Source organism: Bubalus kerabau, chromosome 20 (genome assembly GCF_029407905.1).
Source record: "Bubalus kerabau isolate K-KA32 ecotype Philippines breed swamp buffalo chromosome 20, PCC_UOA_SB_1v2, whole genome shotgun sequence".
Taxonomy (NCBI): domain Eukaryota; kingdom Metazoa; phylum Chordata; class Mammalia; order Artiodactyla; family Bovidae; genus Bubalus; species Bubalus kerabau.
Window position 1 is genome coordinate 31,527,423 of NC_073643.1, and position 71,714 is coordinate 31,599,136.

At 42.9% G+C, this 71,714-nt stretch overlaps 3 protein-coding genes across 4 annotated transcripts in view; 2 read left to right on the forward strand and 1 right to left on the reverse strand.

Annotated features, from left to right (window-relative positions):
• Positions 1–328: 328 nt before the first annotated feature.
• PROK2 (prokineticin 2) lies at positions 329–14,198 on the forward strand. 2 transcript variants are annotated; one of them, XM_055557592.1, is made up of 4 exons: positions 329–508; positions 3,866–3,991; positions 11,201–11,260; positions 13,263–14,198. In XM_055557592.1, the coding sequence occupies exons 1-4, from the start codon at positions 413–415 to the stop codon at positions 13,365–13,367; spliced, it is 387 nt and encodes a 128-aa protein (XP_055413567.1). In that variant the 5' UTR covers positions 329–412; the 3' UTR covers positions 13,368–14,198. The 2 variants fall into 2 exon arrangements, with proteins under 2 accessions (XP_055413567.1, XP_055413569.1); XM_055557594.1 differs by lacking the exon at positions 11,201–11,260.
• A 13,255-nt stretch (positions 14,199–27,453) lies between these two features.
• GPR27 (G protein-coupled receptor 27) lies at positions 27,454–30,303 on the reverse strand. The gene has a single exon (XM_055557313.1). It carries the CDS (start codon positions 29,913–29,915, stop codon positions 28,773–28,775), a length of 1,143 nt encoding a protein of 380 aa, XP_055413288.1. The 5' UTR covers positions 29,916–30,303; the 3' UTR covers positions 27,454–28,772.
• Positions 30,304–62,920: 32,617 nt separating this feature from the next.
• EIF4E3 (eukaryotic translation initiation factor 4E family member 3) overlaps positions 62,921–71,714 on the forward strand; it is a 51,965-nt gene continuing 43,171 nt past the window's right edge. The window contains exon 1 of the mRNA XM_055557314.1: positions 62,921–63,158. Coding sequence (XP_055413289.1) covers positions 62,989–63,158 — 170 coding nt within the window. The 5' untranslated portion in view covers positions 62,921–62,988. The remainder of the gene's footprint in view (positions 63,159–71,714) is intronic.

Here is a 71,714-nt window from a genome sequence, read left to right on the forward strand (position 1 = left end):
AAACCAGGACAGCAGAGGGGGTGTCTCCGACCACAAAAGACGTGCGGGCGCGTGCGGTAGGCAGCAGCGGCGCGAGGCAAGGGCCTGGCCGCGAGCCGGGCGCCGCGCGGGGGACCCTGCCTGCGTAGCGCCCCGAGTGGGGGCGCCCGGGACCACGGCGACACGTGCGCGGCAGGGACGCGAGCAGTCCCTGACGCGAGCGGAGCCGGGGCAGGCGGGTGGGCGCGGGGGTGTGCCCGCGCCATGCCCCCCGCGCGTGCGGCCGGCCGGGCGGCTGCGTGAGTCACGGCGGGGCTCGCCTTTATAACCGCCGGCAGGATCGCGTGAGTGGCCCGCCCGGCGCTCTGCGTTCCGCGCTCCAGCCCGTGCGTCCCCAACGGCCCCCCAACAGCCGCCCAGGCCCGAGGGCGCCATGAGAAGCCCGCGCTGCGCCCGCCTGCTGCTCCTACTGCTGCTGCCGCCGCTGCTGCTCACACCTCCCGCCGGCGACGCCGCGGTCATCACCGGGGTAAGCGGCCGGGCGCACCTGTCCACCCGGGATGCGCGCCCTCTTCGTGCCGCGGGGTCGTGGGGACGGGAACCGAGGGGGAGACGGCGTGGGGACCGCGACCCGGGAGGTGGGGGCACGGGAGGGTTATTCCGGACCGGGACACCTGCCCCACTCGCCCCTTGGAGCACCTGGAAGATGCCCTGATCCCTAAGCAGCGGGCGGCCAGGACATCGGGCGCTCCCTGGAAGAAGTGCCCACGGTCGCTCCCTAGCACCTTCTCACGCTCGCCTGCCACTCTGTCCTCGCGTTTGGTCTTTTTTCCTCTTAAGTTGAAAGAAGTTTCCTTTGGCAGTTTTCTCGAGCACTTTGCCCCGGCTTTTCCAGACTCTGTCCTTAAAATTTAAGTGCTTTAAAATCTAAAGGGGCAAGACCAGTGCCCGCAGATCCTGGGAGACTTAATTCTGCGGTTGAGGAGTTTGCTCCCCAAAGCATCCTCTGCAAAATCCCTTTGAAATAACTTGGTTCAAGGTCATGAGTGCACTTTCGAAAAGCAACGTGGGTCTTTTCTTCTGAGTTCCAGCGGTTTTCATCCCCCCCCTCCCCCCACCCCAGCGTCCTGAGCTTCTTTTTGTAAAAGTTTTCCATTTCCTGTTCCTGATAAAGCACCTACAGTGCTTTGGCTTACTTATGGAGTAGGTGATCCTGTAGATGTTTCAGTTTAGAGAGATGTCATCATTTGTGGAAGTAGGAACTAGTTCAGTTCTCTCCTAGGTCCACCAACAATTTTCTTTGTGTGGATCCGAAGGATAACTTTACAGCACAAAATGAAAATGTCTACTTTATGCCAACAATGTAGAATTGCTACCATTTCCTGATTGTTCAACTCTAATAAGTCTGAAAGTATTTTACACCCCCATTAAATTATTTCAAATATCTAAGTTCACATAATAGGGTTTAAAGAGAAAAGTTTTATGTTTGAAATGATAGTACACAGATAATGAAATACCATTTAAATTTAAGGGAAGTGTCATTGTCTTGACAAAATTAAGCACTATTGTCTCCATGTGCTTATAGCACATTGAAAGTCCTTGTATTATAACAGTATTTGGTTACAACCAATAGGTATTTGGGTTATGGCCAAGAGATACTAAATAAGTATTGTGATATTTATTAGTATAGTTTGTAGAGATTTTTACAGATATAGATGTATTTGAATGGCTTTGTCAGTCCATGTGGTTGAAAAAAAGTTTTTACACGTCTTTCTAATACATGAGAATTGAAATCTGATTGGTTTTCCCTCATCTTCCCCTGCTGGCTCTTTAAATTTCTGCTAATCCTCTGAGCCCCAAATTCCTTTGTAATATAAGTATCTTTTTGTTCCATTCACAAGACAACACCAGTTGAATAGATTTGCAGTGGGTTAAAGATGAAGGGCGTTAAGAAACAGCTGTCTAATTAAAAATATATAAACCTATGCAAGTCTTTGTAAGTATTTCCAAAAACTGAACCTTTTTTGTTACAAAGTGAAATTTTATCACATTGAATGTTTATCTGTTAAAGTTTAAACTGGCCTTATAGGATTATATGTGTTGTTTTTCTTGTTGCAAAACAGTGCTAGAAAATAAAAGGATCTTTAAAAATTTCTCTAAAACAGCATGGCAGTAAAGAGATATAGTTATGTTTCCATGACAGGAACCATCTGGAGTCAAATGAAAAACCTACTAACTTATCTAGATATGTCATCTCTAGGATGTTTAAAATCCAAGTGATTGATTGAAATTTAAGAGATTTTGCCTGGATTTTGATTGTCTTATTAAAAGAGCTAGTGGGGCTTCAGAATTCCTGGTCTTGAGAATCTGTTGAAATAAAATATTGCCTAAAACCTCCATCTTAAATATTTACTTTTTGGGGAGTAGTAATGTGGTTATTTTTGAATTGATTTATATGTCCACATAGATTTGTTAAAACTGTATTGAAAAAGATCGTATAGTGAACATCTCATTTTTGGAATATAATGGCTACGTATGTGTGATTTCTGATGTTCAGATAAAAACTGGAAAAATGGAACTGTTTGTATATTTTCCTATAAATGTCTAAACACCCCAAGATGAAAATTACAGTTTTTATCCAATACTAAATAGCCCAAGAAAAAATTCTAATGGGGGAAATAAAACAATATAGCTGATCACTTTAATGAAAAAATAATGAATAAGAGTATCCCCATATATTTGTGTTTTGCGAAGTTATAGCTGTCTCCAAAACTAAGAACTCTGGAGAAGTATCTTAGTTATTTGCATTAAATCTGTGCTTAAATTTGTCTAAATTATAGATTTCTTAGCTTCTTACATATATAGTATAGGATGTTCTCACCTTAACACTAACAAAACAGATTACTGAACACCATTCAAACAAAGCATCCTATTTATGGATGGTTCTAGGAAAGAACCATAGTTTTTGGATCTATTTTTATGCAAATAAGTTTACACTTCATTATTTACTTCTGTTTAGTCAAGTGAGGAAATTCCTCCATAGTTGATTCTTTGATTATATGTATTTACAGTTTTTATATTAGGAACAAGTGTCTTGAGTATTCACTGTTGATAATTGCATCTGTCACTTGCATTTCTAAATCTGATGGATCTCAGAATAGTTTCATTAATCTTATATTGTACACATATGTATACCCTAAGCCAATAATTTCCTTCTTTGCAGGTTACTCACCTGAAAAAAAAAGAGTAACATAAGGCAAAAGTCTTGGTCTGGCCATTCTCAGCCTATGAAATCTCTTTCTTTCAAAAGGAAATGGTGAAAATCAAGTCAGAGGTGTGAGAAACATTAAATCTCATGAACCAAAATGCAAATATTTGAAAGAGAAAATGAGTTATACTTTTAAATTTACATCAGTATCTTTACGGATCTGGAGCATTTCATGATAGATTTAGAGACCATTTAAATCTCTTTTTTAAATTGGGCCCACTTTATTCTACAGTTAATAGTTATAAAATCTTGTGATTCAATTTATGTAGTTCCTAATGGCCACGTATGGTAAAAGACCAATATAAACTTCAAGTTCAAAGCTGTTTCATCCATAAAACACTAGAAAAAGAGAGCTGATTTTTTAAAAAAGTGTTGGGGTTTATAATTTTCATACTGTGTGGGCCATTATTTAGGCTTTTTTTTTTCACCAAGTGGGAAAATCTCTGATCAGATTTTATTGTAAATATGTTCAAATAAATGATTACAGTTTTATAAACATGTAAGATTATTAAAATCATAGCTGTGAGATGTTAAAAGAGCTTTTTTTTTTTTTTTACTGCTAATTTTAGCCTGAGTCATTCTGATTATCTTTATTTATGTTTGCTTATTACATTTCAGGCCTGCGACAGGGACCCCCAGTGTGGTGGAGGCATGTGCTGTGCTGTTAGTATCTGGGTTAAGAGCATACGGATTTGCACACCGATGGGCAAAGTGGGAGACAGTTGCCATCCGATGACTCGTAAAGTTAGTATATATGTGTTCTTGTTGGTTCTCTTACATTTCAGTTACTCAACTCCAAGCAAGGCCTCTATGACATGAAATGTGCTAGAAATTGGAAATCAGAGAAGATGAAGTGGAAAACCTCTTCCATTCTCCTCTCCATTTCCATCTGAGAGAACTGTATTCTTACCATCCTTATTTAACTGATCATTTACATATCATCATTCTCATGGCATTAGAAACATTTCATAAAAATAATTTGAAATACCGAATTTTGCTTAACAGTTTTAGGATATAAATACATATTACTTTTGGATATATGAATGTATTTTATATCCTAAAAGACCATTTATGTATATATATTACCATTTATATTATATACATATATGTGTGTGTATATATAAAATACTGTGTATACTTCTTTGCTGAAATCACACCTACTGAAAAGGCAGAAGCACATAAGTTTGTGCTTTGGGTTTTGTAGAAAATGATCCATGGGTTTTGTAGAAAATGATCCATGACGCAATCACTCTTGTATTTTAACTTGAAAGGCCTACATTTTGACTCTCTCCACAGGATGCGATGTTCACAACCCTGGAGATTCATGATGTTTACCTTTCCAATTTATTTTACTCTCTAACAGCTCCATATCACAATGACCTAAACACCTAAATAATTTTTGGAAAGTTATTGACAGGAAGTGGCAGGAGTGACGGCAGGATTGGATGGGGCTGCAGAGGTTGTGTCCTCAGGCGTTGCAGACCCTCCTGTCTGCAGGGGCCAGGGAGCTATGTGGGACTTCCGGAAGTGGGTGGGTGGCAGGTAGGAGGGAGCAGAGAAGTTTGTGGAGCCTGGAGAATCCATGTCCTTCAGATACAAAGCGTGTGAAACCCAGTATGGTTCCAGCGAAATCCCCAGGGGTGCCAGGCTGCAGGTGCCTTGCTCTTCTTGTGCCGTTAGTACATCCTCACTTACCAGCAGCTACATGGGGTCCAGGGTGCAGGGGTGTGTGGGGAGCAGTATGTGTGTGCTTGAGGACGTGTCCCAGGCCTGGGGCTTGTTGGAGGTGAGTTCAGTCCTCTGCAGTGTTCTCTCTCTACCCATCACATCCTCTAAAAACAGGTTAAATGTTCTCAAAGCAAACTGAATTCTGCCTTCTGCCTTCTTCTTTTCCCCACGTGTGGCTTAGGGTTTAAAACTGAAATGGAGCCAAATATCTTTATTCCACAGTCACAGATAACAGCTAAGGTTTTTGACTCTATCTGAATGAAATAAGGAAATAAATTGGGGTTTCGCTCAATGTGCTGTAGTGGGAACCCTGGTTGTTTAGACCCATCTGAAGATGACCTTGGGCTCTCCTGTGGTTTCCTTGAGAAACACTTCCTGTTGCATTGGTACCATTCCTCACCATGGTTTGACCGCTTGAGCGGGTACTGTCGTTTGTAAGCATGATATGCACCTTTTATTCCTGGCCATTTTGAGACAGGAAAGGTTTCAAAACCGTTAGTTGTCTGGCTCTGTGCCAAACCACTAACCCCATTCCCCTTGGTGGGGGTGGGGTTGGGGGTGGAGGGTGAAGCCTGCCCAGCCACCTTTGGCATCGGTCTCAGTTTTTTTCATCAGCCTTATCCAACACGAGTCGTCTTTTGTCCATGGGAGTCGCTGTCGCTTAAAAGTTGACTCTTAATTCACCGTTCTTTCAGAATTAGTTGTCTTTGTACATTGTTAGTATAACCTCCGCTACCCCAGCTGGTTTGCTAAAACAAGTCAAGAATGACACAGTCTGGGTAACTATTTTTGTGCAAATAGCAGTACTAGTTGCTACTTGTTGTATGCCGTGGTATACCAGATCCTCGATATGATACTAAATGTTGTGGATGTGTTTCTCATTTAATACAAGTCTGTGAAGTAAGGTTTGGTTTTCTCCCATCCTCTGTACAACATTCAGCCTCCCAGGGGCTCAGTATGTGGCTGAGGTCCCAAGGCAATAGGTCAGAGAACAGGCTCTGGATTTTGCTCTGTCCATCACTCCATTGGCATCTACTTCAGTGAAAGCTGTGGTCATGTTTAATTTGAACTTTTTTTCAGTGCAATTAACCCAGATGGGTTTGTGTAGGGAAATAGTCCAGAGTTGAAATCTGTCTCATCCTGTAGTTCTGATGAGGTTTCCAAATATTGAGATATTTTGACAAGAGAACCAGATTCTATTTTCCTGGTTCCTATAGTTTCTAGTTCAGGTTTAGCGCAGTCAGTTTTGAAAGAAAACAAAATCATTCTCCTGCCATAAACCCAGGAGCATCTCTGTGCTGTGCTTTTAATCACACTGTTGATAATAAAGTCTATGATAACAGATTATGGTTTTCATAGTAAAATTAAGTGATAAAAGAACGGAAAGTACTGAAAAAGTAAGATGTTAATGTCAGATCTGAACTTACCCCCATTCAGATAACCACTTGAACCATGTTTTTAGACCTCAATATTACAGCTGTTCATATTGGTTATTTTACTTTCTTGAAAATACATTTTCATAGGTCATTTCAATAACCTAGTTCTTGTTCCAGAGTTCTTACTTGTTCTGAGTGAAATTAACTTATCCTGATGAAAACCTAGTTCTTCCAGAGTATCTTTCAGCTATAGTCTATTCAAAACAACTAAAACAAAAAAAAAAAACCATTTTAAAATAAATATGTCCTGGTGAGACTCTACTCTAAAGTTTTGCAGTTCATTAGTAGATGGTAAAAATATAGATGGATGCTGTATAAAAGTTCTTTTAAATGTGATGTGTTCATTACTTTCCCCCCTCCATTTTCTTTTTGCCTTCTAAAAAAAATAGATTAACTCTGATTGTGGTCACAGGGACTGGTGTATTAGAAGCACAAGACTATGAATAGGTGAGGACTATACCTGCTCTAATTTTAAACTTTCTATTCTGGTTTGGTTAGACATTAGCTACCGATATTTATTTTGATAAAGTGAACAGTATTTGATGAATGAAATTAAGACCTATAGGTAGAAACTATTGAATTCATTTTACTATTTTGTTTCTGATGTATCAATTAGACAGTTTAGACACTCCTAGGCTACAATTTTGTAAAGTTTTTAACTTCACATTTGATCATTCAAAAATAGAATAAAATATAAGTCTACTTGAAAGGAATAGGATGCATGCTTTCTAAACACATTTTTAGGCAGATGGTAGTTATAACATGTATTGATTTTTCTTTAACAACTCGTTTTTAATAATTAAGAGTGCATTATTAAATCACATATCTACTGGGAATACTTTGCTGTTTATTGCTTTCTCCGGTTTAAGAAACACTAGTTTCTATTGGTACCCACACTTTTATTAACAGAGCTTACAAAGAGTAGTCATGTCCATCCTATGCTGTTTACTCATGGGCTTTAGAAGTTTAAAATTATGTGATGAGTACTTTTATTGCTTGTTATTTTATTAAAATATTAAATTTAATCTATATTTCCTTCAAAAAATTAATCTTATTTTTAAATTTTGCTCCGTTTTTTATGTTAACACTTTTTTAGCACTTGCTTTGGTTTTTTATTTTTGTTTTTGAGCTGTACTTTAAAACTTGACTAATCTATTCTCCTTTTCTGAAGAACATAATTTCCAGTTGACAAGAGGACTTCTGAGCCTGGCTCTTCTGACAGTTTAGACTGGGTGGCTCTTCGTTGTGGGGGTGGCCCTGGGCATTGTAGGATGTTTCCTAGCAGCCTTCGTCTCTACCCGCTAGGTGCCATAGCACCCCATCCCAGTGGTGACCTCCAAAATGTCCTCCGATGTCCCCCTGGGCATTGCAGGGGGCTGGAATCACGCAGGGTGAGCACCACTGTCTAATGCTTCATTTACTTAGCCTATCAAGGCACAGCACAGGAGATGTAGCATCTTCACCTCCTAGGGAACTCATCAGCTACCTAAGCACACAACTTCTTTTGCCGTCATCCACACAGGTGCTGGTGGCTGCCACACGTGATTGCCAGGATGTGTGTGTGTCAGGGGGCCCTTTGACCTGCAGAAACTACCACTCTTATTTCTTGCATATCTTTTTTTTTTTTTTTTTTTTGTCTTCTCCCAAGTTAGCACTCCTGACCATGACGGGAAACCTCCAACACGTTTGGATACTAATCAGCTAGAAACTGGTGTGTGTTTCCTTTGATGCATGGTTCATGTTCTAATTACATCAGAGTTTAGCATTTTATCCTGATTCTTTTAGGCATGTGCTCTATTCTTCGATTATTGATAGCTAACATCTCTACTGGTTTGAAAGTCGCCAGCCAGCCCCCCGCCCTGAACTGTCAGCTCCACGTGTAGGCCCCATCTTGCATATCTTTTATGCCCCTTTAGTCCCAGAGACTCAAGGTTCCCCAACTCAAGTCCATTTCCCTACAACCAAGGAGGCTGGCCCACTATTCCCTGTTTTTTCTTTATTTTTTCTGGGTACACAGTGTGGTGGGAGGGCCCAGGTCTGTATCGGATCCACTTGCGTCAGCACAGGCCCCAGGTTAACATGATGCTCACAGGAGGGGAACAGATCAATAATTGTATATTTAGGGTTCTGAGAATATATGTACTGTGTCAAGTTGCTTCAGTCATGTCTTACTCTTTGCAACGTTATGACTGTAGCCTGCCAGCTTCCTCATTCATGGGATTCTCTAGGCAAGAACACTGGGGTGGGTTGCCATTTCCTTCTCCAGGGGATCTTCCCCACCCAGGGGTTGAACCCACATCTCTTACATCTCCTGCACTGGCAGGCAGATTCTTTACCAGTAGTGCCACCTGGGAAACCATGAGAATATATGCCTATTCCCAAAAGAAAAAAAAAAATTTAAAGAAACCGTACAGTGGCACTAATCAGAGCTATTAAAACCAGAAACTGTGGGAGTGTGGGACTTGTCATTTTTATTTTATGCACTCATACCATTTGAATTTTTTTGAACTATGTACTTCTATTGATAAAGTGGTAAGAAAACTGGTTTTATTAAGGAAAAAAATTATTGGGCCAGTGCTTTTTATGTCACATGACTCAGCTTTTCTTCAAGTATCCCATTGTGTTCCCTTCTTTAACACAGTTGACTCTGTTTTGAGAGATAGCACAAATAATATTTTGGTTTCATATCAGCACTGTTTTCTGTTTAAAAATGCTGCAGATGTGTTGGGCATCATGCCTTCTCAAGAGTGCTGAAGGTTCTGCCTTGGTAACTCCTAGAATTTGCTGATTGGAAATCTACAGTATTAGAAACATTGGCTTGAGTGCATAGTTGATTCTAAAGTAAACCGCCACGTTGGTACTGAATGATTAGCTCCTTGGCTGTATTTATACATCTAAAGATGCATCTTCTGTGAACACTTTCTTGTGCTTGTGTGACTGTCAGACAGCTACTAGGCTTGCCGTACATGAATGTAGAAAGAGCAGTGAATGGGCCAGTCAAGAAATTGGCAGGTATCTACGGGGTGTTCACCATGTCAGAAATTGTAGTGTGTGTGATTGAGAGCACGTAGATGGAGGAGAAAACTGCTACAGGCTTGTCCAGTGTTGAAAAGCTTGGGTGAGGGAGGGAGAAACACAGGCTGAATCTTGAAAAAGGATAAAAATAAGAAAAGGGCACCCAGGTATAAAGGGACCTGTCAGTCTAATCATTGTGTTAAATTGAGTTGCGGCAAATGTAGGTTGATGTTACACAGTCATGATGCCCTGGGTAAGAAAAAGAAAAATAGACATTTTTGAAGGTTTCACAAAAACACATGAGAACACATTGCCAGGGCCCTTCCTAGACTCTGGGGGGACTCTGCATAAGCAAGAGCCTTTGGTTTCTGAGTTTGGTGGCATTGATCAGTGCCAGGCAGAGGACTTTAGGATAAAGGTGGAGCCGCAGGAGCTGAGAAGGTCACCTTTTTACCCCTCAGGGAGGTCACAGCCTATGGTGGGATTGGGGTAGACGACAAGCATTTGACACATATATTTTTGAGTGTGTCCTTTGTACCAGGCTGAGTGTTAATGCACTCAAAACTAAAAGATTCCCTTTTCTTCTCAGGGCCTGGAGTCTGGGCCTGGTGGTATTTGGAAGAAGATGGAGATGGGTTTGACTGTGACATATTCCTTTTGTGGCTTGATGACCTCGGTCAGGTGTGTTGCTTCATCTCAAGAGGAAGCCACTTAGCTTGTGTCACAGGGAGACAGAAATCTGGCACCCGGCTTTAACATGACACTCAGACATCATGCCTTGCTGTGGCCTGGCCTGCGGCAGGCTGCCGGTGCGAGTTATTTCTCTTTCCTGCTGCTTTTGATGCTGAGAACCCACGTGGCAGGCCCAAGTGTGACCACAGTGTCGAGGTGCACAGAGCATCAGACTGAAGCCTGGAATTCGTAGTAGCTGAAACTGTCTTACTGAGTATCTGTCATTGATATGACCCTCCATGTTGGGCAGAGACCTTTCTTGTTTGACTCATGGCTGTATCCTCAGTACCTGAAACAGGGCCTGATGTGCTGCTGACACGCAGAGTCTGTTGAATGAATGAATAAGAGACCCCTGGTTGGTGTTCTCCATGTGTAACAGTTTGACATGCTTGTTACAGGTAGCACTCACCTTTTCCAGGCTCCTGTTCCTTGCCGCCTGTGTTTGTTCCTCTCAGCCTCGGCACTGTGGACATTTGAGAACAGATAACTCTGACATGGGAAAAGTCCCCTGAGCTGTAGGATGTTTAGCAACATCCTTGGCCTCTATCCACCAGATGCCCCCTCCCTGCACTGTGACACACAAAACTGCCTCTCTGGTCATTGCCACCCATCTCCTGGGGGCAGCATCACCCCAAACTGAGAACCACTGGTTCGTGCAGTAGTTTGGGGCTCAGCGAAAGGAATCTTTCAAAATCTCTAGGCCAAAGTCATGAGTTATTATGTCTCATGCCATCCACTTGTAATTGTCCAAGCCATTCCTGCTGCCCCCACCTCCTCTGATATATTCTCAGTGGCAACAAATGAGCCGGCCTTCCATGGACCCTTTGACACACACAGTGACAGAACCATTCTAGCCCGTGTCTGCATGGGACCGATGGCCATGTGCTCCCATGGAGACACTGCCCTTAGAGCCTCGAAAGTAATGCTCTCACAAAAGGACAGAGGAACTGGGGTGGTCCTGCTTGTTCACCATGTGCCACCCCCACCTGCCTACTCTTCCCTTGGTATTTATTGATCTCAACCATCTCCCTGGCCCTTCCAGAACCATTTTGGGAATGGAAGGCAGGAAAGAAGAAAGACGAAGAGAAGAAGAAAGAAAAAGGTAAGGGGAACATGAGCATGGTAGCATCCAAAGATAATGCCCAGAATAATTAGCCTTGACCATTGCTGAACACCCCTAGAATTGGATCCATCCAATCAGTTCAACCTGAAAATAAGGTTAGAATGGTTCTGCCACTGTCTGCAGCCAGCCTTTTGTTCAGCCTTTTGTTTGATGCAGAAAGAAATGATTTCGAAGGCATCTGGAAGATGCATCTCAAGATTTTCTTGTACGGATAGATCACTCATGTAGGGCAGCCTCTTTTGGTGGAATAGGAAATGAGCTAGAATGATACCAAAGGAAGCATTTGAGCTGGGAGGCAGGAAGGATGCATTTCTGTGCCATGTGTCAACTGTGGAAAGATCCCCTGAAGGCATGAGATTGCAATAGCTGTCCTCTCTCACACTACCCTCAATCGGGTAATTTGCCATCTCATTTCATTATCATCAACCACTTGCAGGCCTACAGTTAAACTTTCTCCCTATCCCTTGCAAAGCAGGCAGATTCTCGAGGGGACACCATTCCTATGGGAAGAAGGGTGGGTTTTGCTGTTTGCCTCTAGAAAGCATACATGTTTTGTGAGTCCTTCACTTGCCCCTGGCACAGAGAACGACCACACCAGTTGCTAGTTGACCCTTCTCAACCTAGCTTCACCCAGGTTCAAGCAGGTTCTTAGAAACAGCAACAAAACTGCTTGGTTCGGTTCGGTTGAACTGTGCTTGGCTCAAGCTTCACCGAACTGTGCTTGGTTCAGTTCGGTTTAGTTCGAGCACCGAACTGTGCTTGGTTCAGTTCGGTTGAACTGTGCTTGGTTCAAGCTTCACCCAAGTTCAGGTGAAGTCACCCAAGCACCGAACTTCACCCAAGTTCAGGTGAAGTCACCCAAGCACTGAACTTCAGGAAGTCACCCAAGCACCGAACTGTGCCTGGTTCAGTTCGGTTGAACTGTGCTTGGCTCAAGCTTCACCGAACTGTGCTTGGTTCAGTTCGGTTTAGTTCGAGCACCGAACTGTGCTTGGTTCAGTTCGGTTGAACTGTGCTTGGTTCAAGCTTCATCCAAGTTCAGGTGAAGTCACCCAAGCACCGAACTTCACCCAAGTTCAGGTGAAGTCACCCAAGCACTGAACTTCAGGAAGTCACCCAAGCACCGAACTGTGCCTGGTTCAGTTCGGTTGAACTGTGCTTGGCTCAAGCTTCACCGAACTGTGCTTGGTTCAGTTCGGTTTAGTTCGAGCACCAAACTGTGCTTGGTTCAGTTCGGTTGAACTGTGCTTGGTTCAAGCTTCACCCAGGTTCAAGCAGGTTCTTAGAAACGGCAACCGGACTGTGCTTGGGGTGAGAGCAGCCTTTTGCTGCTGGCTCTCCTGCCTGGGGTTTGCTCTGTTGCATTTCTGCAAATCGGGCTGCCTCCTTCCGATTTTGTTGGCTTGCAGGATCTCAGTTCCCTGACCAGGGATTGAACCCAGGCCACGGCAGTGAAATCACCAAATCTTAACCACTAGACTGCCAGGGAACTCCCTCACATCTTTGCACAAATGTATGAATTTATACATTTCTCATCATCAGTGAATTTTTATTTGCTTATTGTACGCATGTGGTCGTGCTCATAAAGTTATGTTCTCTTCAAGGAGCTTCAGTAGCAGGACACTCTAAAAAAGAATTAAATGAGAAAAAGTAAAAGACAGTGTAGCTTGCTGATTAAATGCTTGGTCCTTCAGGTCCACTTGTCAGCCAAGCTTCAAGTTCTGGATATGTGACCTCAGGCAAGTTCCTAACCTCTGTGCTTTTGTCTCTCATCTATCAGATGGGTGTGATTAAAGTGTTTGCCATCTTCACAGAGTGGTTGGAAGGCTACGAAAGGATAATACATGAAAATAGATGCTGTTGTTTGAGGAATAGTTAATATTTAATAAACACTAACTTGCTATTCAAAGAAACTCCTTAAGAATAGTTTTTTTTCTTTTTAACATTTCCTGCTCTAACTCGGTTTTCTTTTTTATTTTAGGTTCCATTTTTTGGGCGGAGAATGCATCACACGTGTCCATGCCTGCCCGGCTTAGCCTGTTCACGGACTTCGTTTAACCGATACACTTGTTTAGCCCGGAAGTAATCACTTTAGAGGAGACGCTTTAAATGTGAACAGCCACACAATGTCTGTAAAGCCTGTTCACCTGTGATTGTGTCAAACAGATAATATGCCAGAAAGAAATGCTATTGCTTCCTCAGTTCTCTAAGTCACATTTCCCTCTTTGATTTTTAAATGATGTTGTACTTTTTTTTTTTTTTGATTGAAAGGGGGTTTACATTTTGAATAGAAACATAAAGTGCAGGACATTATGGAACAGTTCTCATTTCCTTGTTTGTTTTCTCATTTGGCTTTTTTTTTTTTTTTTAATGCCAATAACTCATCCATTTTCGCAGAAGTGCAGAGAATACAAATTTGTTATTTTGTTACAGAAAATTTTTTTCCCTAAACATACCCTGCCCCCAGCCCTGTCCCACCACACACACACACACACACACACACACACACACACCACTTGGGTCTCTTTCCTACATTCCCCAATGAGTTTTAAGACTCTCATTTTATTGTTTGGCATTTCCCTCCCTGACCCTCTAGCATTTTAAAGTGAGGATCCATATCCTTGAGCTTGCTGGCAGAATCACTGATGAGAATCAAGCTTTTTTGCCTGATACTTAAACAGTGGAAAGAATGTGTAGTTGAACCAGGTACCCTAAACTTCTCTTATAGGGAGTAGAGATGGGGCTGCTCCTGAACTTTGACTGATCCTGCTTATGTAAGTGGGTGCCAGGTCTGCGGTTGACCAGTGTAAGGACAGAGAGAATGGGAAGTCAAATTAGTCTAGATTTATAGATTTGGGATTTTTTTTTTTTAAAAGACATTTCCAGTACAAATACTACATTTATTTCTTTTTCTTTTTATAAGGATTTTTTTTTTTAACAAAAGTCTCCTAGTTAGAGATGTTCCAGAAAATGTCACTTGAAGAAGATGTATTGATTTTAATCTGGCATAACACTAGTTACCATGTTAGAATCAGTATTAAGTTGTCACTTAAACTTTATCTGTAACCCAAAGATCTGTTGTAATGGATTGCCTGGCACCCTGTCGTTTGTACGTACCACTATTGCTGTGTAAAAATTCTGTATCAGAATGACAGTACTGTATATCATTTGATTTATTTTTAATATTATATCCTTATTTTCGTCACAGTTGTCAGTTTTTATTACAAGCAGATTTCTATATAGCCCATATTAAAACAATGGGTAAAGACTCCAGAGTTGGTAATATAGCCCTAACAGAGTGTACATTTTCCTTTTACATACAGGAACGTTCTGTTTGCATGAGTTTTATGGTAGCACAAAAATAATGTATAAATCGGTGAGGTTTGGGGGAATGAAGGAAAATTATGACATGCATAACTGTAATCAAAATGGACTCATGGCATTTCCCTGTCTTGATTCAGCAAAGTAGTAATGGGTGCTGATCATAAGTGGTTAGGCAGGGCGCTAGGTCCTGGCCTATGGCGATGCCAGTGTAGCCTGGCCTTGAAAAGAACCCAGCAAGTATTGTAAATGGATTCAAATTTGCAAATAAACAACTTCTGAAGTGTGTTTAACTGACTAAAGTGGCCATGCCAACTCACTAACCCACAAAAAGTAATTGTTTATTTTATAGTTATTTATTCAGCCAGAACTTACAGTTGCATATTATATATAACTTTTCCCCTGGGGTAAGTTTTGCTATAAGTGTATTGAATTTTGCTGTACTTAGTACCATACTTGGTCGTAGAAAGATTATTTTGGGTTCAGTTTAGTTTGCGTTCAAGAAACATTCCTTGGTGAGTGTGTCGGTGAAAAGAAAGTCTTCAAGTGGAATTATGGGTAGTTTTGCTCAATATTGCTCAGTGCTGTTTTCACATAATGTTCACCACATCCTTTTAATAAGTGCTGAAAACTTGATTGGGTCAATCATCTGTTTTCCCCCAGGTTAAAAGACATGTAGCTTTTATAAAAGTTTGCTTTTATATATCAACTTAATATTTTAAATCAATACCTAAAAACTTAGACTGCGTATACACAGCCAAGAGAATATTATGTGAATCGGGTGTACAAAACTTAGAACTGTACCTACTGACGCACTACCATTCAAAGAAAAACAGAGCTTTGTCATTTGTTACCTCTCTCGTTGGTTATTATTTTTATTGAGGAGTGTGCTCTTCTATTTGGCTATTACTTTTTAACTTGTTACCAGCACTTATCAAACAGTTGTTGTAAAAAGCTTGTGGTCATGTTTCCTGGACAGTTTTTAAAATAATTGTGTGCAAAGCACTTAAAGCTTTGTGCTGTAAAGACGGTATGGTGGTGCTGTTTCTTCCAGTCCCTAGGACAAGCTCTCATGGAAGCTGGAACTTCATAGGCCAGAATTTCTAAAAGTAAGGCAAAGTGAGAATTTATGCAAGAAAACCTAAGTCAACAATCTTGTCTGATATAAATTTTGTGAGTGGATTCCATTCTTTCTAAGGTAGAAATAGATTTTATGGCAGAAGCTACTGACCAAACTCAAATGGATCTTTGGATTTCTTGGCAAAGAAATCCATTGACTTTCATGGAAACTGTTCAGCCTTTTTCTTAAGAGCAGCACTTTTTAAAAATTTTATTTTAATTGGAGGCTAATTACTTTGCAATATTGTAGTGGGTTTTGCCACACATTGACATGAAACAGCCATGGGTGTACATGTGTTCCCCATCCTGAACCCCCCTCCCACCTCCCTCCCCATCCCATCCCTCAGGGTCATCCCAGTGCACCAGCTCTGAGCACCTTGTCTCATGGATCGAACCTGGATTGGCAATCTGTTTCACATATGATAATGTACATGTTTCAATGCTATTCTCTCAAATCATCCCACCCTCTCCCTCTCCCACAGAGTCCAAAGACTGTTCTATACATCTGTGTCTCTTTTGCTGTCTTGCATATAGGATCATTGTTACCATCTTTCTAAATTCCATATATATGTGTTATTATACTGTATTGGTGTTTTTGTTCTGATTTACTTCACTCTGTATAATAGGCTCCAGTTTCATCCACCTCATTAGAACTGATTCAAATGTATTCTTTTTAATGGCTGAGTAATATTCCATTGTGTATATGTACCACAGCTTTCTTATCCATTCTTCTGCCGATGGACATCTAGGTTGCTTCCATGTCCTGGCTATCGTAAACAGTGCTGCAATGAATATTGGGGTACACATGTTTAACTGTAGAAACATTTGTGCCAGAAGTCTTCCCCTACAAATCCTCTCATCTAACTGAAGATGTCTTCCTTTCCAGCATTCAGTGTAGCCTTTTGTGGGAACTTTAGCAAACCAGACCAGTGATAGATAACACATAAACTTTATTCTTCCTTGGTTCTAACATCAGAAATCTCACCCTGGCTCTCTTCTTACTTCATTTTTTAGAAGATTATAAAGTCGGGGGCCATTTTCAGGTTAAAAGCAGGATGTTTTTGCTATGCAATGAAGGTTACTGTCTAAAAGTGACTAGCAACCTTTTGCGATCTTTCTGTTTCAACCTATTGCATGTATTTCAGGTAATATCCTCAGAATTAATCTTTCTTTCATCCTTTGGTCCCTTCTGATTTGTTAATCCTCAGTACTCCATTCTGCATTAAAAAGAATTGCTTTTGTTCTAGTATTTTTTTAACATGTCTCCAAGATGATAATCCGGAGAAGGCAATGGCACCCTACTCCAGTACTCTTGCCTGGAAAATCCCATGGATGGAGGAGCCTGGTGGGCTGCAGTCCAGGGGGTTGCTGGGAGTCGGACACAACTGAGCGACTTCACTTTCACTTTTCACTTTCCTGCACTGGAGAAGGAAATGGCAACCCACTCCAGTGTTCTTGCCTGGAGAATCCCAGGGACAGGGGAGCCTGGTGGGCTGCCGTCCATGGGGTCACACAGAGTCGGACACGACTAAAGCGACTTAGCAGCAGCAGCAGCAGCGAGATGATAATCTTTAACAGCATAATCCTTAAAGTGTATTCTCCCCTATGTTCCCCCCACCACTTTCAGAGTATACATTTCCCCAGGTTAGAGGTGCTAATTAGTGTGCTGTTCTTAAGGCACCATTCTCATTTTCCATCATCTACCATCCACCATTTGGAGATTCCAATTTGACGTGTCTAAAATTGGAATGAGGTCTGGATGTTAGGATTATGTTTTTAAAGGTACTCATTTCCTTCTAAGGTGCACCCATGGCTGAGGGCCACTGACAAAGCATAAAGGAATATGTTTCTGTAGAAAAGCTGCTGCTTCACTAATGCTGCTTTATGAGATGCCCGTCTAATTAGAAGTCATGCGTGTAGCTTTCGTCTTTGTCTTTTCTTGCAACCCTCAAGAGTAGTTATGATCTCCAGACATAAACGAATGCATTTTCTTTTTCCTGTCCACCCCTCCCATATACTACTTCTAGAGGGAAGTTTGCAGAAGGGTCCCCCTGGAGCACTTTAGTGTCAGTTACATAGATCATTGGAGGAGTCAATTCAAAGTTCCTTAGAATAAGATTAGGGAAGCAGGCCTGGGTCCAGCCTAGCTGGTCCCTTGGCTTTCCTGTGGACACTGTGGTGGGGCGTGGGGCCCCAGCTTCTCTCTCGTACTCTTTAAATCCATCCTCCCAGGTGACTCAGCTTTTGAACCCCCAAGCAGACACTCCCCTCTACCTGTCCCACTTTCCCATACATTCCAGGATTCTATTTTACTGGGCCCCTAAATCATCACGGTGCTTTATAAAGTCCAATATTGCAGCAAACTGTAACTAATCACTCACTCTAGTAAGCATATCAATCAAACATAGGTATATCACAAAAGATTGAAAGCAAGAACGTGAAAAATCATGGTACGAGCATGATTTCTGATGATAGAATGCACTGGTTTACCTGTATTGTATACATAAAGAGCATGCATCTTTGTGTCCACAGGGGATTTTCATCCTTAACGAAGCGTGAATCGTGCCAGCCAGGCAAAACCACGGCCTGATCCTTGGAGCTGCGACTGAGAAGAATAGTTCCAGGCTTTTCTTACTGTAACCCAGAGTTTCTCAACCTTGACGCTTCTGACTTTCTGGGTCAGTTGAGTTTTTGTTGTGGAGCTGTCCAGTGCATTATGGAATGTTTAGAGGCACCCCTGGTTCCTGTCCTACTAGCTGATGGTAGTTCCTCTGAGTTGTGACACCCAAAAGTGTCTCTGGATATCAGCAAATGTCCCCAGGGGTTAGGGGCTGGGGTAGATTGTCTACCTGTGAGAACCATTGGTTTATCCTGAAGATATTTTGTATCTGCTTGTATAAGGTTTTGTTTCAGTATTGTACAAAATTTGAAATGACAGTATTAAAAAAAAAGTTAAGCCTCCCAGTGGGGTTTTACAAAATTGGTATTCTAAAAATTAAAAAGAAAAAGCCTATCATTTTGCATTCAAAGTCATGGAGAGGTAAACATTTCGTACACTTAAACAGTGTGTATACTGTTTAAAGAAATACCAGTTTTAGGTCAGCTCTTCATTTTACTGTGTTTCAAGGAAGACATTTTTATATTAAGTCACTCTTTAAAGCTTGAGGGGAAGGGCTCAGGTAAGATAATTTGAGATGTAACATTTCACATCTTCAGAGTGCACAAACTTCCACATTGTTGGAATCTACTTTTTTCTCATCTTTTTGAGAGAAATAATTTATGAGAAATATTTTTGTAGCAGAAACTCAGTGCTTCCCAGGTAGCACTATTGGTAAAGAACCCACCTGGATCAGGAAGAATCCCTGGGGCGGGGCATGGCAACCCACTCCAGTATTCTTGCTGGAGAATCCCATGGACAGAGGAGCCTGGTGGAGCTCTAGTCCACAGGATCGCAAAGAGTCGGACACAAGTGAAGTGACTTAGCAAGCAGAAACTCTCAAAAACTGCATAGGGAGTATTGGAGAAAATTGTGTTTTATTAAAGGTAGGTCTGAATAGCCTTTGAGAAGTTTCACAAGTGGAGTTTTCTCAGTGCAACTTGGAACAGGTCTGTCATAGGTCTGTCCCTATGGACAAGGCTGAAGTTGACATGAGTGTATGTGGTTCATTCTTCAAAGCAAACAAGCAAAACAATCACTTTTTATTATGGAATTTCTTAAACATCAACAAAATTAAGCAAAATTGTTTAAGGAAGGCCCATAACTCCATCATCTAGTGTGTTATCAACAGCAGCAACTCAACACCAGTATCACCAGAGCTCTACCCACAGCCTACCGCACCCTCAAGCTGTCACCTCTCCTGTCTTGTCTTGAAGCAAATCAGTTTGGCCCCTTCTCCATAGGGCCCATGCTGGGATAAGATGGCCACAGCCTTGTGTGTCAGCAGTAACATCAATGCTTTTTCTTTAAGGTGGCTCTCTGCTTAGTTATTGCCACGGTCCTTTCACTGATCAACCTTTCCTCCTAAACATTTCCACTTAAGACATATTTTTGAAATCCCAAGTTGGAGTTTGAAATGGAAGAATAATACATTTTTAGACCCAGGACATGGATATATGAATAAATATTTATTCTTGTATAAATTTTTAAAAGAAAATATTTGCTGCTCAAAGTAAAAAATTTTCAGAAAAATATTTGCTAACTATGTGTCATCATTGGGTTCTGGGAAGTTAAATGTTGTCTACAATCATTAGTCTTTCAGACAACTGATGTTAATACTCTCATTAATTTTCCTGGATTCAGTTAGAGAGGGGGAAATTCCCTGAATGGAAGTCGTGGCTGGTAGACTTTAATTGTCTCCCACAATTCATTCATTCTCAAATTCTCTTTTTCTTTTCTCTCTTCCCTCTCTCTCCCCACCTCCCTCCTTTTTCTCTCTACCCTTGCCTCTTCCCCAAGAGGTTTTAGCTGGGCCACTCAATATGACATCTAGACACTGCTTTTACCAGCAGCCCTTGCCACATATCACCATATGACTGAGTTCTTAGCAATGGAATGTGGGCAGAAATGATCTGCCTTATGGGCTTAAAAGTAAATTGCACTCCATCAGGGAGATGCAGCATTGAATCTGGCTACTTTGGAACCAGAGAGTGAAGGCAAGGCTAACCCACCAGCAGGTCGCAGAGCAGCCTCCTGAGGAAGTCACCTAGCAGCCCAGAGAAGCGGTTCAGCCATTCTAATTCAGGGACTCTGCTAAAACACTTCCACTGCTACCTTAATCAATACAAATGGAGTCATCCTTATCAAAAGAGCATCATTTGGTTACAGTTAAAACTTCATTCTGTGATCCTAAACACTTGGTTTCTGCGTTCTTGTGCAGTGGTTGCCCTGCCCCGCAAAATTGGTTTGGAGCTTGGAGCTGATGCTGCCACACACTCTGGGAGGACGTGACAAGATTGATGACCCACATCATGGGATTGCCTGGAGAGAACAGAGCAGATGTGAGTCAGGCCAGAGTGGCAACAGCAAGGCAGTTTGGTTGGTTTTAGTTTTTACTGTGACCAAGAGAGGCAGGGCTGGGTGAAAATTCCTCCCCACTGGGGCTGGCTAGCCCAGGGGTGGGGGAAAATAGAACGTAAAGTGTGAGGCTGGAGAGTGGTAAGAGTTCAAACGTCCAAAGTGGAGTTTTCATCTTTATCTCAGTCCTGAAAAAAATATCATAATGAGAATCTGAAAACCAAACGGAACAAGAATCTTCAAATCAGAAATGGATAAACTCACATTCTTTGGTCACAAGAGCATTCACATTCCACACGCTAAGAGAATGTATAATTCTTGCTGCCTCTGTTTCAAACTCAAATATACCATCTACCCATGAATTACGAAATTTGGGAGACAGGGAGAGTCACTGAGGCCCATTACAACAGTACATTCTCTTATAACATTTAAACGAATTTAAATCTCACCAAGAGGTGCTAGAAAAAAAAAAAAAACTTAAAATGACAAACTTTGAGTGAACAAAGCTGTTCCTCCTACTAGTAGAAAGTAAAGTCATACGCCTCTAGCAGAAGACTAATCATGCCTTTGTATAATTGTGTTCCTTTCAATAGAGGCAGGTATTAAATGTATATCTAAAAGTGTTTAATGTCATTATAAAACTTATAAAGTAACTTACAAATTAAAAAAAAATCTTTTGTTAGACCACATGTCACCCTGCTCATAAAGGATTAGAACAATTATGCAAATCAGGTTCTAGAAATAGCTCTGGTATCCCATAATTCCTCAAGCTAGATATGCAAATGAAATGGATTGTGACTGTGGGTTTAAAGCATTACGCACTGTACAGTTAAACTCTTCAGTACGCCACTCTTTGGAATGAATACCCGTGACAAGGGTTCTTTCCTATTTGTTCTTCCTTTTTTCCCTTCTACTAAGAACATTGCAAATTGATCAGGATTCAGGAAGTATAGGGGGAAAATACATGGGGGGATAAAAGGAAAAAATAAACTTGTTAAATGAAAAAGGCAAGGAAAATTTCATCTCCTCATGTATTTTAAATTTTATGATCTCTAGAAAATATTTTAATAAGGCATGTATTAAGTCAGTGTTGCCACTTTAGCAATTTTTCAAAGCCTTTCAAAATTACAGCACATCTGTGTATCTTCAAGAAAATGAAACCATTTATTGCACCCTCCAGGTTCCAACACAGGTTCTAACTGGAAAACAGCGTGTGCTTCTCAGATAGCACATCCTGGCAGAAAGTTAAGATTTCCACCCTAGAGAGCAACACAGACTGGCATAACTCAGCTAATGTATTGGGTGATGTTTTTAAATATATTCTCTCCTCTCAGTTTACATGTTTTCCACCTAGAGTAGGTTAGCCACTTAAAACTTAATTTATGAATGACTAAATTATTCCTCCTAGAAGCCAAGTGGTAATAGCTTTAATTTACCTGTCTCCTTAACGTTACTGAGAAAGAGAATTGCATTTATGCCTTGACATTGCAACTTCAAACATTTGTGTATGTTTTCTCTGTATAATTTGAAGTGACTTGGAGTCTTCAGGCTTTCAGATATAAATTGAAAGCTGTTTATTTATCTTAAATGCCTGCAACCAGTATAACAGGGTGAACTAAGACTTTTCTTCTCCTTTTCCCTTGAGCAAAAGCACAAAAATACCCTTTTGTGTAGTGGGAGCTGCTATGCCCCCTTCCTTTGGGAGGGGAGAGGAGTGGTCTTCTTGAGAGCTACCTGTTTGGTTTCTATTCAGGTCTGATATTTTTAATCTAATCTGCTGACTCTCCCTGCAAAAAAATTTTATGTAACAAACTTGCTCCATTACAACAACCACATCCCTTACTGGCCCTTGAGCATTCACATAGAATTGGAATGGAAAACTATGAAGAGAGAATTCATGTGGTTTTATTTCCCTTAGAGAAATTTATTTTGAAAAGGGACCCCAGAGTGAGGAGAATATGGGATTCAGAAAGTTGGAGAAGATGCAAAATGGACAAATTTTTTTCCATTTTATGATTTTTTTCCCCCCACTTCCCTCATTGAGCAACCAGAGATAGACTGCCTAGGGCCCTTTCTGGGCAATTGGCTATGAGGTCTTGTTATCCCAAGCTTTTTAACTAGATCTCTCTTCTGGTATAAATTATGTTCTGCCTTGATTTATGGTTTGAGGCACATTTGCCAGGTTTCTCCAGTTAGCTTGCTACCTCATCAGCAAGAAAATTGGACCTTTCTTATCTCCATGTTTCCCTGCATTGCCCAAAACAGAAACCAGCTTCTTAGAGGCTTGTAATACCTATGGATTAGATGGATTCATTCAGGTGGTTTTCCAGATTGCTATTACTAAATTTATCATATCAAAAGCTTAAAAATATACTGATCATGGTAACAGTTTTTATAAAATGCAATTAAATAGAACCAGTCTTGTAATAGGTATTTTAAAAAATCTTCCAGATTTATTTCAATCTAAGAGATAGTCTCATCTAGTTTATTATTTTTTCCAGAGCCAGGTTAATCTAACAGCTAACAACAGGCTGAATGATCTGATAATTGGAAATGTGAATAAATGAGTCTAATTTTTTAAAATTTGTGAATACAATTCCAGGATATCAGGCATATCTGTCAAGAGAGTGGAGAGGATAGAGTTGTTTTAAGTATTGTTGAAGTTAATTGTTGCTTCAGATGACAGGCTTTCAGAATATTAGTGCCTGAAGCAATAGCAGCATTTTTTTGAAGACCAAAAATCTAAAATCTAGAGATATGAGGTTGCTTCTTTGCGTAAGTAGCTCAACAATGTTAACTTAGATATCTGCTCTTTTTATCTTTCTGGTCTGCTGTTTTCACCATGTTGACAGTATCTCTTCTCATGGTTGCAAGAATGCTGCTATGGCTCCAAGCATCACATCCCCAGCAAAAATATACCAAAAGGAAGGAAAAGGAAGGGCAAGAGGGCTCTGTTCTTGGGATGAATTAGACCCCAAAAGTCTTGTCCAAGTTGAAGAAAAAGCGTAAAGAACTCCTTGGACTTAGATCAAATTTGCTTTTAATTCTTTTTACTCCAGAAACAGCTATTGAGAATAAACTATGCAAAAAATATTGTTATGGGTCTAGAATATTAATGGGTAGAGACAGTTTCCCATTACCTCCTTTACCCCTCCCAGAGAAAGTCTTGAAGTTCAGTGGTTGTGGAAGGTCACACAGAGGGACACATCTACCAGGGGATTGAAAAATGGTATATTGGGTCTGCCACGTTTTATAATTTCACCCGCCTGAAGTCACAGACAGCTTGAAATGCCAGGAAGCCAGGAAGCCTGCTACTCAGTCCACTGTGGCACTCAGATCTAATGACTGTGTTTGGAGACTTAAAAATCTTTTAGGACCTGCATGGGGACAACATGTCTCTCTCTATAGAGGTTGTTGTTGTTCAGTCATGAAGTCATGTCCAACTCTGTGACCCCATGAACTGCAGCATGCCAGGTTCCCTATCCTTTACTATCTCATGAATCTTGCTCACAGTCATGTCCATCTAGTCGGTGATGCCATCCAACCATCGTTTCCTCTGTCGTCCCTTTCTCTTCCTGCCTTCCACTTTCCCCACTATCAGGGTCTTTTCCAGTGAGTTGGCTCTTTGCATCAGGTGGCCAAAGTATTGGAGTTTCAGTTTCAGCATCAGTCCTTCCAATGAATATTCAGGACTAATTTCCTTTAGGATTGACTGGTTTGATCTCCTTGCAGTCCAAGGGACTCTCAAGAGTCTTCTCCAGCACCACAGTTTGAAGGCATCAATTCTTCATCCCTCAGCCTTTTTTATTGTTCAGCTCTCACATCCGTACATAACTACTGGAATAAACCATAGCTTTGGCTATATGGAGGTTAGTTCACCCTTTATGTCTGAAAGCTCACCCTATATGTTTGAAAACTTAACAGCAGTTGAGTTGGGGAAAGAGGGAGTAAGGACTTTGGACACAAGAAACAATGCACGCAAAACAAGTTGGTGTGACCCAGTATGATCTGTTCAGAGCACTGCCAGTGACTTGGACTGGCCGGATCTCAGGCCTGAGCAGGGAGTGGGAGGAGGTGAGACCAGCAGGGGAGTCGGGAGCCTCGGGACGCACCAGGATGCAGAGAGGTATACACCGTGCACCACGAGAGCCCAGCAGAGTGGTGAATGGGCTAAGAAGGCCTTCCAGAAATCTTGGATCTGAGTCCAGCACAACCCTGACGTTTACCCAAGACCAAGGGTACAGCTGTACAGGTCAGTTCTGCTCGCACCATCCCAGTTATCAAATATTGTGAATATTGCCTCTGCCCTAGAGGAGTTGGTGAGGGATTCCCCACACAGAGAAGGGGGACGGGCTTCCTAGTTAGAATTTATACAAAGGCAACCAGAGAAGGGAGAAATGGAAATACAAGGGGAGGATGAGGCCAGAGTGGTGGAGGGGCCAGACCGCAGTAGGCTCCCTGTGGCACACCAGAAATTTGCACTTGAGCCTATGGGTCATGGAAAGACTGAAGAGTAGAACCAATCCTACCGACCCAATGATCCCTTCCTGAACCGGGGATCTTGAACCTCTTACAGGCAGGGGACTTGAGAATGTAGATGACTAATGATGAAACCAAAGGCTCGGCAGAAGTGCTTGTGTCATTTTTTATTTCTTTCCAAAGGAGGGAGAAAGGAAGGAAAAAAGAGAAAGGGAAGGAAAGGAAGAAAATAAAGAAATGGGAGGAAGAGGAGGAATAAGAGAGGGAGGAGGGAAAGCAAGAAGAGGAAAAAGGGAAGAAAGGAAAGGGAAGGAAAAAAAGGTGGAAACCAGTACAGCAAGACTGACAAGATTTGGCAAAACTTGGCTGAATAGTGGAAATAGAGATTCCTATGTATTATTATGATTATTAATTTGTTCTTTGCTTCTGCATTTTACTTGAGATACTTCATTTTTAAAAAAATGAATGGTCAGGTGGAAATCTAAGTAGATAGAAGTCTTTCTGCAAAGTGATCTGACCATATGGTATCAAAAGACCTAAAAATGCTCACTTTTGACCCAAGAATTCCATGCCAAGATACCCAGAGAAAGATTTATAAACAAGCCATTATATTTTCTTTTGCTTCAAGTATAGACATAACTCATTTGTTTCACTCAGGGAGGAGCAGGAGCGTTTATGCTAAATAAATTTTTCAATTAAAGAAATCAACTATTTTAATGGAAAGTGAAGTGAAATCGCTCAGCTATGTCCAACTCTCTGTGGATCCCATGGACGGAGGAGCCTGCTACGCAAGCTCCTCCAGGCAAGAATACTGGAGTGGATTGCCATTTCTTTCTCCAGGGGATCTTCCCGACACAGGGATCGAACCCAGGTCTCCTGCACTGCAGACAGACTCTTTACCATCTGAGCCACCACGGGCTCCTATGTTAATGGAAGTCTTCCCCAAATACATTGCACCTATCCTGGTACAATGAGTATTCTGAAACACAACTAACCTTTTCCTGATGATTTTTTTTATTAATGTGAATTAATAATCAAAATACAGGCTTAATAAATTCAATGTTGAAAATAGCTCTTGAGGTGCGAGGGGATTTTTGCTCCTGCACAGTATTCCCTTGGACAGCTAATTTCTCTGCCTGTCTTGGTTCTTTCTTCTTCCTTTACGGCTGTCATTTCTCACTACCTGTCACCTGATTCCTCATTAGAAATCTGTCATCCAATCAGAACAAAGCAAAACACAACCAGATCAAGTTTGTACACATGGTAAATCCATGTTCGAGCAGAGGCCTGCAAGTCTGCCTCCAACTTCTGGGAATCTTGTTAAAAATGCTTTTTTCTGGGCCCCATCTCAACTCCTTCTAATAAGCATCTCTGGACCCTGCAAGTACTTAAGGTAGTTATTATTATGAATGTTAACATTTGGGAATCCCTGAGTTATAGATTCTCCTGTGAAAAAATATCCATGCACTCAAGGCCATATAAAGCCCACAGGATGTCTCTGTGCCCTTGAGCTACTTGCCTATGGGGTCGCACAGGAGTTAGCACTGACGAACTGGTTCCTGTGCCATGGCAGGTGCTAAAAGTTCTGAATATCACATGCGCTTAGTGACTTCTAGTTTTTGAGCTTGGATCACTTAGGTGGGTGGAGGGTTGGATGAGGAGATACGTACTTTCTGGACCTGACTTTAGGTAAGCCGAGATATCTGATGAGTAGCCCCTGGGTAATTAATGTCTACCTGGTCTATGATCTGGGGAGAGATAGGCTAATAATTACTCATGTCTTCCAAATATGAGACTCTCTGCATAGACTGATTGATATTTACAGAAAAAAATTTAATAATGCTGACCATTCACCTGAGATAAGCCAGCCACACCCGCTTCTTATAACTTAATCCATCTTGGACTGAATATTTAATAGTTTACATTATGCCCAATTGAAATTTCAATATATTTACTGCACCTATGTTAATTATTTTCTCAAAGTGATTACTTTGCTCATACTCATGTTTTATAGATGCATTAAAAAGTTCTAAAACTATATATATACTGTTTCTTTCCTTTAAGAGAAGATCTTCAGATTTTTATGTTGCATTTTAAGTAAACAAGCCTCTAAATGTCTTTGAAATTACAGTGAACCAAACAGTATGCACTAAAAGGATAATAGAACATGAGTACCTTACTTAGAGGGATATTACCACCTGTCACAGCCTCAAACAACAACAGCAACAAAAACCCACTCCAGAATGAAAATACTGGTATATTTATATAATGCAAAGAGAAATACAGATATAAACCCTCAAAACGGAAGATACATTGATAAAAATGTAGCATTGTAAGCGAAAAAATATTGTACAGTACTTGCAGAATTTATCTTTCAATTTAAGGTTACAATGTGCCTAACAAATAAATAGTACTTCAAATTATAGTTCTCATTATTAATTTAAAATAACCATCAGGAGAACAGCACAGCTTAACCTAGCAAACATTTTAAGGAAATGCTTTGTCTCACAGAAGTAGAGTATCATTACAGTCCATCCATTTATACCATGAACGAAAGAAGAACAATTTTCAAAGTGGAAATCAGTTTCATAAAACGGAATAAAACTGGGCTCCTCAAAGCAAAAACTGTTTCCATAAAGTTTTTTAATTTTTATTGGCCAAAAATACCTGAACAGTTTTGATGTCGTACTCTGCTTGTCTCGGAGAGCCCTCCCAATCCATCAACCACAATCAGTACATACAAAAACATGCAATACTGTTATTTTCTCCACACCATTACTAACCAAAACACTTTTTACTCTTTTGAAAGGTGCAATTTTACAGAAATGTTGCCACTCAAGATTGGTATAATACAGAGAGCAGTTTGTCACTGACGGGCATTTCCTAGTGTATAAAGCAAGGTAGGAAACAAATCTTACTTGTGTTGTTACCTATTAAAAATGACTTCCTTGCTACTCTCTCCCATCTCTGCTCTTTAAATTCACTATCAATACTGAACAAAGTTCTCAACGCCTTCCAATGAACCAGAGCAGTCCAGCTGACCCCAGGCCGGCAATTCAGAGGGAACTCGAGACAACTTTCCCTCTGTCTCCTGCTTCCAACAGAAGACCCTCAAGAAATCGAACTGGTGAAGCCCCTCTGGGTTCCTCTACTTCACTGCAAAATGTAATGCCACTTGAGGTTGTCAAAAATAGCTTCTGTAGAAAACTGGCCATGGTCTTTAGGAAAGGTTGCATGAAGAAAATTAGCCTTTATTTAAAAAAAAAAGAAAAAAGTAACACATGGCATAAAAGACAGTACAAGTACAAAGACTCCAGGACCTACTGTCAGGATGAAAATATATTTAGGAGGACAATCGCAGGAGCTGGGGTGGGGTTGGGACTTCGAAACCCTACCCCTGTACAATTGGAGTCTGTACAATCCAAGTGATGATGCACTTCGAGAGTCGTTTTGAAGGCAGCGTAGAAAATTAAAAAGGGGGCTGAAGGGGCAGAAAAGACGTCACTGTCCAAGCCAAACAGAGAGGCTGGGCTGGGGTGCAGGTGGCGGTAGGGCCACTTATAAACCGATGCCTTTCAAGTCGCAGGGGAGGGTGGCCTGGGTGGCCTGGGGGCTCTGGCAGCAGGGGAACTGGGCGCGGAAGCAGTCCCTGAGCTCCCTGTTGAAGAGGAAGCACACGACGGGGTTGATGCCGGCCTGCGCGAAGGTCAGCCACACGGAGGCCGTCAGGTAGGCCTGGGGGACGGCGCCGGGCCGCACCAGGACCCGCAGGTAACTGGCCACGACGTAGGGCCCCCAGAGGAGCAGGAAGAGCAGCGTGACGGCGTAGAACATCTTGCACAGCCTCTTCTCCGTCTTGAACTCCTCGAGCACGAGGAGGCGGCGAGCGCCACGACCTGGCCCGGCCGGCCGGATGCCCACGAGTGCCGGCGGCGTGGGCCCGCGGCCGAAGCCGGCCGTCCAGTTGGCGGCCGCCTGGCCGGTGGCGCCGGGGCCGTGGAAGGTCCAGTCGTGGCTGACGGCGGGCACGAGGCGCGCGGGCCGCATCTTGCGGCGGTCGTGGATGAAGAAGAGCAGGCGGAGGTAGACGAGGTGCGTGGCGCCCACCACCACGGCCAGCAGGAGCAAGAAGCCCAGCGCGCCCGGGGCGCCGTCGGGCCGCTGCTCCAGGGCGCACGGCGCGTCCTCGTCGTCGCCGCCGCCGCCGCCGTCCAGCACGGGCGGGAAGGCCGCGGCCAGCGCCAGCGCCCAGGCAGCGCACACCAGCATGGCGGCGCACGGCCAGCCGGCCAGGCGTTCGGCGTAGAAGCGGTGGTGCGCGATGGCCAGGTAGCGGGTGACGCCCACGCCGAGCAGCAGGAAGGCGGCGTGGAAGCAGAAGAGCGCGGCCAGGAAGGCGAGCAGCTTGCAGCCCAGCGCGCCCGGCGGCGCCCCCGCGGCGGCCGCGGCCCGCCGCGCGGCCAGCATGACGGCCGGGAGGCAGGCGAGCGCGCGCAGCCCGTCGGCCAGGCACAGGTCGAGCAGCAGGTAGTACGGGGCGCGGTGCAGGCTGCGCTCCCGAACGATGAGCAGCGCGAACAGCACGTTACCCGCCAGGCTTACGCACAGCAGCAGGCTGAGCGTGGCCAGCTTGAGGCCCAGGGCGGCCGCCTCCCCACCGCCGCCGCCTGCGCCGCTGCCCGGTTCGCTTGCGTTCGCCATCGCGGCCTCCCCGGGCCGGGCGCCGCGCTCCGCTCCGGGGCCGCCCCCGGCCTCTCCGCTCTGCAGGCCTGCCTGCCGACCGGGGCTCGGCCACCTGCGAGGGTCCCCGGCGAGCTCCCCGGGCCGGCGGGGCTCAGCCCCCGCCCGGCTGACCCCTCCTCGGCTCCCCGAGCTGCCGCCGCGCCGCCGCCATCTCAGGAATGGTGCGCGCAGGAGGCGACGGCCACTCCCTGCGCCTCGGGCGCCGCGGGCTTCACTGCGGACCGGGCCGCGCCGCCGCCCGCAGCCTCCTGCATCCTTCTCCTCCTCCTCCTCTTCCTCCGCTGCCGCCGCCGCCGCGCCTCTGGGTTCTGCCCCCCGCCGCCGCCGCCGCCGCTGCCGCCGCGGAGCCCCCTCCCCTCCGCCGGAGCGCGCCGCGTGGCCGCCGCCGCCGCCAGCCCCGCCGAGGCATCCCGCGCCGCCCGGGCCGGGCTGGGCTGGGGGCGCCGCCGCCGCAGCTGCGGGGCCGGGAGGCGGCCGGGAGGGAGGCAGGGCCCAGGACGCGAGGTGGCGACAGGTCGCGTTTGGCCCCAGGTAACGGGGTCCTGCGGCGGCGCCCGGCGCCCGCCCTGGGGTCACGGTGGCCGTGCGCGGGGTGGTGGGGGGAGCTTGCCTGGGATGCTAAGGTCGGGAGGCCTCGTGGATTGGGGCGGGGGCGGTGGACAGGAGGATCTAGAATGAACTCTCTACCCGCAAGCTAATAGTGATTAAGAGTCATCACCATCATCTTCACCGCAGCCCTGTAACCTCTAGTATTCAGGTCAGCACTGGTGTGGGTGCTGATGTTCTGGGGAGCTTTACCAGCATTATCTTTCTCCGTGTTCACAGTAACGACAAAGTTGGTTCTATTCTTAAACCCACTTTCTGTCTAAGGAAGCAGGGGCTTGGAGGTCAAGGCAGTTGAGAGCTGGAAAGTGGTAGAGCTGAGATTCAGATTTCACTCAACCTGATGTCCAGGGCTGGACTGAGCGACTCTGGAGGCTACCCTGCTTTCTGCCTCATTCGTGGTACCAGCGAAGACTTTTGCTAGGGATAAGAAATTCAGCATTTTCCCTTAAGTGATTTGGAAGGTTAATCTCACGCTGCCTTCCTCCCAGGATATGAGTTTTCTGGGTTAGCCTGAAAGGCAGCCTGTTCCTGTCCTCAGCTGCTCCAGATTCACTCCCGTCTTTGCAGGGGCTCTTCCCTCTGCCCGGGCCAGCCCCTCAACAGGTTCCCCATCGTCTGGGCCATTCTTCTGCCCAGGCTAGCTTACCCTGTACCACTGCCCATTCATTTCCTTATTAGCACTTAATATTTATCATTAATATTTCAACTAATTTCTAAGCTTCCAGAACACAAGGGACTGTGTCTGATTTTTTCTAACTCTGTATCCCCAATGGTTGGGATGGAGGAGCCAGAATTAAGACATAGGTTCTTTCTTAGGTACACTCATGGGTTGTTTTGTTTTGTTTTTTGCTTTTATGCGGAATATTATTTATTGGCATGGCTGGCACCTTGGCATTTCCAGGATGATACAAGATCATAGAAAGCCTTGTCAGGCTAAAGAGTCTAAACTTTAGTCTGTAGGCAGTTAGGAACCCTTGGAGGTTTTTGAGGAAGGTGGCATGATACGAAAACTACTGATGTGCATCAGGAGGATGATTTTGGCAGTGGTTTTTAAGACGAATGACTGAACAGAGTCAGTCTAGTCCTAGTCTAGGTCTAGTCTAGGTCTAGTCTAGTCTAGGTCTAGTCCAGAGCCTTAGACTCAGTGAGCACAGAAATCACTGGGGATACTGTATGATTCAGGAGATCTGGCTGGGGCGGAAGAGGCTGCCTTTCTAATAATTTCCTAGGCAACACTAATGCTTCTCATCTACAGACCACACTTGGAATAGCAAGCACCTTGAGGGCCTTTGACCTTTTGTAAAAATCTAAGTGATGGCCAATGAGGGCATGACTTAGGGTCTCTAAGTGGCTAGGGATGAGTGGCTGACCAGGCAGGTCTACAAATATTTGATTTGTTTATAGACAATAGGAGTAGATTTTGATGGTATTTTGGTCAGGAATTACATTTTGATAATAGTAGCTAAAAAATGTATAGGAGTTTATTTTCCTCATGAAACAAGAAGTCTGGAGGTCAGTGGCTGCTGACATTGAATTACTGGCTGAAGGACTAAGTCTCTGAAAACCTTTTAGCCCTTTCCTCGTGATCAATAGGCTGTTGACACCCCAGCCATTCCCTCAGCATTCCAGGAGAAGGAAGGAAAAGCAAAGAAGACCAAAAGTGTGCCTGCCATATAAGTGGGTCCCCTCTGAAGAGTTTTCTAGAAGGCTTACATGATGACAGACAAGTCAGTGGTTACCACTATCAGCATAGGATACTGGGGAATGATTTCGCTTTTAAATTTTTTGAGCCAGACATATAGCTGCGGAGAATGAGATCCAGCCTTGATGTGGACATTTGCACTTGGGCTGCATCTGCCCAGAGGAAGGGATGCCTTCTTTTAATGCACACAGAGTCACCAGCTCCAGTTCCTTTATGACAGTGTTACTGGGAGCCTGTATTTACTGAACACATGCTGTGTGCTGTGCAGTATGCTGAATATATGATGTGTGTTATCTCTTATAATTATGATAAGGGCCATTTGTGGTAGATACTACTATGGTTACCATTTTGCAGATGAGACGGAGTGGGTAAATAACCTGTTCAGGCTTTCACCAAAAGTAAGTGTAAGACCTGGGATTGGAAGAGAGAGTGTTTGACTCTAGAGCCCGTGCTCATAACCAGCGTATGTAATGCCCGTTCATCGTAATGGCAAAGAAAGTTATTAACTTTCTAAAAACAAGCAGCCTACTGATATTCATGTCCAGGTGTGCGTGCATGCTTAGTCGCTTTGGTATTGTCTGGCTCTTTGCGGCTCTTTGGACTTTAGCCCGCTAGGCTCTTCTGTCCATGGAATGCTCCAGGCAAGAATACTGGAGTGGGTTGCCATTTCCTTCTCCAGGGGATCTTCCCAACCCCAGGGTTCAAACCTGGGTCTCCTGCATTTCAGGCAGATTCTTTACTGCTGAGCCACCAGGGAAGCCCAATGTTCATAGACACAGAACTAAAGCCCCTTCAAAGAGGGGAGAGATTTCAAAACCGTCTAATGCAGCATTTGGATTGTGTAAACTCATACATGGCTTAGTGGGCAGTACCATCCAGGTATTCTTGCTCCTCGGTTAGTACCCTTCCCACGTCGATGAAATCTTCACATATAATGAACACATGACATTTCACTAAACCTCTTGGAATCTCAAATGTTCACATGTATAAAAAGAGAAATTGGACCAAATGATTTCTGAGGGTCCTCACCTCTGAGGTGTAGTGTGTATATGAGAAAATGAAAATTAAGTGTTTGTATGATCCTGAGTGCTGAGAGATTTGTTTTTCAGAAATGGACCTGAAAAAAAAGACATTAGTTCCCTATAATTTAGATTTCTCTGGTGTTTCATACTTCTTTCTGTGACTTAATGTACTTCTCTTTGGGATTTGGTTTAGTCATCTGCCCAGCTTCAAATAGCCCAAGCAGCTGTAGAAAATATAAAAATCGTGACTCTCAAAGCATTTATATGCCTGCTTCTTTCATTGTCACCATTTGTTCGGAAGATTAATACTTAAGGAAGAACTATTAACATTTCATTGCTGGAATCAACTACTTTCCTCTTATTGTTTCTAGGAAGCTTCACACAAGAATTTAAAATACTTTCTTAGGTACCAAGTTGAATTGAATGCCAGCATCTCAAAGCATAATAGCTATGTGGGATTTTTCACTATAAGAAAAATTTTGCTTATAACATTGTTTTTCCTTTGTCCATAGATAGAAAAGTTGAGATTTCCACCCCAAATTAGCTCTGTTGCTTCTTTGCTGCACAGGTAGATGTTGTGTGCGGTAATGGAAATCTGCTGTTTGGAAGACTAGTTGACAGGCCTTGACAGATTCAGTCAAGGCCACAGTTCCCATAATCATGGGAGATTGTTTTGCTGACATCTTCTGTCCAGCCTCAGGCTTCTGGCTTCTAGTCATCTGCCAGGGCACACTGAACATCAAGTTAGAGAAAGTTGGTTTGACTTAATTGCATCCCAACTCTTAGAAAACATGAACCGAAGTCTGTGCCCAGTTGGTATTGAGTTATCAGAGGATAGCCATCAGTTTGGCCTCTTCATGGGAGTCAGTTCTGACTTCAAGACTGAAAACGAGCTTGGGGTTAAGTATACCTTAGTTCATATCCAAGTCCCACTAATTATTAGCATGTATCCTTAGGAGCTTCCCTGGTGGCTTAGATGGTAAAGAATCTGCCTGCAGTGGCTTCCGTGGTGGTCCAGTGGTCAAGAATTCACTTGCCATGCAGGAGATGCAGGTTCTTTCCCTGGATTGGAAAGATCCCCTGGAGGAGGAAATGGCAATCCACTCCAGTATTCTCACCTGGGAAATCCCATGGACAGAGGAGCTTGGTGGGCTATAAGTCCATGGGGTCACAAAAGAGTTGGACACAACTTACAGAGTAAACAACAACAACAACAACATCCTTAGGCAAGTCCTTTACCTCCTTTGAACCTCAAAGGCTTTTTTCAGGGAAGGCTGCATTACATTCAGTCCATTTACGAAAAGAGTGTAACACAAAGTGTTCACCCAGATGGTGTCTAATAAGTGGTAAATACATTTTTTGCTCTTGTGTGCGTGCGTACTCAGCCGTGTCTGACTCTCTGCAACCCGATGTACTGTAGCCTGCCAGGCTCCTCTGTCCATGGAATTTTCCAGGCAAGAATACTGGAGTGGGTTGCCATTTCCTCCTCTAGAGGATATTCCCGACTAGGAGAGAACCCATGTCTGCTACATCTCCTGAAGGAGCAGGTGGATTCTTTACCACTGCGCCACCTGGGAGACCTTTTTTACTCTTACCAGACTATAAATGCCTTAGCTAACCATGGCTTGACTGACTTTTCTATTCTCCACCTCAACCTAGCTTAGGAGGATGCTGTACATATATCTTGATATTTGTGTGGCAGGTGTGAATGTCAGTCCATAAAATCAAGGGTGCCAGAAATGCATCTGCTTCATAGAAATTTAATTTCTGACTGAGTTACCGTTTTTCCTTGATGTTAGAGAAAAAGAATGGAACCTTGCTGCTTCTGGGGCTTCATCAAAGACCTTTACTTCTTCAGGATGTGCTATAATTCCAGGCTTGCACCCAGATTGCCCAGCACACAGTCGTTCAGGGTAGTGTGTGCTTATGTGTGGGAGGAAGTGATGTTTCATCACTTTGTTTCTGTCCTTATAAGCCATTTTGGTTTGGTGGTTCTTAGCTGCCTCATGTCAGATTTGGGGTATGAGAATCTGGAATAGTATTGTGTTAGTTACCTCTCAGCACTACATGTGGGAAACCTCATACAAATGCGCCCTCTGTCGATGCTCTCTCTCCTCCCTTCTGCCTTCAGCTCTGGGGACTGCCTGTCTACTCCAGCACTGGAGAGTACTGTTCCTTCTTGTTTTTCTGGGCAGTATAATCGATCGGTTCTCCTGGGAATTGGTGGTCCCAGAAAAGTCAGGAAGCTACCTTCTGTAAACCTCTCCTTGGCAAGGAAGCCCTGGACCCTGGTATGTGCTTCAGTGAGGGGAAGGATAGGGAAAAAGAGAGGAAGAAAAATGATCAGATCCTATCTCAAAATACTGTCCTCGCTGTGTATGTTTGTTAAATGAATGACTGAAGATGTCATTTTGGCATTGTCATGGCATATTGTCACACTTCTAATAAGCAAAATATGTTTTAATGAAAGCTCTTTTAACATTTTTCGTCACATGCGAAGAATGATGTTGGACCCTTGTGTGTGTGTGTGTGTGTGTGTGCTAGTTGCTCAGTCATGTCCAACTCTTTGTGACCCCTTGGACTGTAGCCCGCCAGGCCCCTCTGTCCATGGAATTCTCCAGGCAAGGATGCTGGAGTCGGTTGCCATTCCCTTCTCTAGGAGATCTTCCCAACCCAGGGATCAAACCCTGATTTCTGGCATTTTGGGTGGATTCTTTACCATCTGAGCCATCAGGGAAGCCCTCGGATAAGGCTGGACCCTTACCTCTCACCATATACAAAAGTTAATTCAAAAGGGATCATAGACATAAATGTAAGAGCTATAAAACTTAAAAGAAAAGCTAAGAGTAAATTTTCACAACTTTAGGCAATAGGATAAACAAAAAGATAATCTGGATTTTATTACATTTTTAAAGTTCGTATTTCAAGTAACTCCTTCAAGAAAGTGAAAAGACAGAATGGGGGAAGATATTGTCAAGTTATATGTCTGATGAGGGAATTGTGTCTAGAATATGTGAAGAATGCCCATAAATCAACGATAAAAAGGCAAACAGTTCAGTTTAAAATTGGGCAAAGGATTTGAATAGGCATTTCTTTAAAAAGATATGTAAATGACCAATAAATACATTTAAAGGTGCTTACCATCATTATTCATTAGAAAAATGCTAATCAAAACCATAGTAAAATACCACTTCACACCTAGTGGGATGGCTGTTATCAAAAAGACAGGGAATAACAAGTGTTGGTGATGATGTGGAGGAATTGGAACCCTCATGCAGTGCTGGTGCAGAAATATAAAATGATGCAGCTGTTTTGGAAAATAGTTTGGAAATTTCTCACAAGTTAAACATAGAGTTACATATGACTGAGTAATTCCACTCCTGGGTATATACCCAAGAGAAGTAGAAATGTGTCTGCTGAAAAATTGTACACAAATGTTTATAGCAGCCAAGGTGGGGAAGCAATCCAGTTGTCCATCAGTGAATGGATGGATAAACAAAATGTGAATTCTCCATATATTGGAGTGCTCGTCACTCTAAAAAAGGGAGGAAGTACTGACATATACTGCAGCGTGGATGAACCTTGAAAACATTAGGCTACGTGGAAGAAGTCACACAGAAAGATCACATAGTACAATTCCACGTACATAAAGTGACCGGAGTAGGCAAATCTATAGACACAGAAAGCAGATTCGTAGTTGTCATGGACTTGAGGTAGAGGGGTTTCAAGAGTAACTGCTAATGAGTATTGGAGCATTTGTTTTGGGGTTGATGAAATTGTTCTAAACTTAGGTAGTAGTGATGGTTATATAACTGAATATCCTAAGAAAATACATAATTCTGAAAAAGAAACATTTCATTTTAAAGTCAGGTCACTTTTGTATCCTTGTTAAAAGGGTGCTGCAGGTCTAGACTCCGCATTGCTTTCTAAGTGAATGCAAGCCTTTAAAAGGTGTGAATTCTTGGGCCCTTCCCTGGGTTTGGCCTCAGAAATCAGTGTGTCTTGCCATATGGTTATGTGTACAAGGGTTGTGTCTTTGGTTTGCTTCAGTATAACATATTTTGATGCTGAAATGAGAAGAGGGATTAAGAAATTCTTATTTAGTCAGTAGCTTTACAGTGTAGTGTCTTCCCATTGGAAAAGCTGTTGTTTAGATTCAGCAGTGCACCAAAGTGAAAGTGAAAGTCGTTCAGTCGTGTCTGACTGCAACCCCATGGATAGTCCATGGACTTCTGCAGGCTAGAATACTGGAGTGGGTAGAGGTATTTTGCACATACTGTCCCATTTACTTCTATAAAACTCTGTACCCCCATTTTACAGATGAGGAACCTTGAGTCTGATGTTAATTAGTGAAGTTAATTATAAAGTCTATAGTGGTGAAGTATGGTTAAAATCTGATCTGCCTGACCTGAAAGCCTGAATTGTTAGTAATTACCCATACAGGGCTGCATTGACTAACATATGAGGGAAAAACCTATCAGTACCTTGTAAATAAATACTAAACTGAAGGTTGTATTATTTGGTACAGAATTGAGAAACCATTCTGCTATGAATTTGAACAAACTCTGGGAGATAGTGAAGGACAGGGAGGTCTGGCGTGCTGCTGTCCATGGGGTCTCAAAGAGTCAGACATGACTAGAGCCACTGAACAACACCATTACACTATAGGCAATATTTTAATTGCTTGAAAATGAACACTTTTAACATTTAGAAGAAGCAAAAATCTATACTTGTCACCACTTAAAATTTCATTTTTGATATTTCTGTAAATTAGAAAATTTTTTTCAAAGAGTTAAAATAATGACTCCAAGTGAGAGAAAAGCTTTTTTATGGGACTCTTCTCTTTTCCATTATTTAATAGCCACTTCAACTCCCTCTTGTGGTTAAATCGTGTTGTGATCCTCAAGTTTGCTTTTCAGAAGGTGGACTCCATCATCAGGACAAAGATAATAGAATCAATCCCATTCCTTACATGTCCTCTTCCTGTGTATGGAATCATGATATGAATAGTACATATCAGAGTTACTACTTCTGTAATCCTCTGCCCCCTCATTTACTCAAAAATGAAATTGTTGTTCAGTAGCTAAGTCATGTCCCAACTCTTTGTGACCCCACGGACTGCAGCATGTCGGGCTTCCCTGTCCTTCACCATTTCCTGGAGTTTGCTCAAACTCATGTCCATTGAGCCAGTGATGCCATCCAACCATCTTGTTCTCTGTTGCCTGCTTCTCCTCCTGCTCTCCATTTTTCCCAGCATCAGGGTCTTTTTCAATGAGGCAGCTCTTCCATCAGGTGGCCAAAGTATTGGAGTTTCAGCTTCAGCATCAGTCCTTTCAGTGAATATTCAGGACTGACTGATTTGATCTCCTTGCAGTCCAAGGGACTCTCAAGAGTCCTCTTCCCCAGCACCAGAGAGCAAAGGCATCAGTTCTTTGGTACTCAGCCTTCTTTATGGTCCAGCTCTCACATCTGTACACGACTACTGGAAAAACCATAGCTTTGACTATACGGACCCTTGTCGGCAAAGTGGTGTCTCTGGCTTTTAATATGCTGTTTAGGTTTGTCATAGCTTTTCTTCCAAAGAGCAAGCGTCTTTTAAGTTCATGGCTGCAATAACCATCTGCAGTGATTTTGGAGCCCAAAATCTGCTACTGTTTCCATTTTTTCCCCATCTATTTGCTGTGAAGTGATGGGACTGGATACCATGATCTTAGTTTTTTGAATGTTGAATTTTAAGCCAGCTTTTTCAATCTCCTCTTTCATATTCATCAAGAGGCTCTTTAGTTCCTCTTCTGCCATTAGGATGGTGTCATTTGCATATCTGAGGTTGTTGATATTTCTTCCAGCAATCTTGGTTCCATCTTGTGAGTCATCCACCCTGGCATTTCACATGATATACTCTGCATACAAGCTAAATAAGCAGGGTGACAATATACAGCCTTGACGTACTCCTTTCCCAATTTGGAACCAGTCTGTTGTTTCATGTCCAGTTCAAACTGTTGTTCTTGACCTGCATACAGATTTCTAAGGAGGCAGGTGAAGTGATCTAGTATTCCCATCTCTTTAAGAATATTCCAGTTTGTTGTGATCTACACAGTCAGAGACCTTAGCATAGTCAATGAAGCAGAAGTAGATGTTTTTCTGGAATTCCCTTGCTTTCTCTGTGATCCAACAGATGTTGGCAATTTGATCTCTGATTCATCTGCCTTTTCTAAACCCAGCTTGTATACCTGGAAGTTCTTGATTCATGTACTGTTGAAGCCTAGCTTGAAGGATTTTGCACATTACCTTGCTAGCATGTGAAATGAACACAATTGTATGATAGTTTGAACATTCTTTGGCATTGCCCTTCTTTGGGATTATCTTCCCTGGTGGTTCAGATGGTAAAGAATCTGCCTGCCATGCAGGAGACCTGGATTCAGTCCCTGGATCCAGAAGATCCCCTAGAGGAGGAAATGGCAACCCACTCCAGTATTCTTGCCTGGAGAATTCCATATACTGGCTACAGTTCATGGAGTCACAGAGTCAGACATGACGGAGTGACTGACAGTTTCTTTGGGATTGGAATGAAAACTGATAGTGTATTCATTATTGTTATTTTTATTTTAGAGAGTTACAGAGACTATAATTTTTAAGATACAGATTTTTGGAGTACATTCTTATAAAATTCTCTAAGCAGTGGGACACAAGCCCATAGAAACACACCTTTAGGGATGTACCTACTCTTTCTTGATTTTCTGTTTTACTAGTTGTCAATAACTTTCTTATAATGAAAAATGAATGTTTAACTCACAATCTGTACATGCACACATTTACACATGTATAAATTCTTCCTCCCCCAGCCCCAAGCTTTGCACTGTGTTTCGATTTAGATGAAGTGTAGAATCTTTTACTGGCCAGAATTATTACCACTGTTAAGGAGAATATCTACCAAACTAAAAGGTGGGCTTACCTTTGAGACAAGGCAGACAGATTTTGATGGTGAAACAAGCCACATAAAAAGTATTGACTTTGGCACATTTCTCCTTAGACTTCCATATGATTTTAAGATCTGATTTCAGTGTCACAGACATTGTGATTTAACAGCTACATTTCCGACCCCCTTGCTGCCACCTTTCTGCCACTCTCCTAACAGGCATAGAACTCTAATGAATACAAGTTAGTTCGAGTCAGCTTGGCATCAGTGAGGTGTGGAGTTGTTCCACCTCATGTAGTGTATTTCACAGCTGAATCATACATCGTAACTACATTACGTGAATTGTCCAACTTTTCCCCCCCTTTAGAGCTAATGATTGTAGGTTTTCCCCCCCTTAAAGTAACATGTGCATGTAACCCATTTGACCTCCAACTTTTTGACAGAACCATCCAGTTTCATTCACTACAGCCAAACTCATTATCCAACCAGATGGTTGTATTTTTGTCTTTGGAGACCTTCTCTTCCATCTGATCTGAACAGCTGTCTGCACAGCTGTTGCCCTGGCATTTCCCTACAACACCATGTTTGTCTCTTCCCTGCCTTCCCTACTTACCGATGTCAGAGCACCTGTTACCCATAACCCAGATCTTTTTCTTGTTCTTTCTTTCTTTTTTCATTTCTTTTTAAGTGATTTATATATCTCAGTAAGATTTTATGTATCTGAAAATGCACTTCTTTATCCTTCATACTTGATTGATAATTTGGCTGGAAATAGATAGAATCTTCCTCGGTTGAAAATAATGACTCATGATGTTGAGCATCTTCTCATATGCGCATCATTTTGAATTGTTTTATGATTGTGATTTTGATGTCATATCTAAGAAATCCTTGCCTACACCATGATCACAAAGATTTTCTTCTGTATTTTCTCTTTAAATTTTTATGTTTAGTTTTATGTTTCATATTAAGCTAATTCTTACAAATGGTATGAGGTATAGGTGGTATGGATTGAAGTTCTTTTTGTGTGTGTATGTGTGTATGGATAGCCAACTGTTCCATTACTCTTTGTTGAAAACCTACTGTTGTTCACTCAGTTGCCTTTGCATTTTTGTCAAAAATCAATTGTTCATGTATGTATGTGTGTGTGTGTGTGTGTGTCTTTCTAGTCTCGCTATTCTGTTCAGTTTGTCTATACCTTTCTTTACGCCAGTACCTCACTGTATTGATTATTGTGGCTTTTTAATAAACTTTCCAAAGAAGGCAATGGCACCCCACTCCAGTACTCTTGCCTGGAAAATCCCATGGACGGAGGAACCTGGTAGGCTGCAGTCCATGGGGTCGCTAAGAGTCGGACACGACTGAGCGACTTCACTTTGACTTTTCACGTTCATGCATTGGAGAAGGAAATGGCAACCCACTCCAGTGTTCTTGCCTGGAGAATCCCAGGGATGGGGGAGCAAGTCAGGGAGTGTTATTTCTTCAAATTTGTTCTTCTTTTCCAGAATGTTTTGGCTTTTCTCAGTCATTAGCATGTATATGTAGGTCTTAGAATCAGTTTGTCAAATTTTATAAAAAAGGCTGCAGTTGAGATTGTGTAGAGATAAATTTGGGAAGAATTAAAGTCTTAACAATACACCATCTTTTTGACATACATGATCAAGGTATGTTTACCCATTTACTTAGGTCTTAAATTTTTTTCAGCAGTCTTTTGTTGGTATCAGTGTACAGTTCTTGTACATCTTCATCAGATTTATCCATAAGTATTTTATATTTTTGATACTATTATAAATGGTATTTTTTAAAAACTTCTGTTTCTCTTTGTTCAATCCTAGTATGTAAATATATCATTGATATTTGTGTTGATCTTGTATCCTGAAAATTTGCTAAATGCACTTATCAATTCTAGCAGCTTTCTAGGGTAAATTCCTTCAGGTTTTTTTATGTAGGTGATTGTGTTATCTGTGAATAAGGACAGTCTTACTTTTTCTCTTCCAGTCTAGACTCTTTTTATTTTTCTTACCTTATTGTACTGGGAAAATCTCGGTACAATGTTAAAAGAGAAGTGATAAGAATAGACCTCATTAGTCTCTTCCTCTATATTAAAGAAAAAGTTTTGCATTTTTTACTGTTAACTGTGATGTTACCTGTAGGTTTTTGTAGATGCCTGTAAATGAGGAAGTTCCCTTCTAGTCTTACTTGACGGAGAAGTTTAGAAAAAATCAGGAATGAATGTTGGATTAGCAAAATGCTTTTTGCCTCTATTGAGATGGCTTACTATTTTAATTTGTTAAATGATGAATTATATTAATTAACTTGCCAATGTTAAACCAACCTACATTCCTGAAAGAAATACTAGTTGGTCATCATGTATTATCCTTATATTCTGCTCACTAAAATTTTGTTTGAAATTTTTGTATCTATATTCATGATGGTTATTAATCTCTAGTCTTCCTCTAGTACCAGTTTTGTCTGTTTTTAACCTCAGAGTGAGTCTGACCTAATAGAACAAATTGGAAAGTATTCTCACCTTCTCAAGGTTTTTGTGTAGTTTGTGTAGAAAAGGAATTTGTAGTTGGTATTATTTTTTCCTTAAATGGTAGAATTCACCAGCAAAACCATTTGATCCTTGAATTTTCTTTGTGGAAAGGTATTTAACTACATATTCCATTTCTTTTACAGATATATGGCTTTTTAGGTTATTATCTATTTCTTGATTAAGCTTTGGTAGTTTGTGCCTTTCAAGGAATTTTTCCATCTCATCAGTGTTATTAACTCATTTTCAGAGAGTGATAAATCATTCCTTTGTTTTCTTTAGAAATCTATTTCTGTCTATAGAGCCTGTCTTGATATTGTCTATGTCATTCCTGATTTTGATAACTTGTTTCTTCTCAATTTTTTCCTGAATAGTCTGGCTACAGGTTAAGAAGTATATTTTTGTTTCATTAATTTTTTCTGTAGTTTTTCTGTTTTCTACTTCATTGGTTTTTGCTCTGATCTTTATTATTTCCTCTCTTTTACTTACTTTGAGTCCAATTTTCTCTTCCCAGTTTCTTAAAATGAAGCTGAATTCACTGATTTGAGACCACTATTCAAGCATCCTTATTATAAAATTCCCCTCAGTACTACTTCAGCAGCCTCCCACAAATTTGATGTGTGTTTTCATGTTTATTCATTTCAAAATACTTTCTAATTTCCCTTTTGATTGCTCTTTTGAAGCATGGTTTATATAGAAGTGTGTTATTTAGCTTATATGTTTATTTGGAGATTCCCAGGTATATTACTGTTATTAATTTTTAATGTAATTCCATTGTATCAGTGAACACACTCATATGACTTGAGCTCTATTAAATTTATTGCAAATTGTTTTATGACCCAGAATATGGTCTGTCTTGCTTAAATGCTCCATGTGTGCTTGAAAAGAATGTGTATTATGTGGTTGTTAAATAGAATGTTCTATAAATGTCAATCAGGTCAAGTCAGTCGATAATGTTGTTGAAATATTTTATACTCTTACTGATTTTCTGTCTGCTTGTTCTGTCAATTATTGAGAGCAAGGTGTTGAAATCTCAGACTATAATTATGGATTTGTATATTTCTCTTTGCACATCTAACGGATTTTTCTTCATGTAGTTTGGAGTTCTGTTATTATCAGGAGCAACATGTTTGGAATTACCATGTCCTCTTGACACAGTAACTCCTTTATATTATTATTTGACCTTTGTCATCCCTAGTAATACTCTTTGCTTTGAAATTTAGTGTGGTAATGATATAGCCACTACAGTTTTCTTATTATTAGAAGTAGTACAATGTATCTTTTATCTACTCTTATTTTTTAATTTTAAAAATGATTTTTTGATAGGATATGCTCATAAAATCAAGCTAAGGAGCAATGTAATGTCTAATTCTGCTTACAGTTTATGCCTGGAATTTCAAGGTTTCTGCTTGTGCGTGTGTTTGCCTATGTACAGAGGTATGTGGTTTTAAATGAATTCTTAAAATTGTTTTGTTCTCTTAACAGATTTTTAAAATATTCCTGGTTCATAGGAGATGTTCAGTAAATATTTGTTAAACTGAACGATTTTGTGTATCACCTGCAGAAAGAAACATAGAGTCTCCATCCTTTTACTTTTAACCTGCTTCTGTCTCTATATTTAAAGCACATTTCTTTTTGGCAGCATTTTTGTTGGGTCTTTTTTTTCCAATCTGACAGTCCCTACTTTCAATGAGGGTATTTATACAGTCCATATTTAATGTGAATATTAATATAATAAGATTTAAGTCTATCATCTTGCTATTTGTTTTGTTTTTTACTTGTCCTACCTGCTCTTTTTTCTCCTGTCCCTATCTTTATGCTTATTTTGGATTAATTGAATGTTCCTTATGATTTCTTATCTCTTTAGTTACATTATTTGCTATAAATTTTTGCTTTATTTCAGTGGTTTGTTTAAGGGGGTGTGTGTGTGTGCACGAACGCGCACTCATGTGCATCCAACTCTTTGCAACCCCATGGCGTGTAGCCCCGCCAGACTCCTCTGTCCATGAGGTTTCCCAGGCAAGAATACTGGCGTGGGTTGCCATTTCCTTCTCCAGGGGATATTCCCTACCCAGGGATCAAACCCGCGTCTCCTGTGTCTCCTGCATTGGCAGTAGGATTCTTTGCCGCTAGTGCCACTTAGGAAGCCCATTTGAGGAATATAGCAAGCATAATCTCTAACTTACAAGTGATATTACGCCTCTTCATATACAGTATAAAAATTTGAAGTAGTATGCTTTCATTTCTTTCTCTCTGTTGTGCTGTTCTTGTCACATTTTTCTTTTATTTATGTTATTAATCCCACACTGCTGCTGCTGCTGCTAAGTCACTTCAGTCGTGTCCGACTCTGTGCGACCCCATAGACGGCAGCCCACCAGGCTCCACCATCCCTGGGATTCTCCAGGCAAGAACACTGGAGTGGGTTGCCATTTCCTTCTCCAGTGCATGAAAGTGAAAAGTGAAAGTGAAGTCGCTGAGTTGTGTCCGACCCTCAGCAATCCCATGGACTGCAGCCTTCCAGGCTCCTCCATCCATGGGATTCTCCAGGCAAGAGTACTGGAGTGGGGTGCCATTGCCTTCTCCGCACTACATTGTTTTTATTTAAACATGTCATTTAAATATAATATATTTATATATTTATTGATGTGATTGCCATTTCCAGTTCTCTTCACCCCTTTCTGTATATCTAAATTTCCTTCTGATAAAATTTTCCTTCTTCTTGAAGGGCTTCATGTGACATTTCTTGTAGCATGAGTCTGATGGTGATGAATACTTTCAGCTTTTTCATGTGGAAAGTGTCTCTATTTTTTACTTTTATTAATTTTCTTTTTTTTTCTATTTTCAATTTTATTGATTTCTTCTTTTATCTTCTCTTTTTCCACTTCTTACTGCTTTGAGTACTTTACTTTCTAGTTTATTAATGTAGAAGTTTATATTATTTATTTGAGACCTTTCTCCTTTTCTAATGTAAGGATTTAGTACTGTAAATTTCCTTCTCAGCAGTGCATTAGCTGCATCTGATATATTTTAATGAGTTGTGTTTTTTGTTTTAATTCAGTTTTATGTATATTTAAAATTTTCTTTGAGACCCCTGTGTTCAGTTCAGTTCAGTCACTCAGTCATGTCCTATTCTTTGCAACCCCATGGACTGCAGTCACGCCAGGCTTTCCTATCCATCACCAGCTCCCGGAGTTTACTCAAACCCATGTCCATTGAGTCGGTGATGCCATCCAACCATCTCATCCTCTGTCATCCCTTTCTCCTCCCACCTTCAATCTTTGCCAGCATCAGGGTCTTTTCCAATGAGTCAGTTCTTCGCATCTGGTGGCCAAAGTGTTGGAGTTTCAGCTTCAGCATCAGTGTTTCCAATGAATATTCAGGACTGATTTCCTTTAGGATGGACTGGTTGGATCTCCTTGCAGTCCAAGGGACTCTCAAGAGTCTTCTCCAACACTACAGTTCAAAAGCATCAATTCTTGGGCACTCAGCTTTCTTCACAGTCCAACTCTCACATCCATACATGACTACTGGAAAAACCGTATCTTTGACTAGACAGACCTTTGTTGGCAAAGTAATGTCTCTGCTTTTTAATATGCTTTCTAGGTTGGTCATAACTTTTCTTTCAAGGAGTAAGCGTCTTTTAATTTCATGGCTGCAGTCACCATCTGCAGTGATTTTGGAGCCCCAAAAAATGAAGTCTCTCACTGTTTCCATTGTTTCCCCATCTATTTGCCATGAAGTGATGGGACCAAATGCCATGATCTTAATTTTCTGACTGTTGAGTTTTAAGCCAACCTTTTCGCTTTCTTCTTTCACTTTCATCAAGAGCTTCTTTAATTCTTCTTCGCTTTCTGCCATAAATATGGTGTCATCTGCATATCTGAGGTTAGTGATATTTCTCCTGGCAGTCTTGATTCCAGCTTGTGCTTCATCCAGCCCAGCATTTCTCATGATGTACTCTGCATGTAAGTTAAATAAGCAGGGTGACAATATACAGCCTTGACGTACTCCTTTTCCTATTTGGAATCAGTCTGTTGTTCCATGTCCAGTTCTAACTGTTGCTTCTTGACCTGCATACAGATTTCTCAAGAGGCAGGTCAGGTGGTCTGGTATTCCCATCTTTTTCAGAATTTTCCACAGTTTGTTGTGATCCACACAGTCAAAGGGTTTGGCATAGTCAAGAAAGAAGTAGATGTTTTTCTGGAACTCTCTTGCTTTTTTGATGATCCAACGAATGTTGGCAATTTGATCTGTGATTCCTCTGCCTTTTCTAAATCCAGCTTCAACCTCTGGAAATTCATGGTTCATGTACTGTTGAAGCCTGGCTTGGAGAATTTTGAGCATTACTTTACTAGCATGTGAGATGAGTGCAATTGTGCGGTAGTTTGAGCATTCTTTGGCATTGCCTTTCTTTGGGACTGGAATGAATGCTGACCTTTTCCAGTCCTGTGGCCACTGCTGAGTTTTCCAAATTTGCTGGCATATTGAGTGCAGCACTTCACAGCATCATCTTTTAGGATTTGAAATAGCTCAACTGGAATTCCGTCGCCTCCACTAGCTTTGTTTGTAGTGATGCTTCCTAAGGCCCACTTGACTTCACATTCCAGGATGTCTGGCTCTAGGTGAACGATCACACCATTGTGATTATCTGGGTCATGAAGGTCCTTTTTGTGTATTCTTCTGTGTATTCTTGCTACCTCTTCTTAATATCTTCTACTTCTGTTTGATCCATATCATTTCTGTCCTTAATTGTGCCCATCTTTGCATAAAGTGTTCCCTTGGTATGTCTAATTTTCTTGAAGATATCTCTAGTCTTTCCCATTCTGTTGTTTTCCTCTATTTCTTTGCCCTGATCACTGAGGAAGGCTTTCTTATCTCTCCTTGCTATTCTTTGAAACCCTGCATTCAAATGGGTATATCTTTCCTTTTCTTCTTTGCCTTCTGCTTCTCTTCTTTTCACAGCTATTTGTAAGAACTCCTCAGACAACCATTTTGCCTTTTTGTATTTTTTTCTTGGGGATGGTCTTGATTGCTATCCTTACAGTGTCATGAACCTCCGTCCATAGTTCTTCAGGCACTCTGTTTATCAGATCTAATCCCTTGAATCTGTTTGTCACTTCCACTGTATAATCATAAGGGGTTTGATTTAGGCCATACCTGAATGGTCTAGTGGTTTTCCCTATTTTCTTCAATTTAAGTCTGAATTTTGCAATAAGGAGTTCATGATCTGAGCCACAGTCAGCTCACGGTCTTGTTTTTGCTGACTGTATAGAGCTTCTCCGTCTTTTGCTGCCAAGAATATTATCAGTTTGATTTCTGTATTGACCATCTGGTGATGTCCATGTATAGAGTCTTCATGTGTTGTTGGAAGAGGGTGTTGGCTATGAACCAGTGCTTTCTCCTGGCAAAACTCTATTAGCCTTTGCCCTCCTTCATTTTGTACTCCAAGGCCAAAGTTGCCTGTTACTCCAGATATTTCTTGACTTCTATGTTTGCATTCCAGTCCCCTATTTAAAAAAAATGACATCTTTTTTGGATGCTAGTTCTAGAAGGTCTTGTAGGTCTTCAGAGAACCATTCAACTTCAGCTTCTTCAGCATTACTGGTTGGAGCATATACTTGGATTACTGTGATATTGAATGGTTTGCTTTGGAAATGAACAGAGATCACTCTTTCGTTTTTGAGATTGCATCCAAGTGCTGCCTTTCAGACTCTTTTGTTGACTATGATGGCTACTCTATTTCTTTTAAGGGATTCCTGCCCACAGTAGTTGATATTAGTGGTCATCTGAGTTAAATTCACCCATTCCTTTTTAGTTCGCTGATTCCTAAAATGTCGACATTCACTCTTGCCATCTCCCATTTGACCACTTCCAATTTGCTTTGATTCATGAACCTAACATTCCAGGTTCCTATGCAATATTGCCGTTTACAGCATCAGACTTTACTTTCACCACCAGTCACGTCCACAACTAGGTGGTGTTGAGACCCCTCTTGGCCTGTGGATTACTGCATGTGTACTGTTTGCTTTTCAGGTGTTTAGGAATTTTCCTGTTGCTTTTTTTTTAATGTGTTAAGGTTTGTTTTATGTTCAGAATATAATCTGTACTGGTGAACATTTGAAAAATATGTATATTGTGCTAAAGTGCAGTATATTTTAGTTAGATGTTGTTGATTGATTTTGTTGTTCATTTCTTGTTTACCTTTGCTAATTTTCTGTCTCATAGTTTTTTCAGTTGCTGAGAGTGGAGCGTTGATTCACTTCAGGTGGAATTGTGGATCAGCTTTCTCCTTTCTGCTATTTCAGGGTTTGCTTTGTATATTTTGAGACTCTTTGGTTTGGTGCACACATGTTTGGAGTCATTATGTCTTCCTGGGGGGGTTGATCCTTTCTTCATTATGTACTGTCCTTTGTCGCTAGTAAACTTTGCTCTGAAGTCTATTTTTCTGATATTAATAGAGCTGGTCTTATGTTCTTAGGTTAATATTTACATGGCATATCTTTTTCCATCCTTTTCCTTTTAATTTAATCATTGCTGTATTTGAAGTGAGTTTTTTTGTACATAGGCTGTTTTGTAGGATCATGGGTTTTTTTGCTTGTGTCATTGTTTACTTGTTTTCTCTACTCTGCATGGTGAAGGCAGAAGCTTCAGCTCCCCTCTTGGCCTTTCTAGCTTGAGTAGAGGGGGGGGAGGTGACAGTCTTTCCCGTGATTTTTGGCTGGGGTAGAGTGTGTGTGCTCAGTCGTGTCTGACTCTTTGTGACCCCATGGACTGTAGCCCGCCAAGCTCCTCTGTCCATGGGATTATCCCAGCAGGAATACTGGAGTGGGTTGCCATTTCCTCCTCCAGGACATCTTCCCAACCCAGGGATCGAAACTGTGTCTCTTGCATTGGCAGGCGGATTCTTTGCCACTGAGCCACCTGGGAACCAGTGTAGAGTAGTAATTGTATAAAAGTTTTTATCTTGCTATGCTACTCCTTTTCATATCCTTTAGCTAGGGAGAACGGCTTTTGTTGGGGCTTTTCTTTTCTGTACCCATTGTCATTTCCAGGTTGCCAGCTTTTCCAACTCTAAATCTGGGAAATATATATGGCCAAAAAAAAAAAAAAAATCCCAGGGACCTCACCATTGTGTTATTCCTTGGGTCCCTATCTTTGCACCTTCTGTTTATTTCATATATAATGTTTCGGATTTTTCACTGCATTTAAGGAGAAAATTTGAGAAAAGCATTTCTACTCCATCTTTCTAGAAGCACATTTCTTCTCCGTTGTCTCTGAAAAGATGTGTCACTAGATATAGAATTAGAGGTTGACATTTTTTTAAATTTCAGCACTTTATAGAGATTACTTCACTATCTTCTTTCTTGTATTATTTCCCATGAAATGTCTTCTCTAACCCTTACTTTTGTTTCTCTGTTCATAATGTTTCTCTTTTCTTATATCGAGCAATTTGTTTATTCTCTACTTTCGTGTTTTCTTCATGTTTTGGGTGTTTGGAGTTCTCGGATCTATTAGTTTATGTCTCTTAAACAGTCCCTCTCTACAGGGAGGTGGTTTAGCCAGTCTTATGGCAAATGCTAAATGGCTGTTAATTTGTAGTTGAAACTCTGGCTGTTTTACTAGTTCCATGTTGTTTATTTAATAAGTGTATATATTCTTTGTACACTTTTCCCACAGTGTTCTGTTTTTAGCATTTTGGAGCGAAATTCTAATCCTTTCCTAAGTCAAATGCCAAACTCATTTTTCATATGACACAGAGGTGTCTTCAGGGAGGTGAAACATGTCCTTAAGAGGAGAGTTTGCAGATGTTAGCAGCACAGGCTTGGAACCAGGCTGACCTGGGTGTCAACTTTGTACCTCTTGCTGTATAATTGTGGAAATGTTATTTAACCGTTTTGAGTCTCCAGTATATAAAATGGGAATGATAATCATATCGACCTCATAGAGTTGATATGTGGAACAACTGAGATAAGTAAATGTGGATCATAGTTAAGCAGTCATGAAATGGTAGCTATTATTGCTGTTGGTATTTTTTTAACTAGTCTGTTTTTTTGTTTGTTTGTTTGTTTTTTGCAGCTTTTGGTTCCAGTAAAACTGAGCAGGATGCACAGGCTTCCCTTCCTATTACCTCTATGTATGCACTGTCTCCCCCACTATCAAAATCCCCCACAACAGTGGTACATTTGTTACAATCAGTGAACCTACACTGACACATCATGACCATCCAAAGCCCATGGTTTACATGAGGGCTCAGTCTTGTTGTGCATTCTGTGGGCTTTGACAAATACATAATGACATATGCATCATTATAGTATTACACAGAATAGCTTCATTGCCCTAAAAATCCTCATTTCTTTGTCTGTTCATCGGTCACTTCCTGCTAGCTAATGGCAAATACTGATCTTTTTACTGTCTCCATAGTTTTGCCTTTTCCAAATTGTTATATAGTTGGAATTATATGGTACGTTGCCTTTTCAGATTGACATCTTTCACTTAGTCATATACACTTAAGCTTCTTCATATCCTTTCATGGCTTGATATTTCATTTCTTTTTGTCCCTGAATAATATTCCAGTTAATATTATATACTACAGTGTATTTTTGAGCAGGAAATAGCAACTCACTCCAGTATTCTTGCGTGGAGAATCCCTGGACAGAGGAGCCTGTCAGGCTACAGTCCATGAGGTTGCAAAAGTTGGACTCAACTTAGCAACTAAACCAATCAACCATTTATCCATTCACTAGCTGAAGGACATCTTTGATGCTTCCAAGTTTTGGCAGTTGTGAGTAAATTGCTGTTAACATGTATGTTCAGATTTTTGTGTGAACATGTTTTCAACTACTTTGGCTAGATATCAAGTAGTAGATTTGCTGAATCGAATGGTAAGAGTATGTTTAGTTTTGTGAGAAATCGCTGTTGTCTTCCCAAATGGCTGTACCACTTGCATTCCATCAGCAATGAATGCGAGTTCCTGTTGCTCCACATCTTCATCAGCATTTGGTATTGTTAGTGGTTTTGGATTTTGGCTCTTCTAATCAGTGTGCACTTTTATCTTGTTTTAATTTGCAATTCCTTAATGGCATGTGATGTTGAGAATCTTTTCATATGCTTATTTGCCAACTCTATATTTTCCTTGGTGAGATGTCTGTTCAGGTCTTTGTCCACTTTTAAATTGAGTCATCCTTTACTTATTGTTGAGTTTTAAGAGTTCTTTATATATTTTGGAACCATTGGCATTTTAATTTGAATGAACATTATCTTAAGTGCCTGAACAAAGGCTTTATTGAGAACTTATCCTTTAGGCTGCTGCTGTTGCTAAGTCACTTCAGTCATGTCCGACTCTGTGTGACCCCATAGACGGCAGCCCGCCAGGCTCCCCCATCCCTGGGATTCTCCAGGCAAGAACACTGGAGTGGGTTGCCATTTCCTTCTCCAATGCATAAAAGTGAAAAGTGAAAGTGAAGTCGCTCAGTTGTGTCCGACTCCTGGCGACCCCATGGACTGTAGCCTACCAGGCTCCTCCGTCCGTGGGATTTTCCAGGCAAGAATACTGGAGTGGGGTGCCTTCTAGGCTGCAAGACATGAAAAACCTTTTTTCTCACTTCTTGGAAGGAAATACCAGAAAAATATTATATTCACCTGAAAAAAAATTTAAAAGATGTTCTGTAGAATTACCTTGATTCAAAAAGAATTTCTGGCCACCTCTTAGATATACTGTGACTTCAGGGGCCTTCCATGCGGTAAATCTTCCCCTAGAAAATTGGCTTATACCATGTGTTTCTTGATGATTGCCTTATAAGTAGTGGGCAATGCCTGCTCATCACAGCCGTGCATTTCTTCTGTGTCTGTCTTAGATGCCTGTGAATTAACAAGGGCCTGTGCTGTCATCAGCAGTCATGACAGTACACCTGTTAACAGATCACCCCACTTCCAGACCTGGCCTACATCATTTGGTAAAAAATAGTCACTAATGCTATAGGAGAAAAATATATCCCTTGTAAGTGAAGGTGGTTTTGTATTGTCTGATTTCCATTCTTTTTTTTTTTTTTTTTTTTTTCTTTTCAGATCTGATTTCCATTCTTTACCCTTCACTGTGCGTCAATAGATTTATATCATAGGATTCATTTTCATTTTATGCCTTTTATTTACGCACCAGTTGTTTTCCAAGTAATTTTAATCTCCCTTTTATGAGAATGAGGCTCTGTGTCTGTGTACTTCTATATAAAATAAAGGAAATGATTGTTTTTAATGCAGAATTGAAAGAAATATAATGGATTTCAGCTACAACAATTTCTCCCCATTTAGAGGAGATGAACACCTAGTTAGATGAAGGACGTCATTCCTAGTATAATTTGAATACATCCTGTTTCCATGACAACTTGTACTTACCAGCTTGCCTGGCAAAAGAAGTGTTTGGATCCTTTCCTTGATAAAAGATTTGACCAAACACTGGAGTTCCATTTTTTTTTTTAATTCCAATAATTTCATTCCAGTTTGGGGCTGTTTTTCTTTTGAACATGGGCTGCTTTTGAGTGAAAGAAACCTAAAAGGCATTTTGAAGTAACATCACCTTCAAAATAAAAGGAGGGGATTCACAGGCCAAATGCTAATAAGCATGGGAAATGAAGATATTTTTGCAAATCATAATTATTTTCTCCTATCTTTCAGTTAAATTAAATCAACAGAGATGATGTAACAACTTATTAAGATGCTATTTGATTTGATAGAGAATGATTCAGTTATTCATTTCCATCTGGACATTATAATCATTAGGCTTGTTTCCTCACTGCTAATGTATGTCTTGCCTTTATGGGTGATTTGTGCCCTCTTACTACTAAATTTTTATTCTTGCAAGGAGTATGATCTTATTAATGGCTTCCTTCAGAAGAAAGATAGGAAATTATTTGCATCATTAACTCTGCTTTTGCGAAATATGAAAAAAAGTTACTGTATTTTGTTGACAAGATTATGTTTCATGCAGTATAAAAGATGACTCTTGGGCATTTTAGGAATGGTAGAGAATTGCTCAAAGTTAAAATAATCCAGAGTTTAGTTCTGAGGGTTCTGGATGTTTTTGATAGGAGAAAAATTATTCTTAGTTATCTCCAAGATCATTGTCAATGATAGTGAACATTTTTGACACAAGACATACCTGCAAGGTGATCTGTGGGGACCATGTTGATTGTGACTCCACTAAGGGCCAAATTTTGTAACAGACTTGGTGTAAATAATATGTGCATATCCTTCACGTCCCAGGAAAAGACCCCATCTTATCATAAAAACTGAAGAAATTTGTAAAGAAATACCACAATATAAAAATTAGCATTAGGTACATAATATGCACCAAATGAAGATCTATAAGAAAGAAGTAAAAAAAAATTGACAATATGTTTCTGTTTTGGGAGCGTGGAATTCCTGCTCATGGTAAAAGATTCAGTAACTGCAAGATGTCATTAGCCTAAAATGTTGTTCAAAAGCATCTTCATGATTCCTAATGTAGCACTTTGCATGGTAGTTATTGTTCTAAAAAATTGATGCAATTACACATTTTTTTAAAGGAAAACAAATAATGTAGTTTCATTTCAGAAATTGCTTTATTTTCCTTTTCTAATCACCCATTAGTTGATAATAGCTTTTCAAATTTTAGACTGCTCAGCTCTTAAGTAGTAAATTACATAAAATATTTCATGAATGTTTTAATCATACAGGGATTCATCATCCCACTATTTATTAAGGATCTGCTACTTTAGCCACCTGTTTTGTGAAGACCACAGAGGTGGACTTTCCACCCTCAAGGAACTTAGGTTAATGTGGAAAGTGAGGGTATCAGTGATCATTTGTGGGGGGAGGTTGTTTTTAAATATATATATATATATATTTATTTATGTTATGTATTTGGCTGCACCAGGTCTTAGCTGTGCTACACGGGATCTTTTTAGTTCCAGCATGCCAGATCTTTGGTTGTGGCATTCAAACTCTTAGTTGAGGCATGTGGGATCTACTTTCCTGACCAGGGCTTGAACCTGGGCTCTGCAATGAGAGTGTGGAGTCTTAGCCACTGGACTACCAAGGAAGTTGTCAGGTGGTCATTTTATAAAATGGCTCATCATCTTCTAATAGTTTGCTGAGGAATTGATGTTTTCTATATCAGAATTTCTTAAGCCATGAAACAATGCAGGTACTTAAGTTTAAACATAAAGCTTTGGAAAGCACAGCGCCCTTCCTCAGAATACTGGCTTGCGAAATGTTCCACTATGATACCTGAGTCCTAACTGAAAGCTCAAAACCAAATCTTACCCGTAAAGCAGTTAGCTTCTTAGCTGTGAAGAAGTGACCAGCAATAACCTCCCATTCTACCCACAACTGTCAGCTGGCCACGGGGAGTGAAAGCCTCCGTGATGGACATGGAGAGCCATGTGCCACAGTGCATGCTCCGTGGATGTGCTCTTGGCACAACCAACCTCACATATTTGCCCAGGATGAGGAGGGATTTTTCAGGACTTCCAGTGTTACAGTCCTGAGAGTCTCAGGCAGACCAGGACAGTCACTTGCTCTCTACACTCTTCTCTAAATCTCTAAAGTGCAAAGGAGAATATCCATGTTCACACAGCACAGAGGACGGGGGCTGTCCCCGCCAGGAATAAGGAGATAGCATCCAGCTCTCGTGGAGCATGTTATGGCTCATGCACAGCCTCACCTCCAGACAGCACTGTGAAACAGGTCCTGGTGGGGAGTCATTTTTTACACGAACAAAAAGAAGAAGCAAAGAGCTTGCTTTGTCCCAAATCACACAGCAGTAAAGGGTGGGCTCAGACACACACTTCTGTATCTTCCTCAGCTCACATCGTCTCTCTACTGTCCACCTTTTTCTTTCCTTTAAAAACTTCCAAAAATAAGCAGAAACCAACACTGCACTGTAAAGGAATTCTCCTCCAATTAAAAATCAATTAAAAATACTTTTCAAAGACCAAGTGGAGGCCTACTGACTTCCTCTTCAGGTCCAGTTTCTGATCTGAGCCATCCTCACCTCTCTGGTGGATTGATTGGCCTGGCGGAGCATTAATAACTACTCTTTTATAAGGAGCCAGTGATTTGCAGAGTGTATTTATTGTAGGGAGGGGAGGGCACATAAAGAAGACAAACCTTGGTAACAATTTAAATGCCCAAGAGTAGGAGTTGCTTGTTTGAATCATGGTTCTTCCAATCAGTGAACTACTGTGGGGTCCCAACAAAAGTCCTCAAGTCTGAATTCTCAGAGTGGTCCCAGAACCGGTGTTTCTGAAGTGGGTGGGGCTTTCTTCCTAATCAAGGTAAAAAACATGGTTACTTCCCAGTTTCGTTGCTGTCAGGGCAAGAGGGTTCCTGAGGAAAGGAGTTTGGGCACCTGCTCAGATGTGCCCCTGCAACTCTGGATCTACTGCCCCTTTCTGGAGTGTGTGTGGTGGCTGATCCCCTGCAGTGAAACTTGCTCTGGCCCTTGAAAGAGGGTTAGACAGTTTGGAAGGACAGGGAAGAGGAAAGATCTCAGGCAAAAGTGCCGAGATGTGAGTGCACACAGTGTGTTCACTGGGTGGGGAGTAGACAGATCACTGATGTAGCAGCTTGAATCTTCCACGTGCGTACTACGAGGGGTCATAGGCCTGCCCATGGGAGCGCCTGCCATGGCAGAAGGGAGAACACTCCAAGGGGCAGAGCGTGTGTCCAACTATGTATATTTCCAAACACTTCATATATATTCCTCTGTTTCCACATATATGTAAATATAGGCATATATACTACATAACCATATATATTTGGAAATATAGTTGCAGATGCATTTGGAAAGGTGGGTTGGGTGGAAAGGATTTCAAATGCTACACTGAAGATCTCTGACCTCAGCTTGTTAGAGACAGCCATTTAGCCATTTGCTCGGGCTTTTGAGGAAAGAAGTAAAAGGAAAAAGGTGCTATTTTGGAAGACTAACATGCCATCCACACAAAGGATGCACTGACGACAGAGAACGTCTGGAAACTGGGAGATGAATTCATAGACTGTTGTTTTCAGTCAGTAGCTGCTGTGTACCCTGTTCATGTACTTAACAGATGTTGATGACGTATTGTCCACGTGGCCAACACTGGGCTGGGCAGTAGGGCACAGCAGTGAAGAAGAGGGGCCTGGCCGTCTGGGACCGGATATTATGGTGTGGGAAGCAGTAGATCAGTGTGGCTGTGACACGTGCTGGCAGGAAATGATCAGGGAGGAGGACTTGCTCTAGTGTGGGAGGCTGGGGAAGAGTTTTGTCCAGAGACCTGAGAGGGAGAAGGGGCAGCGGGGCTGAAGTGGAGGTGCAGGAGAGAAACCAGCAGGTGCTGATGTCTCCAGGCTGCAGAGAAGCCCTGGGGAGTGGGAGAGCACAAGTGTGGACAGGCAGGAAGGCTCCTGAGGCTGCCGAGCCCTGGTGGCCACCAGACTCTGCGCTTCCCCGTGAGAGCCAGCAGTGGAGCACTTAGGCATGGTCAGATGGGTGTTTCGGGAAGGTTGCTCAGGGTGCTTCCCGCCGCGGGTTGGAGAACCCTGGAAGCAGGGAGGCTAGTGTGCTCGGCTTGCCCAGGGCAGGTGCTGCTGCTGCTGCTGCGTCACTTCAATTGTGTCCGACTCTGTGCGACCCCATAGACGGCAGCCCACCAGGCTCCCCCGTCCCTGGGATTCTCCAGGCAAGAACACTGGAGTGGGTTGCCATTTCCTTCTCCAATGCATGAAAGTGAAAAGTGAAAGTGAAGTCGCTTAGTCGTGTCCGACCCTCAGCGACCCCATGGACTGCGGCCTTCCAGGCTCCTCCATCCATGGGATTTTCCAGGCAAGAGTACTGGAGTGGGGTGCCATTGCCTTCTCCGGGGCAGGTGCTACCCCTGGGAATAAAGAGAGAAGACCGATACAAGGGTGAGAAGAACAAAACAAGGAGTCTGGGGCTGATGAGTGGATAGGGAGGTGGATGGTGAGACAAGCCAAACTCAGTGCCACAATTCCCAGGCTCGGTGACTGGGAGCACCTCTGTCTCCTCGCTGCAGAGGCTTTCATAAGTGCTCTTCCCCTTGGCCCTCTCTCTTCCACTTGCAACCCTGAACCAGACCTTCAGGCATCTTTTTGATTCTAGATGAGTAACAATGCTTTTTCCATGTGCAGCTTGCAAGGTGCCTTAGACGTGTTTTCTCATGTATGCCTCAAAGCAGCAACCAGAGGGAGCGCTGTTGTTACCTCTTTGTGGAATGTGGAGCTCAGCAAGGTGAATAGAACTTCCCTGGGTCACACAGCTTCCAGGGGGCAGGATCCTGATTAACACAGGATTCATTCTCATTAAAGCAGTCTCTCTTAAACCACACGACAGCCTCCCCTGAGAACTCCAGTGTCGCACCCAGAGGCGCTTCTGGTCTCTCCGACCCCTCCAGCCTTGCCCTGGGATGGACCAACTGCAGCCCTTGCCTTCACTGGAAGCATCCTTCTGGGTCTGAGCCTCTATGGGTCATTTATCTGCAGAGATTGAGGTCTGCCATCTAGTGGCCACTGCCCTCCTTTTTTTCTTCCATGCTTCTATAAGAAGGGAAGATGGGAGTTTCCACATACAAGACAGGCCTGCATATTTATAGCATCACACCCTGTAAACAGGAAACTTCTCAGTCTTAAGAGAAGGAGCTTAGTAACATAAACACAGCACATTGCCAATAAGTTTCTGCATCCATTCAGCAAACACTTAAATAGATATATGTATATATATAGATATAATAATATATCCATTCCATAGGAAAGTGTGCTTCCTGAGACAGGGATTTCTTTTGTCTGTATTGCTCACTAACAAATCTCAAGAGCCTAGAACAGTGGTGTTTGTATGGCAGACATGCAACAAATATTCACTGATAAACTGGAATAAATGAATACTTAACATGTGCTGCATCTTTACTCAATACTGGGCACTTGACCTGTACATTTTCTCGTTTAATCCTAATGACAGCTTGAGAGGTAGGGACCATCATTGTGCCCACTCCTCAGATGTAGAGACAGAGGTGGCAAGGAATAAGAAGCTTTCCAGGTTTGGGGGAAGCTGGCGTTTGATTCAGGTGTTCTTGCTTTAGAGGCCCATGCAGAGTGCCCCTTGTGTGCCAGGCCTCGTGTGCAGCATTGCCACCATCCAGATACGTGGTAGAAGTACCATCCAGGGACCACTTGCTGTCCCCCTGCCGTGTTTTGTCTTTATTGAGTGAAGCTCCCCTTTCCATAGTGCTGTGACAAGAATAAATGGCATTCAGGAAAGGCTGGCTGACGAACAGTGAGTCCCTGTCCCTACCTAATTCGGTGGCTGAGTCACCTTGCCCCAAACCTCAGTTCTCATGTTGGTAAAAGGAGGAGACTGAGTTTGGAACCCTGCCTTCCCTTCTAGCTCCAACATTCTACTGTTCCTGTGACTCCCAGGGAGCTGGATTGAGTGGAAGAGAGAGGACCACTTGTTACTAGGCAACCAGTACCCACCTCACCCATGTTGCCATGGTGATGATGAAAGTTGGGCTGATGGGATTACCAGCTCTTGTTAATTGCATATGAGAGCTCAAGGTCTCTGTCTCTTTCCTGCTTGCTCTCTCCATCTTACTTTCTTATTCTTCTGGGAACTGTGGAGAGATCTCCTTTCCTTCATCTGCAGTGTCCCTGAGGCAGCCATAGTACAATGGAAAGCAACTGGAAATGGAGCCTGGCTGTGCCTCTGAGTAGCTGTGTGACCTTGGGCAGGTTCCTCAGCATCTCTGGGCCGCCACTGCCCTATTTGGGAAATGAAGGTGTTGGAATAGTGGTCCCTGTCTAAGGCTCTTCCTGGCTCTCAAATCCTTTGATGCCTAGGGAACATGTCAGGGGAGCAGACCACGCTGTTACTAGGCAACCAGCAGGCACCCTGCCCAAGTTGCCTTGGTGACTGGATGCTGGAAGGGAGGGGAATAACTGCTGCAGCTAATTGCTTAATTATTTATGAGTGCCTCAAGTCTTTTTGTTGTTTTCGTTGCTAGGGGCTGTGGGGTCACCTTCTCTTCCTTCCTCCTGCCACCCCAAGCCATCTGAGTGGCGTGCTACACAGTGGGAGAGCACGTTGGCCTGGACCTCAAGCTACCCACGTTCTAGTCCTGCCTCTGTCATTTCCTAGAGCTGTGGCCTCGGGTAAGTTCCCTCACCTCTCTGGGCCTCAGTTTCCTCATTTGTAAAATGATGGGTGTATGTAGATAGTCTCCAAGTTCCCTTTCTACCCTGAAACTTGGAATCCCTGTGGTCCAGTTGCAAAGTGGGAAGGATCAGGGGAATTTTCCTCACTGATTATCTTCTGAGGATAATTCTGAAGAGAAATGGTTAAGAAATGGTTAACCATTCTCTGAAGAGAAATGGTTAGCAGTGGTTAAGTATCTTACACGTTTCTAACAGGAAGGGAGTGAAAGCAATGCCCATTGTCCTCTCCTTGCTTCTCCCCTTGGTCACATCACCAGACTTCTTTAGTAATCTTAAGGTGATTTAAATTTTATATTTTTTGTAGATTACCTACTTCCAAAATAGATTTGAGGGGTTCACAATATAAGATGCACATGTGCAACTGGATCATTAAAAATAGGAATACATTAATATAAAAATAATGATGCTTTTTCATTGGTTACTATTGAAGTTTTGATTGAACATCAGATGTAATTTTGAGCATCCTGGAAGCCAAAGCAAAAAGAGGAAGGTGCATAATTGATAATAAAGACAAATTGCCAGACTGTTCCTAGTTCTAAATTCTGAAAGTAATTTATCATGTGGTGTATATTCTTTTTTAGAAACTGCAGATGAAACTTTTAAAATATCCCTTTCTTGCTGAGAATATTGTTACAAGACATAAGGAAGAAGCTAAACTTGATAGTTTGACTAGTTCTAATCATCAGTAAGCAAAAACTCTCTTTCAGCCAATACCTTAGAATTTTATATAAAATTTGAAGATGTCACAAAATTTAAAAGTTTGGAATCTGCCAGTATTTACCAATCATTTATATATAAATGTATGTAACCATTTTGCACATTAATTTATGTGCAAATTAATGTGTATCAAAATTTTAGATGCGGGCAAAAATTCTACTTCTCCAAACTTATTCTGAAATAAACTGGTGGAGATAAGGAAAGACATTAAGTAGAAAAATGCTTATGGTAGCATTAAATATCAAAGAAAATGCAAACCAAATAAATCTTGAGTGTTAGTGAATTAAATTATATTACTTCTTTAGAATGGATTACTTTGCAGTGCTTAAAATGAAGTAGATTTATATGTTTCGATATGAAAGTCTTCAAATATGTTAAGTAAGATCAGGAGATGCTGCAGTGGTATAAAATACATCTATTTCTTTATAAAAGACATAGGTAGGTGTACAGTATATATATCTAGATATATGCTTTTATATGCAAACTTGCACTTTTCCGGAAGGAAACTATAAACGGTGGCTTCCTCTGGGTTAACAGTATTGATAGCCTTGGGAGGGAGGGAGGCTTACTATTCACTCTTATTTTTATTATGTGGACCTGTTAGTTTCCTAGTTAGAGAGGCAGTAGATACTGGCAGTCAGGAGCTAGATTCTGGAGTCGGAATACCTATGTTCAAATCCTGGCTCTCTCACTTTTTAGCTGGGTGACCTTGGGGCTAATTTAATTTCTCAATTTCTCATCTGTTGAATGTGCTAATAATAGTGCCTTCCTCATTGGATTTTGTGAGGATTAAATGAGTTAATAACTATAAAGTGCACAGGATAGCTTAAACAATGCCATATGTACATTTTCTTGAAAAAAAAAAAAAAAAAAGAAGGTAAGCAACAGCAACAAAAAAGTGCATCTAACCTAAAAGGCCCTTTTGTATGTTAGAGTTGGAAGGACTTTTAAATATGTGGCTGCTTCTAGCATCATACTTTGTATAAAAATTGTGTTGAAAGTGAGGCTAGCAAAGCATCGTTGTTTCATGGTTGTCATTTTACCTGAACTTAAATTCCTTTTAGGAAAGGCACCTACCCTAGGATTCAACCAGGTGTTTGCAGTGTCTGTGAAGCCCCAGAACTCATCTGGTTTTGCAGCTCCTGTTCTGGTGCATCCAGAGACACTCAAGCTAAGAGCAGGATGTAGGCTAGGCCAGGTAGAGTATCTTTGAGGAGATGGAGCTCTACATCCACAGCTGGTCAAGGCCAGAGAGGGACTGTCCAGAAATTCAGACTCCAGGAGGGCGTCCATGGCCCTGCCAGTTAGGACGTGTGTTCACATGGCCGCATGCCTTTCCTTTTCTTTTGAGAGAGACTGATAGACCCCTGGTAAGCGTCTGTGCTTGCACGACCCCACCCCTCTTTGGGTTCAGGAATCTTCCTCTGTATTCAGCGGTGCAGAAAGCCGAGGGCTATGTTCAAAACGGCCCCGTTTCTTCCTCCATTTCTCGTGGGTGCTTTGGGGCAAGTGTGGAGAACCTGGACTGACTCTGGGCACCCTCGTTTACAGTTGGTCACACTTGGGCACACGGTGACCCCTTCAAATCCACTGGGTTAGGAAATGGGCGACACTGACCTGTGACCACTTTACGGCCGGATTTAGTGGTCCAGCTTCTAACTGTCTTTCTCAGCTCCTGCTCACTCCAGCCTCTGTTCATTTGGCCAGCGGTTCCCCAGGCATCTGTCTGTCACATCCAACTGTGCTTCCATCTGCCCTTCCATCCCTTCACCCCTCCTCCAAGCATCTGCCAGCTTTCCCACCATCCTTCAGACTGCTGGTTTGTCTGCCCTCACCTACTCCCCTCTCGCCATATGGGTCTGACTCCATCCGCTGGACCATCCATCCATCCATTCCTTCGTCTTTCTGTAGCCCACACATTCGTCTCGCCCGTCACCCGTCAGGCTGCAGAATCCACTGACTGACCCTCTGTTCCCCCCGCCCCGTAGCCTGGAATCGGTGCCCGCCGCCGCCGCTCCCGCGCTCCCTCCGCCCCGCGCGTCCGTCGGTCCCCGCACGCGGAGTCGGTGCCTACACGAATCCGCCTCCCCCTCGCGTGGGCCGTGCTTTTGTTCGGCGGCCGCGGGCGGTCCTGTGGTGCGGCTCCCGGGCCGGGCGGGCGAAGGGCCGGGCCGGGGCGGGGCGCGCGCGGGGCGGGGCGGAGCGGCCGTGGCGGGGCGGGCGGGGGCCGGGGTGACTCAGCCGCAGCTCGGCCCGCGGTCCGCGCGTCCGCCGGCCTCACAGGCGGGGCGGAGAAAATGGCGATGCCCCCGGCCGCCGCGCCCCCCGCCGGCGCCCGGGAGCCGCCGGGGCCCCGCGCCGCCGCCCCTGCCGCCGCGCCGCCGATCGGCCTGCAGCAGCTGTCGGCGCTGCGGCCCGAGCCGGGCGGGGTCCCGCTGCACTCGCCCTGGACCTTCTGGCTCGACAGGTGAGGGGGCGCGGGGCCCTCCGCCGCCGCCGCGCGCCCGCCCGGCCTGCGCCGCCGCTTTGTCTCGGCGCTCGCCCGCGCCGGGTGCGCCGGGGCCGCCGACCCCGCGCCTACCCCCGCGCCCGCCCCGGCGCCCGGCGCCCGGCCCCCGGCCCCGCCGCGCGAGCTCGCTTAGACCCAGCTCTGAAGCCCAGGTTTCGGCCGGCGCGAGCGGCCGTCGGGCGTCCTAGGCCAGGAGAAAAAACACGCAGTCCCAAAAGTTTCGGTAGCACTTTCCCCCTTTATTTCCTTCCGAAGAAGCAGTGCCGGCGGGCGGGCATCCCGGCTGGGCGGTGGGGGATGCCGGGCCTGGCGGGGGTGATCTGTAAACTGGGGAGAGTGGTGCTGTCCTGGCTACGCCCACGGGGCTCTTGGGGAACTCTGGACAAGACCCTCACTGTGACAGCGCCCGGGAGAGTTGACCAGCTCCGTGGGAAGTGTGCGGCGGTGGTGTTACTATGGCACAGCGGGCGCCTGCCCCCCTGCCCACCGATGCTGCCTTGCACACTTCTTTGAATTCTTTCTCATTCACTGGGCAGCTGTTTCTTGAGCACTTACTGGGGACCGATCCACACGCCTCCTAGGTGCTGGGGATTCAGTGGTGAGCCGTGCCTCACCTTGTAGTAGAGTGCAGACGATTGCAGCTTCCTCAGGGCAACAGCTCAAGTACCTTCTCAAAAATGCCCACCTGACTGTCACATCGAAATTAACACTCCTCATTCCTATCACTCCTGCCCTCCCTGGTCTTCTTCGTAATGTTTATAATGCTACCGAGTTGTGTTGTGTAGGACACTTTATTTTCAAACTGTCTCAACCTCTCAACACTTCCCCCTTTGTTCGGGGCCAGTGAGTAGGAACTCTGTGCTTGACACCTAGTAGGAGCACAAGAAATTTTTGACAAATGAATAAATGGATGAATTGCAAAGACCCTTCTTAGTATCTGTTACGCATCCGGTGCCCAAGGCTGACACTTAAAGATTGTCCCACGAGCTTACGGAAGTTTTGATGACACTGTGTCTACTCTGGTTAAGTATTAGGAAGGCCCGGATGTGACAGTTTTCTGTGCAAGTTACTCAGTAGACACAAATCTGGTTTTTAAAAGCCTTGCCTAAAATATGTGCAAGACTTTTTAAAAATGAAGTTCATCTTTTCTTAGGAAAACAGGCTCATTCCTTTCTTCCTGTTGGAATTAGCACCCCTCAATGAGAGTTAACAGTTTGAAGTCATTGTCTCTTTCTGGAACACAAAAAAGTTAGGGGGTGGGGAAGATACAGTGAGTCTTTTTTTTTTTTTTCCCAGTGTTTTTACTTTCATTATGAGATGCTGAAAGAGCGTCTTACTGTCATAACAAGAATGGTTTTGGCAAACTGCAGCAGAATGAAATCATATGCGTCTTTGTTTTCAGAAGTGTGTTATGTTGCTGTTACCTGGTATCTGTTTCCAAGGTGTTAAACCTGGATTTCTGGTCTACGATGGAGACTGTGGGCTGCTGGAAACAGTACCAAGACAGTTTGTTTATAAACATGCACAACATTTTTAAGACCATTAATACTACATAGCAGCACAACTTTTAAAGAATATGTTACCCTTTTTTTAATGAAGTATAGTCAATTACAATACTACTACAGTGTACAATATAGTGATCATAATTTTTTAAAGTTACACTATTAATAGTTATTATAAGACAGTGGTTTTATAGCCTGTGTTGTACAATATAGCTTTATAGCTTAATACAACTTTTAAAGAATATCTGGTATCTTTTAAGATGAGAATATGGTGATTTCAGTGAAGAAAGACTGTAGCTTTTCTGCTGTGTATTTGCATATTTTTGTTCTCTGAAAGCCAGTAATCAAGTGAAATATGTTGTTGCCCCCATATCCAAATCTGTAACAGAAGTGGCTGTATTAATTTAGACATTATATTTAGTCTATATATCCCATAGGTTTTATTGAACTTTCTCTAGTTCTCTGGAGATGTAGAGTGCCTCTCTTCCCCTTGAGGTTGTGAACACATTATGTTCTAGAGGTTCCCACGTATCTTTTTCCCGCAGAGAAACAAGATTGTAGGGAGGGTGGTAAGGCTCTCTGGAGAGCCCTCCACTGCACCCTTCTCCCCAGATAGCTGATGTATGCACTGATGAGATCAGTCTCGAGAACCACACCATCCAAAGGTCTCCTGCTACTTACACGCCTACTTACTTGGCACCTACCTCCTGGCCTGTCCTACCTTTTAGCCTTCTGTGTAGTGATGAACGAATGACCTAGAATCCCTAGGGCCTCACCTGCGTTGTTTGTGAAATGAGGATAAATAATCATCGGATACATTAGATAGGGCTGTTCGGTGGGTTACATGAGTGCTATGAGTGTAAAACACCAGCATTATTATCCAGTGCTCCCTAATTAACCACCCATCCCCCATCATTGATCCTCAGGGCAGCTTGTCTGATTTCAGTATGAGAAAGCCAGCATCCTAATTTATTCCCCTCATGGATGGATTTGAAAGTTCCCCACCCCCACCCCTACCCCCATAGAGTTATTTGCAATTCCAATAGTAAACTCCAGTAGGTTCTTATTTAACTAGACTGTATGGCTAAAGATTCAAACATTTGGGAGATAATTTTGGCTAGGGATATAGGATGAAGAATTTTCCTCTCCTTTTCTGGGAATTTGAAACTCTGTCTTGTCTTGACTCTTAGAGGCCACTCCTGGTTGTGTGCCTCTGACTGCTTTGTGTTCATCTCATATTGATCCCTCCCCCACCTCCTCTGAGGTTTATCTGTGGTACTCAGTGCTCAGGCCTCTTCTTGTTCCCATGTACACCAGTGATCTCATCCAGTCACAAGGCTTTGGGCTCCATCTGGACCGCTGGTGATTCCCAAGACCCTACACTGGTGCATTCAACTCCTCCTCTCTGTCTCCATGTGGATGTCTGATACACAACCCAGCTCGACACATGCCAAACTACTTCTTCAGCTGCCCTCCCCATCTTGCCTCCTTGGACTGAGCCATCTCAAACCAGAGCAGTTAACAGCAACCCATCCTTCCAGTTGTTCACTCCACCCTTACAATCTTAGAGTCACCCATGACTCTCTTTTCTCTTCCTCTTTATCTCCTCACTTTCTCTGGCCCCTTCCACATCCTCCTCCTTCCCACTGCATCCATTATCAACAAGTGCTATTGATTCTGCCCTCAAAATGTATCCAGAATCCAGTGTATTCTTACCACCTGCATCCCAGACCCTGTCCCACACCACGTCTGTCTCTTGGATGAAGGAAAGAGCATCCTCACTGTTCTTTGTGCTTCTGCTCTTGCCCCACACAGTGCGTTCCCAGCATAGCAGCCAAAGCAGTTCCTTTAAATACCATAGTGAAAGCCAGTCACCTCTCTGCTCCCCAGTTGTCTTGAGCAAAAGCCAGAGTGGTCATCACAGCCCTTGAGACTGCAGCATTTCCCGCCCTGCTTAGGACACCTTTGTCCTATCTGTCTGTCACTCTCTCTCCTACACGTGCCCTTCTAGCTCACTGGCTCCCTGGCTCTTTCTCCATCATTGCAAGCCTGGGCCTTTGCCACTGAGGGGCCTTCCTGATGTGCTGCTCTACCCTCAGTCACATCTGCTAGGTCTGCACTTTGCTTCCCTCTAGTCTCTGCTTCAATGTCATCTCAGCAAGGCCTGCCTTGACCACTGATAGAAGCTGATGCACACCCCCTGATTCCCTCCCAGGCCCCTGCCTCCCTTTTATTGTCTCTGTAGGATTAGCATTGCTTGTCTGTCTTCTCTAACCAGAGTGTATGCTTCCCAGGATTCCTCTCCCCACTGCTCTATCCTCGACTCCTAGTTCAGAGCCTAGGACAGGCTAGGTTAGCCAGCACTAAACATTTAGGTGTTGCACTCAATATGCCTGCAAATTTGGAAAACTCAGCAGTGGCCACAGGACTGGAAAAGGTCAGTTTTCATTCCAATCCCAAAGAAAGGCAATGCCAAAGAATGTTCAGACTACCACACAATTGCACTTATCTCACACGCTAGCAAAGTAATACTCAAAATTCTCTAAACCAGGCTTCAACAGTTTGTGAACCTTGAATTTCCAGATGTTCAAGCTGGGTTTAGAAAAGGCAGAGGAACCACAGATCAAATTGCCAACATCTACTGGATCATAGAAAAAGCAAGAGAATTCCAGAAAAACACCTACTTCTGCTTCATTGACTATGCTAAAGCCTTTGACTTTGTGGATCAGAACAAACTATGGAAAATTCTGAAAGAGATGGGAATACCAGACCACCTTATCTGCCTCCTTAGATATCTGTATGCAGGTCAAGAACAACAGTTAGAACTGGACATGGAACAATGGACTGGTTCCAAATTGAGAAGGGAGTACATCAACGTTGTATATTGTCACCCTGCTTATTTAACTTATATGCAGAGTACATCATGCGAAATGCTGGACTGGAGGAAGCACAAGCTGGAATCAGGATTGCCAGAAGAAATATTAACAACCTCAGATACGCAGATGACACCACCCTTATGGCAGAAAGCGAAGAGGAACTGAAGAGCCTCTTGATGAAAGTGAAAGTGGAGAGTGAAAAAGCTGGCTTAAAACTCAACATTCAAAAAACTAAGATCGTGGCATTTGGTTCCATCACTTCATGGCAAATAGATGGGGAAACAATGGAAACAGTGAGAGACTTTATTTTGGGGGGCTCCAAAATCACTGCAGATGTTGACTGCAGCCATGAAATTAAAAGATGCTTGGTCTTTGAAAGAAAAGCTATAACAAACCTAGACAGCGTATTAAAAAGTAGAGACATTACTTTGCCAACAAAGGTCCATCTAGTCAAAGCTATGATTTTTCCAGAAGTCATGTATGGATGTGAGAGTTGGACTATAAAGAAGGCTGAGTGCCGAAGAATTGATGCTTTTGAACTGTGGTGTTGGAGAAGACTCTTGAGGGTTCCTTGGACTGCAAGGAGATCCAACCAGTCCTTCTAAAAGAAATCAGTCCCGAATATTCATTGGAAGGACTGATGCTGAGGCTGAAGCTCCAATATTTTGGCCACCTGATGTGAAGAACTGACTCATTTGAAAAGATCCTGATGCTGGGAAAGATTGAAGGCAGGAGAAGAAGGGGATGAGATGGTTGAATGGCATCACCAACTCGATGGACATGAGTTTGAGCAAGCTTCAGGAGTTGGTTATAGACAGGGAACCCTGGCATGCTGCAATCCATGCAGTTGCAAAGAGCCGGACATGACTGAGTGACTGAACTAAACTGGACTGACTGAAACATTTAGGAGGCTGTTGAAATCTACCCTCAGTGACTTTCCCTTCAGGAGAAGGGGATGATTTTACTCTAATTTTCATTTGCAAATCTGCATCCTAACCCTGACCTCTCTCCTGGGTTCTTACACCCAGAACCAACCCTGTGATGGTCAGCACCAGCTCGTCCTACCTGGCACCCCCTTCTTCCTCAGATGCCCTTCCCCCTCCAGTTCTGTGCTTCACATTGTCCATGTACTCTGGGAAGACTTGCTCCAAGCCTAAGCCGTCCGCTCCTCTCCCCGTTCCTCCCTCTGCACTCTCTGGTCCTCTGCAGCCTCAGTCGCACTGTAGCTTCTTGCTCTCAAGCCTGTCCTTCCTCCAGGCATCTCCCACACCTTGAGAGTTAGCCTAAGTGACACCTGGCCTCACCCTTTCTGCCCCTCTGTTCTGCCACAGTTGTCAGTTTTGACTGTGTCTCTCATCACCTAAGGGTGCCTCTGTCATGGATTGTGTGCTCCAGACAGGTCGAATTGTGGATCTCCACCCCTGCTTCTACCAGAGGAGGTCTGATTGGTTTTGATGGTGGTGGTTTTTAGAAGTGAGCCACGTTCATTTGAAAAATGAAAGCATTGAAAAAAAAGCATTCCTCAGCTTTGAAAAATTGAAGAAAGCATTCCTCAGCTTTGAAAAAAATGAAAACCATAGGTTTGCAGATTATGGTACAAACTTCTTTATTGCTCATTTAATGTGAAACTCACTTCCTTTTTAGCCTCATCACCTGTGTCTCCCCAATTCTGTTATGTCAGTCTGTCTATTCTTTCTGATAACAGCAGATGCCTGCCCCTTCTCCTGGATAAACCATGGACTTGCCATCCTCTGAGATATATCTCATGATATTGCTTCTGCTTGGGGTGCCCTTCTCTCCTTCTTCTACCTGAAAACCTGCCACGCATGCTTTGAGGCCTTTCTGAGATGCCCGCTCTGTAATTGTCCTTAATTACATAGTAGGCCTTGGCCCCGGCGGGGTTAAGTGCACCTCCTTTGTGTCCCTGCAGCATGTTTATAGCCTGTATTTGTATTACGGGTCGTTGATGCCTCTTCTGTCCCCCTCTTCTGATCGTGAGACACGGCACTGCCTCGTGTCTTGACTCCCAGAAGGAGGTACGCCTTACAGTGTGCCTTGTAGGTACTTAGTATTTGTGTCCTTGTGTTTTTGATCACAACTGTGGGCCCTCTCTACATCGCCCACTGACTCCACCCCGTCACGGTTTACCTGCACCCAGTCAGTTGAAATACAGGCCCTCACCCCACCCTAGACCTACTCCATCAGACCTGTGGCGTGGCATGTGCGTTTGGAACCATGGACCCTCATGTGCATTTTTGACGGATGCATTAGGCACCTAACGTGCCAGTTACTGTTGTCCTTATTGATCAAATTACTTAAGCATATCAGCTGCCAGTTACTGTTGTAGCTGCTGAGAATGCAAAGATGACAGCATGGGCCTGGGCCTCCTAGGAGTTCCAGGAGGAGCTCTGTCTGCCTCAGTAGCATCGAGGAAGAGTTTGGTGAGGGACCCGCGTTCCAGGGTGAAATGGGTCCAAGGGCATTCCAGTGGTGGCTCCATAGTAACAGGCATGATGGGGGCAGGGTGGGACCAGGCTTGACACAGAGGACCCCCAGAATGTCCTTCCTCATCCCAGAGTGGCCTGCTGGGTCTAGGCATGGGCGGGTGACAGGGAGAGAGGAACTGGCGTCTTGACTTCTCCTATTCTTTTTCTCCATTCTTGCCTTTCTGAACCCACAGACTCTTACTTGCCAGGATTTTATTTTCTGTGAGGCAAGTGTTTCTGGGTACTTCAGGCAGGGAAAGGCCCAGACTTTGGGGCTCACAGCCTGTCACCTGTGGTCAGTAGCTGCTTCCTGCAGACAGGCCTGAAGACCTTAGACATCCTCACTCAGAAAACTTACCAGTCCTTACCTGGTATATGGTAGCTTCTTGAAAATATGTTTTCCTGCTTTCAGTGTAATGGATGCCATTTCCTTATTTCCAAACCTAAGGCAGCTGGTGAGGCCTCAGTGACCTGTCGCGATGACAGTTCAGAGCCTGGCCTTTTTCACTTCCGCTGTCAGCTCTAACACTGTTATACTTCTCTATCCCCCATCCTCTGTGTACCAAAGGATTCATCAGATATCTAGATCAAAGAGTTGTAGTTGCTACCATCAGGGAGCTCATAGGCCAAGAGTGACAGCAGATAGAAGCAGGGAAAAATCAAACTCAAATAAACACGCAAAGATAAAACATTTAGATGATGTGGATAGTTTCAGTAGATGCGCTATTAAATGTTATTAATAGGCTCTTGCCCATTTTTGCAGGTGACTCTTTCTCAAACAGGAAGCTGATGTAGCCACAAGCCACAGATCTATCTAAAAGTGATTAAACTGCAGTCATCTCTAATGGAGTGAATGATAGACAAGGGACGTCCTTCCTCGTGTACTGGGCTTGTGCAGGTTTTCTCTGTGACAGCCGAGCCTGGCGTTAGTAAATTCAGCAAGAAGACTGGCTTTTAGGACTCATATCCCTGGCTTTAAAAATTTCCCCATTGAAGTTATTCTCCTGGCTGAAATGAAATGATCTCTCGTAAAAGTAAGGTGAAGTCACCATTCATCTTTTCACCAATGTTTATTGCGTACACGTGTGCACTGTAAGTGTGTTTCCATATCTTGGCTGTCCTGTACCATACGTAAAGCTTTAAACACCTTGTTTTTCACTTTAACCAATTAATATTCACTCCTGTTTATTTGGTGCAATGGGCAAATAACTGGAGCTGTATGTAGTTATTCACGGAATCCTCACGATACTGGAGTGGGCGGTACAGCAACATTTTGCATAGGAGATGCTTTAGGCCCAGAGAAGTAACTTACCTGAGGTCACAAAGCTAACGTAGAACAGAAACAGGGTTTGGAGTAAGGACTGTGTGACCCCAAGCACCAGCATCCCTCACTCCACTGAACACTGCTTCCCTGTGAGTATGAACCATGAATGGCAAACAGTTCTCCCCTGGTCCATAGCTTTAGGTATGGGAGCTGGGCTGGACTTCTCAAATAAGGAAACTAGGGGCCAGTGTTACAGGAAATACGTAAGCCAAGGACTCCCTGTTTCAAAATTGACAGAGAAAAAGAAGAGAGTCCCACCTAAAACTCATATTTAAGTGCTTTTATAGGATTGTCCTTCACATTTTAATGATAAACATGTCTTAATC

Bases quoted from the DNA above. Each gene is read 5' to 3' on its own strand.
- GPR27 (XM_055557313.1), bottom strand. From the start codon at position 29,915: ATGGCGAACGCAAGCGAACCGGGCAGCGGCGCAGGCGGCGGCGGTGGG.
- PROK2 (XM_055557592.1), top strand. From the start codon at position 413: ATGAGAAGCCCGCGCTGCGCCCGCCTGCTGCTCCTACTGCTGCTGCCG. The intron at 509-3,865 runs GTAAGCGGCCGG...ATTACATTTCAG, and splicing joins ACGCCGCGGTCATCACCGGG to GCCTGCGACAGGGACCCCCA. The intron at 11,261-13,262 runs GTAAGGGGAACA...TTTTTATTTTAG, and splicing joins AGAGAAGAAGAAAGAAAAAG to GTTCCATTTTTTGGGCGGAG.